The sequence below is a fragment of the Chelonoidis abingdonii genome, chromosome 7, assembly GCF_003597395.2.
Source record: "Chelonoidis abingdonii isolate Lonesome George chromosome 7, CheloAbing_2.0, whole genome shotgun sequence".
Taxonomy (NCBI): Eukaryota; Metazoa; Chordata; order Testudines; family Testudinidae; genus Chelonoidis; species Chelonoidis abingdonii.
In genome coordinates this window covers 102,209,791-102,277,913 of record NC_133775.1, presented here as the reverse complement: position 1 = coordinate 102,277,913, position 68,123 = coordinate 102,209,791, and the positions used below count along the sequence as shown (strand labels likewise).

The 68,123-nt window shown below is 44.2% G+C and overlaps 1 protein-coding gene and 1 long non-coding RNA gene across 4 annotated transcripts; one reads left to right on the top strand and one right to left on the bottom strand.

Moving 5' to 3' along the window:
• The first annotated feature begins 9,977 nt into the window (after positions 1–9,977).
• Positions 9,978–43,451, top strand: LOC116823423 (uncharacterized). 3 transcript variants are annotated; one of them, XR_012656344.1, is made up of 5 exons: positions 9,978–10,082; positions 11,942–12,108; positions 13,216–13,317; positions 14,895–15,012; positions 42,612–43,451. It is a non-coding gene; the product is annotated as an uncharacterized LOC116823423 (long non-coding RNA). The 3 variants fall into 3 exon arrangements; XR_004373413.2 differs by lacking the exon at positions 9,978–10,082 and adding an exon at positions 10,532–10,722; XR_012656343.1 differs by lacking the exon at positions 9,978–10,082 and having other exon boundaries at positions 11,835–12,108.
• WNT8A (Wnt family member 8A) lies at positions 26,195–30,674 on the bottom strand. The gene is made up of 5 exons (XM_032777934.2): positions 30,609–30,674; positions 30,255–30,393; positions 29,227–29,352; positions 28,721–28,863; positions 26,195–27,576 (listed from the first exon to the last, which is right to left on the bottom strand). Exons 1-5 carry the CDS (start codon positions 30,621–30,623, stop codon positions 27,016–27,018), a joined length of 984 nt encoding a protein of 327 aa, XP_032633825.2. The 5' UTR covers positions 30,624–30,674; the 3' UTR covers positions 26,195–27,015.
• Positions 43,452–68,123: the final 24,672 nt, after the last annotated feature.

Sequence of the window (68,123 nt, the reverse complement as noted above, 5' to 3'; positions counted from 1 at the left end):
TGGTCTTCCCAATCAGAGGTGAGGCATTGTTACAGACAAATGGGCAAATGATATTCTAATGATAACACTGAAGGACCAGGAATTCTCTTCAGTTTTACTTCACAAGCATGTTTCACAGCTGAAGCGAGGTGATGCTATTGTATGAAATAGTTTGCATGACCTGTTAGAAAGATATGTTTACATGGTCTTGTCCTGTGTTCTATTTCCCTCCTCAAATTAGCTTAAAATGTGTGGCAGAACCATAGCTAGTGATGGAGAAAACTAGTTTGCTCATCCTTAGTTTAGTGTGTGACGCTACTCTGAAACCTCACAGTAAAAATGGGGAAGACTTTTATTGTCTCTCTGACTCCATATCAGATTTGCTTGATTTAAAGGTTTTTTTTTTTTATTGTTCAGCTTCTTTTCAAAAATCAACCTCACATTTGAAACCTGAGCTGGGAGTGTTATGGTATTGAGTTTGTTTGTTTTTTTTTTTTAATTCCTCACATATAATCAGAAAAAAATTCTGTAGCGGAAACATGGGCTCAGATTGTGAACCCCTTACTCTCAAGGGTGAGCAGTTGCTCACATGATGCAAACTTTTGAAGCCAGTGGAATTTGTGTGTGCCAAAGGCCTAATTTAGATTTAAATTCTTTGGGCTTTGGAAAAGGATTTTCCAAATTACCCATCTTTCTTTGTAATCTCATTTATAGTCAATTCCTAAACTCTCATTTCCTTTATAAGGGACAGTTATGTTCTGTGGCATTTCCAGAAGCTGTACTGATTGTAAGGATGGGAAATTCTGCACTTCCCAAAGCATCTTCTTATTGCTATGCTGGCTGGCATTTCTTATCTCCTTTAGGAGTCGTAAAAGCCTTTTCTTACTGGGTGGCATTTCTGTTACAGCATGAATGACAGCAATGTTTTGAATTTATTTAGTTTCTGTGTTAGGCCTCTTCTCTTCTTTCTATGTGAGAAGATTCGCAGGAGTTTTTAACATATGCATGTGGATAAATCTCCTGCATGCACCATAAAGTAGTTTGCCGAAGACCAATGGAAAGCAGTCATTACAAACTGGTGTTCAAACTGCTGAGATTAACACACTCCCGCAATTGCAGTCACTTATTTTTATAATGTGTAATTTAGCAAATGAGCTGTGAAAAGTCTAAGCATAGCAAAGGCTGCTTTAAAAGCACTGGGCCCAGCTATGCTTTCAGTTGTACTAGTATAAATCCAGACGCGTGACTCCGTAGTCTGCATTCACAAGGAAAAATGAAAATCTGTGCAGCTGTGAGATCTGCTCAGCTGATTTATTATGTACCTGAAGTGCACAGTCTGTCTATAGGGAAGGTATAGAGAACCCTCAATTCCTGCTGAAATCAATGGGAGTTGTGCCTGGTTCGCCAAGATCAGGGCTGGAGTAACGTGCAGCAACACCTTCTTATGGCAAGCACTACTTTGAAGGAAGTACTGAGCCCAATCAGTGGTTGTTTTGCCCCTGCAAGGAAAGTTTGATCAGGCCCACTGAGTTTAAGACCAGTTTCCTCTTTCCTTGCCCACCACAGCTCTGGTAAGCACTGAAATCATTCTTTGTCAACTTATCACTTCCAAGAGAACCATCCAATTAGGGCGTTTCAGGATACATTTTTCTCCAGGGGCCTCCCATGCAAATATATGAAATTGAGTTTTGACCATGACTGTCTTTGTTTTGCAAACTTCTCTTGTAAACAAGACACCATGCTGACTTGCCTGAATAGCACTATCAACTCAATTCAATAGGAGCAACAAAGGCTTAGGAAATGAAATCCCCATTCAATTTCCTATTCATGTAAATGATAGCTTATCATACTGATTATTAGGTTCATGCATTTAAGATCAGTCTGATGGTTTTAAAGTCTTTCATTGCTTTTTTTATGAACTGCAATAAAACATATTGCCTCACCTGAGCAGAGTGCATCTGCATTGAATAAATGTTAACTCAGTGCTACAAAAGCTGCAAACCCATCATTACATATAGCAAAGAATGCCACTGAACTATAAAGCCAACATGAAGCCCCTTCTTTGCCATTTCAATTGCTAGTTCACTTCGGCAAAATATCTCTCTTAAATGACAACAGATCCTCTGAACTATTGGTCGTGTTATTTACAAACGTGTTTTTAAAATACATGTCTCCAGTGAAAAGCACCAACTTATAATCAAAAGGACAATAAGCACTAACTATTTGACCTGGCCCAATTTAACTTCGACTGAATTAATTGGGAATCTTTCTGTTTTCTTTGAGCTGGATCTGATCCCTAACTGCTAGAGCAGAATAGTGCATGTCAAGGCTACTAGATTTTAATTCTGCCGCTGAATTTGTGTGGCCAGTGCTCAGTTTCCCTATCTGTAACATAGATGAGTAATTATCCGCCTCCCGTCCAAGCAACAATGGAATTGCAAGGCTAAATGGTCCAGTTTTCAAAGAGAGGGGGCTAATGCACATGCACCTGTTGCATGCACTAGACTTTGGAGTGGAAATTTGGGTAATTGTGGAGGGAAGTGGGAAGTGCATATGCAGTAACCTGATCTGCACATGCAAGCACCTACTTGTGTACAGAAGTGCTGAGTTTCACACCTGTATTTTGCATAGTTTCCTAATTGCTCAGGGCCTTGATAATTTGGTCAGCGGTGTTTGTAAATGTTTTGCTATAATGGCCCTCATCCAAATATATGTAGAGAATACATGAATATGAAGTGGGATCAAGATTTTCTTAGTGTAAAGTTAGGATCACTGCTTTACTCACCAGTGCAAAGGTATTAGTGAGTCATTTTGGATATCCCAAATCAGTGCCCATAAAACCAGATTATATTGGCCAGTTTACTTTAGTCCAACAAAGGCTTATTTTTAACAGTAAAGTTTAAGGAACTGCAAGCTTACAGAATCAGTAAATTGCACATCTGGCTTGATTTTTATTATCTGTTCTGAAGGTAAATGAATAGAAATGTTGTTTTGCAATCACTATCTTATTCCCAGTGCATTACTTAAACAACTGAAAGAGGAAGAAATCTAATCTTTGAGGTGGACATAGAGTGACAAACTGCTACAGTAAGTAAAAAAAAAAGTCATAAGAAAAGCATTTTTGTGTGTGTGAGCATGATATACACAACCAGGGGTTCCATTTCTGCAAGCAAATACTGCTGAATGTATTTCTCACTTGCAGATGTCTCTTTTGTCCATGTTAAAATATGCGGCTTACAGAACAATTCATCAGTGGTATAAACTAGCTCCAGTGAGTTCAGTAGGGCTATGCTGATTTATACCAGCTGAGGATTCATAGATTCCAAGGCCAGAAGGGGCCACTGTGACCATCTAGTCTGATGTCCTGTGTAACATAGGCCATAGAACTTCCTCAGAATAATTCCTAGAGCAGAACTTTTAGAAGACCATCCAAATCTTGATTTTAAAAATTGTCAGTGATTGGGAATCCACCATGACCCTTGATAAGTTTGTTCCAATGGTTAATTATTCTCACTGTTAAAAATGTACACTTTATTTCCACTCTGTTTGTCTAGCTTCAACTTACAACCATTGCGTTGTATTATGTCAACTACTTGTTGTATATACTAGCTGCATTCCCAGCTACCTCTTGGTTTTCCTTTCTCTGTTCCTTTTAGTTGCAGTCAATAAGTGATCAGAAGAAGGCATCTAAATGTGAAAGCATAATATAAATGAATAACACTTGGAAATTATCTGATTCTTTCTCCTCTTGAAAAGCTCAGAACACACTTCATCCCAATAGAGGGATCCTGCCACAGTTACATAAGCAAAACCCACTGGTGTTATGTCAAATCCTGCTGCTGCTGGGGACGTTTTCACTGTGGATCTTCCCTTGGGGTGATGACGTAAAAAGGACAGGCAGAGGGAAGGCAAAATGGAGAGATGAAGGAATATGTTTTTCCATTCAGGTCAAAATGGGCTGTATGTAATATAGCCATAATCTGCTTTCATCTCAATTTGACTTTTAGCCGGCCTCCTCCTCTGTTCCCACCAATCACTTAAACACTTATGTAGGCTTCCACCCTGAAAACACTTATGTACGTGAGTAGCCGCATTCAACTCGCCCAACTCAGTGTGAATACTTGCGACAGTTGCATGTTTAAGTGTTGGCAGCTCTCACCTGGACAGCTTAGTAGATGTCAAAAAGGCTAGGGGGGAAACTGAACTTCCTAGCTGATTGTGCTCCAGTTGCTGTTGTCTGGGTACACACAGTAAACAAACAGCTCCTCCTCCACAGTGAGACATGAATGGAAAGGCTATTAGCTAGGGATGGGCGAGCCAGTGTGGGATAAGAGTATTGTGCAATCCATATTTAGAATAGAATATCAGATATGTGCTCTTTTATAGTTATAGATTTATGCATACGGAAGATAGTGAGCTAGATCCTCAGCTTATGTAAATTAGTGTAACTCCATTGAGGTCAATGGAGTTGTACTGATTTGTACCTGCTGGGTATCTGGCCAGCTGTCTAGATAGAGTCAAATTCCCTGACAGTGTAAATTGGCGCAGCTCCTGGAGCAGCACTAATTTACGCCAGCAGAGAACTGGGTCCATATTTATCCATCATAATATAGACCTTATTAGTGAGAAACTGCCTGTCATATTTCTGTACTATAGTAGCTGTTTTGTTATAGACTCTGCTCCTTAGTTACAACTAACAAAGTTTGAACATAAAAAGATCAAAATCACTATCATTTGCATCTGCGACTCATTTGTCCATGCAAAATAATACCAATGGGTTTTGCACAAGTAAAATCTGTCATTTGTGCCAAAAATGCTACATGCAAGAGATTGTGTGCTGGGATCTGAGCACTTAGCCCAGAGAGGATAGTCTGTTTAAGGTAAGAGAATTTACATTTTTGAAGACAGAATAAAAACTAGCTTATAAAAGTTGCTTATCTTTTAGGCCTTGGTGATTTTGTAAGGCAAACCTCTTAAGTCAAGAGTTCATTGTTTTCAATTTAATTTCTAACATAAAATGGACAGTCTTTCATAAAATACACAGATCAAGGATTTTCTTTTTTCCCCTCAGAAGCAGGTTTCTGTAACCAAAACATGCTAACATTTCTTCTGTTTTGCAAGGGAAAAACCAAAAAGTTCAATACAACTAATGTTGCAACTCTGCGGGTGTCTTAAGTTCAGGTCACAGCAGGGGGTGCAGACTCATAGGGAGAATGCAATAACTTTCTGCATCTCTTCTTTGAAAGAGGGAAGAATTAACCCATTCAGCTAAATTAGTTAGCAAGGGACCAAGAGCTGAGGAAGACTAAAGACTCCTGAAGAATCTCTTGGTAAAAAGAATCTGAGTTGGTTTATTAAACTCAAAGACCTTTGGTATTTGGGATATTCCAAAGCCTATAGACTGAGTAATCTGTTACTTGCTTCAGAGTGCGATCATGTTGCCTTTCCTTGGATTCCCACCTCTGGAAAGCAATCACCTCTGCAGTCGCCCTACGGTTTTGGAAACCTTACACTGTAACAAAATTGCTGAAAGCACTGAGGCAGAGCTTCCAGGGAGGACATCCAGTCCTACTCTTTGAAGAGCAAAGCTGATATTTTGGATGACCCGGATAACCAGGGTACAGCACAGTTAGTCATGTGTGTTCTGAAGTTACAAGACTTACACGCTTAACCCACTAAGCATAGCTATGAAAAAATTGCCTTAAAGTTTATTATGGGCTTTATCTGTTCTTATTTCTTGCCTCAGCCATCCCGTGGAAAGTTGATTTCAGGTCTGATTATTGGGAACTCAGTTCCATCCCCAGTTTAGCTGCAGACTTCCTATTTGACCTTGGACAGATCATTTAACTCCACTGTGTCTCAGGTTTCCTATCCATAAAATGGGGATGGTGATACTTAATCTAGTTCCACTGTTCATGGCATTGGACCCAATAATGTGGTAGTAGTTTTGAAAAGTTCTGTGATATGCTGGAGGCCTATTGAGAACAATTAAACTGAAGTAGATTGAAATATCATTTTGTAGAAAGACCAATATAAAGAACAGGATCAGCAGAAATCTCTTGCCAACAGCTTGTGAGGTGGTTCTTTTCAGTATCTTTTCCAATGCACTAATCTATCTAGAAGCCAAGTTTTGATTTAAGTGGTAGGAACAGGTCAGTGGCTTTACATATGATGGCAAGATAGTTAAATTGTTAGACTTGGTTTACAAGTTAAATAGAGTCATCACTCATCCATATGTTGTGTTTCAGCCTTAGGCCTCTTAGTTCCAGTGGTCTGCCCTGCAGGAAGCTAAAGACCAGGCTCTTCCTTTGTCTGTTATCCATTCAGACCCAATCACTAAGCCTATCTTCACTGCAGGGGACATAAATTCACTCTTTCCCTGAACACATCCTTCTCTTACATGTCCATGTTGACGTATCTTGATCTGCTTCAAAGACAACCAAGAACTGGATTTGATGGACATGTTCCTCAAACCCTAGCATGCCAGCACATTTGTACAATATCCTGACGTCCTCCCTCAATTTTTCTTAAATGACAGTTTTGTCTCATTAAGGACTCACTAAAACCTGAGTAAGGACTTAACATTATGGCCCACTGTGAGCACCAAAAGGTCATGAAACACAAAACATTATTAGAACATGACTATATAGTGCACATACCAGTGCATAAGATTGTATAGGTGTGTCACTCTTACATAATTAGAACACAGTGGGTGCTATGAAATGTACCATTCATCTGCAGGGACTGCCTGAGTCAGTATACTTCAAAAATTCAGTGACTATGAAGCAAAATGTCATGGTTGTAGTCCATAAGGTAACTGGAATCTCAGATAAATTCATATTCAACTGTGAAAACAGATTACTCTGTCCTGTACTTTTGCCACCAGCTAATCTGACAGAGTCTAGGACACAAGTTGTCCACTCTTTCAGAGAAGTAGGCAAATAGTCAAATAATATCAAAACTAGTGTTTGGGGATATTTTTGCTTAATGGGAGCTCAAAGCCAAACCAATAGAATCTGGGCTTCTTGTCCATCCCAGATCACCCCTCGCACATTAAAGGAAAAGCAGGGTGCACTGAGCAGGAATAGAAGGGAAGGTGAGTTTTTCACCAATAATGTTATTCTGTGCTATCTATTTCTCTTCAGTCTGTTACCACTGATGCATCTACTCATGCTATTAGGTTGCCCTTGTAATTCTTAGCTTAGCACGTTTAATACCACTTCAGGAGCTGGCCAGCAAGCTGGGGGCTCTGTAAGAACACACCAAAGGGAGATAGTTGTGGCAGCCTAACAATGGCAAATTTATAGATGAGTAGAAACATCTCAGAGGGATCAGGAGACTTAAAATATTTAGGGAAATGTTGCTGTGCTCTGAAATTGATGATCAGGGGGGGGGGGGATGGGATGAAAGGTCAGTGAATTGCTAGATCATCTGGTAACTGATTTCTTCCGAAAATTCGGCAGTGTATCTCAGTGGTGCATTTCAGCCCTCCAGCCTTTTCTGAACCAGAACTGCAGTGTGGGGCTAAATTAATAACAAATTTAAAGTTAATCAAACTGTTTTGAAACTCAGAAAGGTTCAGACTTTGGGAAATAAGTTATTTCTTCTATATTCTCCTTGTAAAAGAGACCTGTCTAGTTCTGATCCTGCAAGGTGCTGGATTTCCTTGGCTGCCAGTGATGTAGTTGTAGGAGGTGCTTGGCTAGAGTTCCTACAGATGGTGCTCAGCAAGAGGTAGCATCAGAATGAGAGGAAGAATGGTCGATTGCCGAGGATAGTAGCTTGTGAATTGGGAGACCTGGGTTGAATCCCTTCCATGGATTTCCTGTGTGCCTTTAGGCAAGTGACTCAGGTCTTGTCTACACTACAACATTAGGTCAGCATAAGCTGCCTTGCATTGACCTGCTTGTGCATATATGTACACTTAAATTTGTCTCCCACCAATAACAACAAGGAGTCCTTGTGGCACCTTAGAGACGAAAATTTATTTAGCCCATGAAAGCTTATGCCCAAATAAATTTGTTAGTCTCTAAGGTGCCACAAGGACTCCTCATTGTTTTTGCTGATACAGACTGACGTGGCTACCACTCTGAAACCTGTCTCCCACCGCTGTAAGCTCTCCATCACGCTGACATAGTAACACCACCTCCCTGAGTGGCCCTGAGCTATGGTTGATGTGTTGAGATCAGTGCAGCACAAATGTAGGCACTGCATTACTTACGTTGGTCCTAACACTCCTCCTGCAGCTGTCCCACCATGCCCAACACTGATCACTCTGGTCACAATTATTAACTCCATTGCCCAGGAGTGATTTGCCCTCCCCTCCCTGCTTAGAGCCCCATGAATTTTTGAAATACTTTTTCCTGATTGGCCAGCTTGTTGAGCACACCTACCATCTCACCATGATCATGTACAACGGCCCAGCTGACCATGCTGGCTACATGCTCCAGACACACTCTGGCTTGGAGTACACAGGAGATATTGGATATCACGGGCCTGTGGGGAGAAAAGGCTGTGCAAGCACAGCTATGAACCAGTTGTAGACACCAGACATCTATGAGCAGATTGCCATGGGGAATGCAGGAAAAAGAGTACAACAGGGATCAGCAGCAATGCTGCTTGAAAGCAAAGGGGCTGGAGCAGGCATATCAGAAGGCCATGGAGGCCAACAGTCAATCCGATGCCAAGCCGCAGACCTTCTGCTTTTACAAAGAGCTGCATACCATACTTGGTGGAGACCCCACAACATCCTGCAGACCACCATAAATACCTCAGAGGAGCCCAAGTCACAGGTCCCTGGTGTGAACAGCGTGGAGGTGGAAGAAGAGGAGGATGGGGTCATGTGATTGGGAGGGACCAGCCGTGCCACGAGCCAGGACCTGTTTGAGGCTCCACCGCAGTCCAGGCAGTCGAGCATGGAGGAGCCTGATGCAGGGAAAAGGCACCTCAGGTAAGTGTGTGAATTTATTTTCCACTACCGTGATGACACCCCCAACTTAGCAGGACACAGCTACTGACTTTTCATTAATTTACTTGTTCTAGAAGAGGTAGTGGTACAACAAAGAGAGGTGGAGTTGTTTGCATCTGCTTTCCATTCCCCTGTAGAGTTAGGTGGGGGGAAAGAGCACACAGAGCAGTTTGTTTATGTTCACAGGTATGTCCCTTGAATTCTCCTGATAGATCTTGACGAACCTTTCATGGAGGTACTCTGCAATCTTCTACCAAAGGTTTTAGAGATGGCAGCCTTATTTATTTAACTGCAGCAGGACGCTTTCCCGTGCCAGCTGGTGATAACTTCAGCAGGCACCATTGCAGTAAACAGACTAGCAGCATACAGGCCAGGGTGGCTTTGGGATGCCAACAGCAGTTGTGCTCTCTGTGCCTTTGTTACTCTCAGGAGTGAGATATCCGCTAAAATCACCACCACCTCTGGAAAATGGTGTCAGTATTGAGTACTATTGCCTTGTATTCATAGTTTCATGCAACCAAGCAATTCCTTCCTCATTTTCCTGACCCTGGCAGGCCACATGCACCATGGCTAGAGCTGTGAGTGGCTCTGTGCACAAGCACTCTGAAGCAGAAGTGTCAATAAGCAAGTCTTGTTTAAAACTTTAGGGGAACAAGTTTCTGTTGTGACTATATTGACAATGGTACTACTTTGCATTTTAGCTGTAGCTGCTGGTGCTGTTGTGGCCTCTAGGGGTTCCCCCTCCATACCCATATAACGCATGAGCCAGATAAGGAGGAGAAAGGAGAGGACTCAGGCTGACATGTTCAGCAAGATCCTGCAAGCCAGTGCTTCATTAGACCATGAACAGAGGGCCTGGAGGATGAATATTGCAGACTGTATGGAGAAGGAAAGAGTTGACAGGAAAAAGGCGCAGGAGACAGAGAGGGAGATACACCAAGACATAATGGGGCTTCTCTGGTAGCAAACACAGATGCTGCACACTCCTGTGGACCTACAGGTTCAACAATCCCAAGCTCACCTCCCTTTGCAGTCCAGTTTTCTGTTCCCTGACTGACCAGAGCAGGGGCTGCTCCAGACTAATGAGAGCACCTGACTCCAATTAACCTGCAAAGAGTCAGGCGAGTCCATTAAGGTAATGTGAACACCTGACTCTAATTAAGGCCCTTTTGATACTATAAAAGGGCTCACTCCAGTCAGACTGGGGAGAGCCAGGGAGCGGAAGTGTGGCTGAAGGGCTGGTTAATGAAGACACCCTCAAGCCATCGGTAAGGGAGCCCTAAGGTAAGGGTGAAGAAGGGAGAAGCAGGAGAGCTGTGGGGAAGTGGCCCAGGGAAATGTAGCAACTCTGGCAGTGTAAGGTTGGCTGCCAACAGCTGCTAACATTAGGGTCCCTGGGCTGGAACCCGGAGTAGAAGGTGGGCCCAGGTTCCCCCCAACCCCCCATTACAGAAACACCTCCTGGGAGGGGAAGTCAGGCCCCTGTCAGGACAGGAGGCTAAACTGTTCTGAAAAAAGCCCTAGGGACAGCAGAGACTGTGGGAGTTCTCTCACCAACCTCCCTGCTGGCTTATGATGAAAAGGGCTCAGTAGATTGTAACCCTGGCCCTAGAGAGAGAAGGGCTACGTGGAGGGTCTCAGTGAGCCCCTGAGGCTAGCATAAACTGCATGGAAGCACGGGACCCACAGGGACAAGGTCGGAGCTCTACCACACAGTGTACACTTTGAAACAACTCCATTGTGTTTGTCAATGATCCTCAATAGTAATCAGAAAGGTACAGCAAACAGTACAAAATTAGTAGGCGCATTGTCAGTGTTACATTCATAATGTGCACCAAGCAGTTCATAAGACCCCCAAACTGCAGGGCCAGGTAGAACCCAGTACACTACAACATATTACGGTGACCCACTCTTAGAGCTCTTTCAAAGCCCTCCTTGAGCCGTATAGCTTCACAGCTTTTTAGCTTGTTTTGGTAGCCCTTGTATCTATCTAGACAGCCACTCCACTGCGACCTTGGAGGCAACTTTTCCTCCTTTGCCTCATAGATATTATGCAGGACCCAGCAGGCAGCTATAACCACTAGAATATTTTTCTCACTCAACTCCAGTCTTGTGAGTAAACCACTCCAGGGACCTTTCAATCTACTAAAAGCACTTTCAACCGTTCAGTCGGCACCTACTGAGCTGGTAGTTGAACTTTTCTTGATGCTGTCATGGTGATTGGTGTATGGCTTCATGAATAAGGAGTAGGATGGGTCCCCAGGATCCCTATTGGCATTTCAACATTGCCAATAGTAATCGTCTGATTGGGAAAGAAACTCCCTGCTTGTACCTTTTTGAACAGTGCTGTGTTCTTAAAGATGCAAGCAGCATGCACCTTCCCTGACCAGACAACACTGATGTTGGTGAAGTGTCACCAGTGAGCTACCAACGCTTGCATAACCATATGAAAATAGCCTTTTCTGTTTGACATACTCTGTGACAAGGTGGTCTTGTGCCAAAATAGGATAAGCATGCCGTCTGTAGCTCCACTGCAGTTTGGGAACCCCATTGCTGCAAAGCCATCCAGTATGTCTTGCACAATGCCAAGAGTCACAATCCTACTTGATTAGTGGCCAGGCACGCTTGCATGACAGCAATTCCCACATTGGATTTTCCAACTCCAAAGTGATTTCCCACCGACCAATAGCAATCTGGCATTGCAGATTTCCACAGTGCGATTGCCACTTGCTTCACCACTATCTGTGGAGCTCTCATTCTGGTGTCCTCATGCTGGAGAGCTGGGGTGAGCTTGGAACATGAATCCAGCAATGTGGCCTTGATAGATCCAAAATTTCTTTAGCCTCACAACTGCTCATGATCCCAAACTTGCATTATGATGGGATCCCACCAGTCAGTGCTTGTTTTTTGGGCCCAGAAGTGGTGCTCTTCTGTTTGCAGCTGCTCCTTGAATGCCACTAACAACCTTGAATTGGTTCTCCCTCTGTTCCACAGCAGTCTGATCTCCAGGAAATCATCATGTTCCCTGCACCAATTCTTGTGGCTCTACAGATACTGGCAGATCAGGCATCCGGTGCTTGCAACACTCATGACAATAGTGCAGAGCTGTGCAGGCTCCATACTTCTGTCAGAGATGGCAGACAGTGACAAGTCCCATGCAGGTTTGTGAGATTTTTCAAAATACAGTAAGAAAATTATGGGATAAAGGAGATGGCATTATGAGGTGGAGAAAGCTGCATGATGGGAACTTGACCCTGCAGTGCCAGTCACCTCTGCGTGACTTGGTTCTGCCCCACCGTGCATAGACAAAACTTCCCAAAAGACTGCTGGATGGTGGCATGTTGGATCCTGGGATACCTAGCGTAAGGTTCCATGAACTAAAACCCAGACTTGCGGAGCTTGGGGCAGCACATATTCCCACATGGCTACTAGGTGTGCATGCAGAGCTATAGTCAGGGACATGTGAGAGATTAGGTACCACAGGAAGTACCACCCAAAGGATCCAGAATGACAGTTCTCAGAGGCCCTCTAATTGGCCAAACTCACTATATAATCCTGGAGGATGGCCCAGGAAGTTGTCTGGGTAACTGCACAGGCTTTTGTTCTGCTGTGGTTCCTCATCATACCTTGCCTTCTGAAATCTGACCTGAGCCTGACTCTTGCTTATTGATCCTGGCTCTGGCCATTCATCTAATCCCTGACTGCTGTCTTGTGGCTCTGCTTGATATGTGGACACCAGCCCAGCTGTGACTGCTAAGCAAGACTGCCTACAGCCCAGTGCCTTACGCTGTGGTGCACCACATTGTGCATTGAAACACTCACTCCTGGTGAGCATATGCAGTGGCAATGCAAGGAGCCAAGCATGCACATGCACAAGAAATACACTAACTGTACCATAACTGGTGTTGGCAAAAGTTTGTAGTATCTCCAACTGTAAAACAGGAATAAAATTACTTTAAAGGTTGTGGGGCTGTCAAATAATAGGTTAATGGGGGCTATATAAGTTCCTAAGAAAGGCTTTTAAACTGTTGCCAAATGTTAATAATACAGCTCCTCCATGGGGATGCTGTCTTTAAAAATAACTGGAGAAATCGTTACAGGTTTTGGAGAATTCTAGAAGGGCTCCTAGTGAGCACGCTGCTCTGGTTAAAAAGCAGTCATGGAAACCAGAATCCAGGGTGGCATTTATCCTAGTGAATAATATCTGAAAGATAATTTTGCCATGGTTGTCAGCACATCCTATGTTAAAGTAGCTGATGTCTTTTCAGGAACTCGAATCCCATCTCCAGTACAGAAGTGGCCTGTCAAGGAAACTGAGGCAGAATTTGCTGGATGATGTAATGGGACTGTAACCTTCAAGTTAAACTAAAGTAAGTGCTTACGATGAACGGATGGTTGTATTTTCATGCGTACTTTTAGTAGGCCAACAATACATAGCAGCCTATAAATACATAGCTGTACTTCCATTGCTGGGAAATATGATCTCTAGGGAGATAATAAAGTAGTTGGGAGAACATAGATCCCCAAGGGTGAAGCCACCATCTGGTTGCAGTCAAGTTTCAAAGAAAAGAAATCAAGATATTTGTCAGCAGTTAGCTTATCAGGCACAGTGGCTAAACATACAACACTGTAGTAATCACAGTGACATGAAAATGAGTTACTTTCAAGATGATTCGCTACAGTATATTTCCATGCAGTTCTAGAACCCTGCTAAAACAGCGCTGTGGTACGTATTTAACCAAACAAGAGGGGTATTTCAGGACGTTATTAAGAAGTGATGTGCATTAGAGTGCAGCTTTCTAAATGTCTTACTCTGGAAAACAGAATGAGGCAGAATTCTTCAGGCTAGAATAGCATTTTATATCTTAGCACTATGATTAATGATATACCAGATCTCACTTAAATAAATATTGATTAAAGAATAGATCTTCTAAAACAGTTACTTTGTCCCTGCACAAATACAAATTACAAAAAGGTCCTTACTACTACCAATACGGAGTGAATACCTACTACAAAATGTCTCTTAAGAGAAGACTTTTTTTTTTAAGGTTATGGGGTCAACAGGTTTCTTCTGCATATAAAAATTATTATATGTTGTATCATATTTATCTATGTATCTATTATGCTGGCTTTGTGTGCTACACCTTTAAATCTCTAAGAACTCTGGGGCTTCGCTAGTGCAATACCAGAGGGAAAGTGGCTGGTGCCTTCCCTATTTGGGGAGCACTGAGGTAAGCTAAAGAGGGCCTGGCGTAGAACCTTGGGCTTGTCCTATATTGTTTTCCTGATGTGATGGGCCTTGTGGGTTGCTTCAGGGGTGCAGAATCATCTCAGTGTAAGAACTGAGGGCTGGTAGCCATTTTGTGTTCAAGTCAGTACAGACTGTTACAGAAGCTAGATACGCTGTGTGCTCTCACTTGGAGACTTTACTCTTGTTCTTGTTTTGTCGTTCTGGTAATAAGCCATTTAGACTGAAAATATCTGTGTGCTTGGTGGGAATGGAGATATACCATATGGGGAAATCCAGTGAAATAAAAAGTCAGTTTTGGAGGGATGGACTAGATGACCTCTGAAGCTCCCTTTAACTTCCAGTCCTACATTTCTGATTCTATAGTCTCCCACCTCTAGGTGACATTCTTCCTACAGATGTCCATGCACAATTACCCATCTGTGTGAGAGCTGGCCTCATATAAGGGAGAACTTGGCTATCACCATTATCAACGTTGCTGATTTATCAAATGCAGAATTAGCTTCAGAACCTAAGCCAACACAAGTGATTTTTGCAATTATAAACATCCAAAAGATGAGTTCTCTGACCTCCTAAGTAACTAAGGCAGATTTTAGAGATCACTGTCAGGCTAAATACAAATGATAAACCATGGGGAAAAAAATGGAGGGACAGGGTTTGATTTTGTAGCAAAACTCATTCTGATTTCAACTAGTGCAGGATAAGTGTCCCTGTTATGATGACAGCTTGTACATTTATGGGATTTGAAACAGACTCATGATCCATTTTTCAGCATCCTGCCTCCAACAGAGGACAATGCCAGATGTCTCACCAAAAGGTGAGACACTCCTGTAATGAACCTAACTTTGCAGTACTATATCTTGAGGGGAAGGTTCTTCCTGGTACCAGCTGGTGATCAGTTTATGTCCCAAGTGATAAGGATTGATAACCCTTGTAATTCTATTGTAGTATAGAGGCTGTTCCTATTCTTATCAATGCCTGACCTTTAATTATTTAGGAATTTAGTGAGCTATTTGCACCCAATAATATCCTGTAACACTGGGCTTTTCTGTTCATCTGTTTTAAATGTGTTGCCTTTTTGATTTTTGTAAAGCACCCCCTTATTTTCTGGAGCAGAATAAATGGAAGTGCCCCACTGATACGAAAGAGGTTTTTTTAAAGCTGAGTTCATCTTTAAAAGAACAGAAGAATGACCGTACTGTTCAGACCAGTGGTCCATCTAGCCCAGTATCCTGTCTTGTGACAGAGGCTGGTGCCAGATGCTTCAAATGGAGTGAGCAGAACAGGGTATTCTATCGAGTGATCCATCCTCTGTCGTCCAGTCCAAGCTTCTAGCAGTCAGGAATTTCTCTCAGTGGGAACTCCTGCCATTACCAGTTCTCTTGAAAGCAATATTTTCTGTCAAAATTCCATGCTGTATAAATATTGTTTTAGAATGATGTCCATGCTGAATATGATCATAGCATTTTGTGTTATAAGCGGTTGTATTTTTGTGAAGCTTGAGAGAGACACTCCCAACAGGTAACAAAGAGGGAAACTGGACTGAACTGTGGAAAATGCCTCACTCAGGGCAATCCCTCAGAGAGTGAAATAAGCTGAGATAACCTAAGGCAGGCTCCCTATTGATGTGACATTGTCTTGGTTAAAGTACAGGAAGTCTTGAGCATCCATCTTCATCACCCATTTATGTCATCTCTCTGAAGGTACCTGGCCTGTATTTGAGGAGCTCTGGAAACCGGAGGTGCAATTTAGTGCTTCCATCTGCCTAAAAGGAATTGGACTGTGATTTGTGACCGTTGTCTGGTGATTGATGAGATAAAGATGCAATATATGCACACCCTCTTCCTATCCCCTGATCATGCAGGAAAAGAGTTGTCTCAGACACTTACAGTTGCAGATCTGAGGGATGGGCCTGAACTAACATAGCTAATCTGATCAGCCTCGAACTGTGGGCTTTTTGAAATCTAGCTTCAAGTCCTTCAGCCTGAGCCCCTCTGCTGTACATGTAAATTTTAGATATGCATGATCCAGTGAAGCGCGCACTAATGCTTGATGTCTCTGCAGACACACCAACATTTCATATGGGAATAACATCTGTCATGCTGTATTGTGAAAAGGGTGTTTGTTTCCTCATGTGCCTGACTGAGGTTTACATTTTCAATTTTCTAAGAGCCCTAGGGCTAAACTTGAACTCTGTCACAGAGGTATGGTCCGCAGCAGTGGCGGATGTAACTTCTCCATTCAGTGCGAGTACTCTTCTCCTGCCACTGCTGAGGGGGCTTTGACTACTCACAGAAGCACCCCTTGCCCTGGCACTGCATCGGACCCGAATGCACGGAGTTGAAGAGTGAGGCTGCTCCAGACTCACCCAGCAGCAGCTGCTCCTGTCCTATAGAACTGAGACTGGCCCCCTGCTCTGGGCATTGTGATCTGGTGCACAGGGTCATGGCATCATTCAGGTTTGGGCCAGCAGGGCCATATTTGAGTGAGTGGTGTTGCGGCACATGGGGTCTCAGTGCCCAGAGCGGGGAGCTGGGTCCAGCCCTGCCGGGCAGGAGGAGCTGCTGTTGCTGGGTGAGTGTGGGGTGGGCTCGCTCTTCAGCCTCCCTCTGGGGTCTTTTCATCCTGGTCCAGTGTAGAGAGGGTGATGAGAGGGGGAGGGGGATAGAGGGAGCTGCTGTGGGTTGTTAGTGCCCCTAGGTCACAATGCCAAAGCAGGTAGATGGGCTCAGCCCTATGGGACAGGAGCTGCTGCTGCTGCAGGGCTTCTGTGGGCACAGTTGTGCCCATGAGCCACCATGAAATTCTCCCCTGGTATGCAGAGAGCTCAGTCCCCAGACCTGCAGCACTGCATCTTGTTTCAAGGGCTGGGATTGTTCAGCATTTTGCAAGAGGTGCTCAGCACCTCATGGGGCTGAGCCAGCTAGTTTCCCTCCTGCTTCCTGCCATGCTGCCAAACCAGGACATCCTGTAAATGATCCCAGGCCCACGCAATGGTTGAGGAAAATTGGCCGAGGTGAAAAAGAAAGATGGCATGAGATGGGCAGAAGTGGGAATGGGGAGTTGGGCCAGAGTAGGGTGACCTTCAGAAACTGTGTGACAGGACTGAGAGCAGAGTTGTCATGTCTGTGTGAAGTACATGTCAAGGACATAAGATTGTTACAAGGAGGAGAGAGAAAAATTGTTCTCTTTAACCTCTGAGGATAGGACAAGAAGCAATGGACTTAAATTGCAGCAAGGGGCAGTTTAAGTTGGACATTAGGAAAAACTTCAGAACTGTCAGAATGGTTAAGCATGGGAATAAATTGCTTAGGGAGGTTGTGGAATCTCCATCACTGGGGATGTTTAAGAGCAGGTTAGACAAACAGGGATGGTCTAGAAGATAATACTTAGTCCTGAGTGCAGGGGACTGGACTAGATGACCTCTTGAGGTCCCTTCCAGTCCTACGATTCTGTTTTATGCTGTGAGTTGTATTCCTGAAGAATCAGTGCTGGCACCTGTGAGAGATTTGGGCAGATGCCACCAGTGTTGGAATTTGGACTGAACTATGGAATTGGAGGAACAAGACCCACCACCTGAGTCTGTCTGACTTGAATATCTGGGCTTTATTGCTGTCCAGAGTGGAGTAGGGATTGTGGGAAACCTCTTGCCCTTCAACAATGCCCCTGTATGGTATTGTGAATAATGAGTAGCATGGCTTGGGGTGCTCTGCATTAATAGATAGGAAAAACACGTCAAAAATACCCTCTTCTGAATATACATGGGAAAAGGTTGATCTCACAAATGATAACCAGAGCGGGTGTGGATAGGCACTATAGGCCTGAGCAAAAGCCCATTGAAATTAGTGCCAAGAGTCCCACTGAACTGAAGAGGACCAAGTCCTAGGGGAGCTGCTCTGCATTTCAGAACTTGCCACTTTGCTGTCTTAGGCATGCTCCAGTTCTGTGTTGAGACAAGCCTGCTCAACAGAGCCACACTTTCAGTGATTTTGAGATGGTCTAATTGTCTCCAAAGAAAAGAGGCTGAAGCCAAGAAACTCATTTTGCATATAGCCTGTGTTTGAGTCCAATCTGAGGTGAAAGGTCAAAGCATTAACCCTTTATATCTCTCCCCACTGTTTTTTACGTCTTTATTCCATCATCATCATCTTTTATTGCATACCAGGGGCTACTGAAACCATTTGAGAAGGAAATTAAGGGCCATATACTGCCTAGGCTTTGCACGCACATGGCTCTTGAAGATCTATTCTCTCCTGGATGTGCCAATATATAGCTTCCATTAATGTTAACAGGAATCACAAAGAAACACTGAAGGGAGAACAGAGGAAAGAACTCTTAAAGAAATTAGAAGAAATCTAAAAAGCCACTGCTCAGTTCATTCTTCCCTCCCACCATGTAACCCTCTTCTTTGAACCTCTTCACTGGCTTCCTCTCCTTCCACAACAGGTTCCTGCTCCTTGTCCTGACCTTCTAGGTTCTGCACCATTCTGCTCCTGACTACATATCTGCTCTCATTTCCTCCTAGCTACTATTCTCCCACTCTTGGCTGCATTCATCATCCATATGCTGCCCACTACTCAGGGGTGAAAGTAACTTTAAGGACTTACTGGTACGCCAGAGTCCTGAGCTGAGGGCGGGGCCTCAACCGAAAGGGGCATGGCCTCAACCAGATGAGGTGGGGCATTTAAATTCCTGGGCCCTTTAAATCAAGTGCTCTGGCAGCACTTCGGGCCCTTTAAATCACCCCTGGAGCTACCAGCTGCAGAAGCGGCTGGCAGCCTTGGGGTGATTTAAAGAGTCTCCAGAGGAGCCCTGGGGCCCTTTTAAATTGGCTGCCACCACTACCCCGGGGCTCGGGGTTCTGATGGAGATTTAAAGGGCCTGGGGCTCTGCTGTGGTAGCAGCGACTGGAGCCCCTGGCCCTTTAAATTACCACCAGAGCCCCACTGCCACTACTCCAGGGCTCTGGCAGTGGGGCACGGGTGGCAATTTAAAGGGTCCAGGGCTCTGCTGTGCTACTGGGGGCCTGGGGTAGCCGGTCTGGTACAGCGCACCGGCTCTTGTCAGTATGCCGGACCGGACCGGACCGGCTTACTTTCACCTCTGCCACTACTCTCGGGAGCTGTCTTCTATTTCTCAGGCATCAAGTGTCCTCCCTCTCAATATCCTCTTGGGGAGGTGGGAATAGTTATGGGTCCAAGCCGTAAAGCTGGCTCTATATCTGAATTTCTCTAAAGATCAGGCCAGTTTCTTCAGGAAGCACTCTTCATCTTTGAAGCCTTTCAGTGCTGGTCTTTCTGAGGGTCCCCACTCGATGCAGAACTGTCTTCTGGCCTGTCATGGGTCTAAACAGATTTATGTGTTTCAGAATGACATTTTAGGCAGCTGGGGTCAAGAGACTGTCTCCTTATTCGTTCATGAAGTAATGAGTTTATTTTAGCGGTCTGGGAGGAAATATCAAATTTATATGCAAGTTATATTTATTTGGTTGTCTCCAGTTCCCCTTACCCTTCATCATATTGCTCATCATCTTAGGTCATGTGCTCTTTAGGGCAGGGACTGTGCCTACCTCTCGTTACAGCTTCTAGTATAATCCTGAACAGGACAGCTGGAAGCTATTAGAATATTAAATATTTAATAATTATGAAGTTGTGCTCTCCAGTCATTCAGAGCCCAAATTAGATACCTTCAATGCCAGATATTCTCTCCTCTCTGAAAAATATCTGGGCAATACCTGTAACGCCTATCTTGAGTTTTGCAAAAGCAAGCAGTTTTGTAAATGCTGAAATCATTAATTATCTGGACTCTAATGAGACTGAATTGAAAAGAACTTTATATGGTTTCACTGCATTGTGCTGGCTATCACACATTTAGATAGGCCTTGATAGTGAATGGATATCAAAACTCACACAAAAGTAGTTCCACAGTTAATCTAGACATTTGCTTACCAAAGATCTGTGTTAATGAGATCTTATTTTCGGAGCAAATCTTTGTTGCTAAAAAAGAGGGTTTTTTTCAGTGATGTCTTTTAACGTTGATAGTCTTATAGACTAGTTTCAATATATTTTGGCTTCCTTCGAGCAGTTCAGTCTAGAATGTTCCTGAATACAGCACTGCTGTGTATGTAGGGGAAAAAAGAGAGAAGAGAGAGAGGAAAAAAAACCCAGGAGAGTGGAGGGGGTTAAGGATCATTGCTACTCGTGCACCTCCTGCTCTCCAGAACCCAGGAATAAGTGCACTGCACTTCCCTGAGTTAAATTTGTTGGGAAGTGCAGATGCTCGGCAGCTTTGAAAATCAGACCGCTTTGATTTAAGGGCTAATTTTTAAGCACACACTTGTAAAAATGTTAGCTAAAAATTACAGGTGGGATTTTCAAAGGCATCTAATAGGAGATGGGCACCTAACTCTCTTGAATGTCAACAGGATTTTGGTACCTAACTCCTTTAAAAATCCCAGCCAACAAATCCTGCAAAGTGTATCTTGCAGACACCATCATTGTCCTCCACCTCATTCATGTATGTGGAGCTGACAGAGGCCATCCAAGTGCTGATTAAGACCATTTAACTTTGTCATGCTAAAGAAGGTTTTTGCAAGTCGAAAAGGGCCAGTGACTTTTGTTTGAAGGCTTCAGGGAATTGCTGGGACTCATTGGTTTCACTAAACAAGAGGCTCCATGACCAGCGAGTCTCGCTGCATATGAAAAGGTCACTCCCCATGTTCAAGAGAGGAGATTCTTACACTTGTCAGCTTGAGTGATGGAGATTCTCTACTCTCAGAGCCATAATATTCATGTCATACAATTGCCAGAAGCACTGGAGATGGATGGCCAAAGAATATATTTTCCTGACACTTTAATATGATGAGAGGGGAGGATACAGCACAATCATCCAATATAGAGTAAAGAACCAGAGTGGGGCCTTGGCAGAGCAGACAAAAGGCCAACACAGTGCCCACATAGCAAGGCCTGTCCTCTGCAGGACACAAGCAACTGAAGTGAGGCTGGCCTTAATAAAGGCAGCGATTGTCTGTATTGGGAGAGAAACTGAACATAAGACTGGCCATACTGGGTCAAACCAAAGATTCATCCAGCCCAGTTTCCTGTGTTCCAGCAGTGGCCAATGCCAGATGCTTCAGAGGGAATGAACGGGGCAATTATCAAGTGATCCATCCTCTGTTGTCCAGTCCTAGCTTCTGGCTTCATATGTGTTTAGAGCGAATGCTATTCCTGTGCAAATAAGCAGTCATCCTCCAAGTTTCTTTGCAAAGATCATAACTTCACACTAGCTATTTCAGGACCCACCCCTCATGCACCTGTTATATGCAACAGGCCCAATCCCATTCTCTTTGCAGTCAGTAGCAAAAGCTCCTCTTAATTCCACCTGCCTGATATTGATCTCACTTACAATGGTTTTATGCAGATGTGACTCTTTGTTTCAGTGGACTTATTTTTCATTCCCAGTGGGCCCAACTCTAATCACACACCAGTGTAAACAGAACTGACCCCAATATGAACATGAAGGTTGTGATTCTGCAGCTGGCTTGGGTAGCTGTCCCATTGGGTTCAGTGGGAATTCCCAAGCAGAGTGGCTTTATAGTGACTCATTCCAGCCTGTGAGGAGATGGTTTGGTAGGGAAGTAGCAAAGGTGTTGGAGTCTGGTGCCACGAGTCCCCCTGGAAGTGTGTGTTCTCTCTCACACACACACACCCTCACACCCACCCACCCTCATTGACATTGACGAGAGTTCTGTATGTGGACAGGGAGCACAACTTTGGAGAAGAGATTCAAGAACCACTGCACAGAGCTGAGAGGAGAGTTTTGACCTTAAACTAGCAGTTACCAGAGACCCAGAAAACTTCTTGATTCAGCCTGTTCACTGTATAAAACAAACCAACATATGAACTGACTTTTATCTTCTCTGCCTTCAGCCAATGGCTTATGCCACCCTACTTTTGTCTTCACCTGTTGTCTGTCCATGTAGACTGCAACTCCTGGGATAGAGATCTTTTGTTCATTATACCTGTGTACAGCACATAGCACAAAGGGGCCTTCAGCCCTGACGGGGGACTAGCACAAAACAAAAAACTATTTTTCAAACTATTCTATAGCTCAGTATGACTTAAATATACTGGGCCAAATATATCCCTGATGCAACCCCATTCCAGTCAGTGAAGTTGCACCAGGGATGAATTTTACTCAGTTTATTTTTAAAACTCTGTTTAATCACTAAATATGGAGTACAAAAAATTTTGATTTTGTACAATAAAAGCCACTAACAGCACACTGAAGAGGGGCATAAACCCACAACACCGTGTATCTGTGCATGCTGAAGATATATAATCACTGCTTTAGGCCACTCAAAAGTCTAGTCATGAAACCACTTATAAAATACATTACTTTTCCCATATCAAATGTATTCCACATGAAATTCCTTGTAAAAACTGTCAGATTCTGAAGGCTCCATGTCCAGGGCTGCTCTTAGTTACTCTGGCTAGAACAACTCCGTAAGACTCATCCCCTGGGTGAAGGTCAGTGAAACGTCCTGCTCCAATTCTGCCTCCTCAAGTCCCTATCACCCCCCTTTCCGTCTCAGAAGAACATCCTTTTCCTGTGTCTTCTAGATGGCCTCAACAAGCTCCCCAGTGCTGAGTGGTGGAAGCAGGCAGTGTAAAGCTGCCTATAAGGACTCCTTACACCATGGCAATACTCAGCTGCCTCTTTAGGGCAGCTTTGAAGTCACTTTGTCACCTTTGCTCTAGTAACATAAAATGACCTTATGAGACATTGAGAATCAGGTCTCTAGGTCTGAGCTGACTTTAAATGTGGTGACTCTGTAACCATTGGTCTCAGCAAATGTTTTCTCCCTCGATGTAGTTTGAGATGGAAGGTTTGCGAACAGAAAATTGCAGGCCTTATTGTAATCTTTAAAAAAAAAAAAAAAAAAAAGATTTTGGACATCCTATCTTATATGAAATTTTGCCTGACAAAATGTAGCAAACTGGGCAGCAATTCAGGTACAATTGCCTTTCAAAGAATTAAATCGGTCTGCAGGACTGGGTCTCGGGAGCAACCTCAAGGACTATTAGAATGTGACAACTTGTATACATGACATTTGCAAATGTGAATATTGTTGAAAGTGAGTAATAGTGCCCTGGGGTGTAATGGCTCTCTGTCAGTGTGCTGATGGATTGAGATGATCTTAAATTTCTATTGTTTCTTACTGAATCTGGCAGGGATTGATTGAGAATTGTATCTAAGCAACAAGATGGACGGAGACAGAATACTGAAAGATAGTAATATGAGCTTTACTTAATGGGTTTATCATTTGTGTCTTAAGGTCTTTCCTAATGACTAAGAAACGGACATCAATATTACCTCTTCAAATAATACTTTAACTCTGGCGAAATTAATTATCTTTATGCCTTTGGTTGGAACATCTTGAAAGTGCAGGATTATTCAGTGCCTGATTATTTGTTCTTTATAGAGTAATATTGGTTTGCATGGTTCTACATAAATGGGAAAACATGATGGAGCCATATTATGTTCTCAGGTACAACCCCATTGAAATCAGTGGAACTGGGCCAGTGCAAATTACTGGAATTTCAATTGATCCCTGCCTCAAGCAGCTAACAGTCCACAGTCCTGATCCTGCAGACACAGATGAATTTTACTTTTGGCCTGTGAGTAGGGTTGTCAACATTGTATTTCAACAAGAAAGGACTTATCTTATCACCCCCGCCCCATCCATCCTCCCAATATTATCATAATCACCAATAATAATTATACATAGCACTCACCTACATTCGCAGGGGTATTTCTTGTTGCTTTCTGCAGCACTCAGCAACTCCCAATCTTGTTGTACTGAGATGAAGAAGTAAGGGATGTCCCTTGTAATAAGGGACTGGGGGAAAAACTGTACCTGTGAGTAGCCCTGTTGAAGTCAATGGGACTATTTAGACGTATGAAGGTAAGCACTTTCATAACAGTTTGCAGGCTCAGGGCCCAAATTAGACCAATAACATGATTATAAATTCTGGAGGAACAAGGAGTGAGAAACTTGGATTTAAATGAAGAGTTGCTCTAAGGAGAATAAAATACAAAAGGGCTCAGATCTTACAGACTGGGGTTTCCAAGGTGCCTAAGGGAGCAAGTTGCCAAAGTCTATAGGATTTCACAACCCCAGAAGAGCCTAGCCCCCTTAGATGCTTTTGAAAACCCTAGCCTAGTGAATAGCTGTCTTGTGATCTGCATAAAACAGTGCTCTCACATACACATCCTCAATCTCCCCACTCCCCCTAGCAAAAACAAAGCCCCTTTATGTGATTTCTGGTAGAAAACCTTCCCCAAGCTGCTGTTAAAACTTTTGGTCTTAGGGCAAGTCTACACTACCACGATACATCAGTGCACCTGCCCCGATGCAGCTGTGCCGCTGTAGTGCGTCTGGTGAAGACGCGCTACGTCTACAGGAGAGTGCTCTCCCTTTGGTATACCACCTCAGCGAGAGGGAGAAGCTATATGTCAGCTGGAGATTCTCCCACCGACAGTGCAGTCTGGACAGCATTTAAGTCGATGTAACTTGCGTCGCTCGAGTGTGGCTTTTTTTCACACCCCTGAGCGACATACGGTACATTGACTTAAGCAGTAGTGTAGACAAGCCTTCAGTCTCACAATTGGGTGCACATGGCACACTTCCTTCTCTCGGCTCTTCCTGGGGTCATCTCTTTTTTTGGGGACCCCAATGTTTATTGTGTCAATCTGCTTCCACACAAGCACTCGAAGGGCCAGCTCCTTGTGTAGGGCATATCAGACAGCTCTGGCCATTTGTTAAAAAACCTTATCACAGTGCAATGATTTAAAAAAAAACAGACCTGATCTTTAAAGGTCAATATCTCTGTATTTTAATGTCCCTCCTGCAGGAGCAAGGGGTTATTGCTGGGGACTGGTTGATCACTTGATTAATGTATTTATTAACTTAGCTATTTTCATTGTATATCAAGGGAGTCAGCCAATTTGAAAACAGACAAATAAATACTTTTAAAATATTTTGCTTCCTGATTAAACCTCATATGTCACCCTCAGACTTGGGCAAAACTAGTAGCAAATTAAGCCCTAGAAAAAGTGGCTGAGGCATCTCTAGCATAAACCTGTTGACTCAGTGGAAGGATGAATCTGGCCCATTAACTTTAGCAAAGGCAAAATTATAACTGCAATGTCACAAATGAGGAGCGCAGAATCCACACTTAAGAAATAAGCAGCAGTAGCAAGTGTCTCCTCCTGTTCTCCCAGGCATGCATGGCATCAGGTTGTTTATAAGAAGCATCAGCAGGGAACCTTAGCAGACACATTCACCACAGTCCCCAAGTTTTCTCTCATGCCTTCTAGTTCAAAGGGCTCATCTTGTTCCTTAGAATAAAGAATTTTGCAACAAGTGCTGATACTTACCACATCAAAGCTCAAGGGAGTTTGCATTGTTTGTAGAACGTTAGGCCATAGACAAATTAAAGAGACGTGGAGTTTCAAAATTTACTTTAGCAAGCCAGTGCCTGCATGCTTAGTACTCAGGGAGAGTTAGATACTACAGTGATAGGTACTATAAAATCCTCTGTAGAGATTTAGAGACTAAGCTAAAGCAAACTGAAGTAAGTGGAAAAGCCTCCCATTGACTTCACTGGGCTTTGGATTAGCAATTAAAACTTGTTGGAAAAGAGGCAGGCTCTTTTACAAATATGTTAATGCTGTACTTTTATGAGTCCAGGAGGAAAAAACCATTGATTTAATTCAAATGTTTATTGCAAAATATAGTCCAAAATCATAACCTTTTGGATACTATCAGAATATATATACAGCAGACTGAGTGTTGAATCAATAATACAACTTGCTTAATAATCAATATTATGCAGAGAGGATGCCAAATTCTTCTCTACTGATTTTTTTGTTCAGTTGGTGCACTATAAATTGTGTTATTTCATCCGATACAGATATATATATATAAACCCCAGACAGTTTTATATAGAGAGAGGGAGAGAGAGAGAGTCCATCTGATTTATATTGGATGAAATAACACAATATATATTGCATGAAATCTGTACATACTGCCTGTAAATCTAGGAAAGCACTTAAGGTGAAAAAAGTTGTAGTTGTCCCAATATAAACCATGATGTTGTGAAGACCCTTCTCACATCAGAAAGTGCGTAAGTATTACATTAAAAATATCTACAAGCAAGACGTGCATCAACCACACAGGTTCATATTCCGCTCTTAGGCTTGTGCGGCATCATTGAAGTCAACAGGGAAGCGCATAGGTACCTGAGACCAGATTTCAGCCTGGAACAGCGAGATCGGATCTCTGTTATACTGATGCCTGGAGTTACTCCACTGCCTCAGTGGATTTACTGCAGATTGACAGTGGTGTAAATGACAACTGAATCAGGCCCACAGACTGTCATCTGATATACCAAAAAATGAAACTACTTCTTTACCCGGATACACAAATACAGTAACTGCGAGGAAGAAGCGTGTTACAAGGAAATATAAAAACCAGGAAAGTAGGCAGGAAGGCCCGAGGTCCACTAGGGCCCATGGCCTGCTCTGTGTAATCACACAACATCGGTCATGTGGCATACACCCACCTGACCCTACCTGGACAATCCCCATTTAACGCTTTAAGAGGAAGATTAGCGCCTCCCACCCCACCATGTCCCTCAGGATCCTGGGGAAATTTCTTCCCAACCTCAAATTTGGTGATCAGTTGGCAACCGCGGGTAATTGGAAAAGCAGATCTTTGTCATGAATCCACTTGTTAACAGCAGTGAGTTGCCAATTATCTCTTGTGCCCCCTGTTCCGCCGCCTGGTGGTATTGGGAGACGAGCCATCTCTTCTGGAGCAGTAATGCTTGGTAACCACCTGTTTGCACTGCTGGCATTTCACCATGCAGCACCAGTGGAACTTGCAATTGCAGCTGGTGACAATCTCAGTCCTCTTCTCCTCCACTTTCAGGCCGCACTCAGTGCAGAGCCTCCTGCAGCTCCTCCTCTCCCACTGAGACAAGTTCTTGCCACTCTGCAGGCATTCCCGCCCCTCGGTGCCATGGAGGCCCAGACTGGCATTCCTGACGCAGTAATCAGGAGAGTCTTCCAGGAAGACAAGTTCTGTGGCTAGCACGGTGCTGAAAGTCTCTGCTGTGGCCCCACGGCTGTCGGCACTATTCCCAGCTCTCATCCTTCTCTTGTCCATCTCCAGCTTCTGGGCCTGGTCATATTTGATCTTCAGATAATTCCCAATTTCTCGAAACTCAGCAAGCTGGAGCCAGCAGGTCTGGATGCTGCAGCTGCCCGATACCCCGTGGCACTTACACGTCCTTTTCATTGTTGCTTTCACAGCCTGGGATGAAAAGGCAGAGCAGTTAGGGACAGCAGAAAACTGCAGCACAATCATGGTCTGTTACAATAAAACTTCAGTGGCATAAGGGGTTGCTCATCTTTCAGTCATCAGTTCTAATCCAGCTCATGCTAGTTGGGGCTGAAAGTCATTACTGTGTAGTGGCCCATATGAAATGAACTGGTGCTCTCAGTCCAGTTCCTGATGGACATATGTTCCATCCCTAACTGGGAGCTGGCAGAGATGTAAACATTCAATGGGCATGAGCTACTTTACCCCAACAGCTGGAGTCTCTCCAGGCCTCCTGTGAAGCACATTGGCAAGGTAATGCTATTACCTGGGCTGTCCCAGGTCTCTGAATAACTTCTGCGTGAACGGTGCGGGTTTGACAGCTCCACACGTGAAGATATGAAATAATCTTAGACACAGAATGATAATCTAAGTATTTATTCTAATAATCTATGTAGCATCTTTAATCCAATCACTTCACCAATATCATCTACCAGTCCCTCTCTACAATAATTATAGGGTGCCAACACTGTAGTATCTATGTCCGATTATTAGGCTTTGATATATCCTACAAAATAGGTATGCTGAATGTTGCCATCCTCATTTTAAAGCTAGGGAAACTGAGGCACAGAAAGATTAAGTGACTTGTCCAGGGACCCCCTGCAAGAGCCAAGGTTAGAATCTAAATTGCCTGGCTCCTGCTACCCTGCTCTAACCAACAGACAACATTTCCTCCCTAATGAAGGCCTTGAGCTGCACATGACAAGAGATGAAAATAGGGTTTGCTCTATTTTACTGTCTGAACAAGTGCTTACTAGCTACAGGACTCCAAAGACTAGGTTTTGCAATTCTTGAGAAACAGTGCATGTCACTATATTTGCTGTTTGCTTTGCTTCGAACTGAAGTGCAAGTGAAGCCTATTGCAATAATTTTCTGATGTTCAGATTTTAGGACCTGATTCCAAAATCCTTGCTCCTTATGCACATGCAGTAGTACTTGTTCATGCAAGCAGTCTTGCTGAAGTCAATGGGACAACTCAGGGTTGCAGAATAATGGGGCCTTAAAGCTTTGTAGATTATGAGCTGATTATGAAGATATTTTGGATACAGACAACTTTTTTTTTTTTTTTTTTACTTACAAGTCTCCCTGCTTCATTGTTATGCAGATTCATTAAAGCTCTGGCATCTTGTCCTGTCTCCAAAGCATCCACAAATAGTTTGGAAATTCTCTCGCCAAATTCCACATTATCACTGCAGCCTCCCCAGACCCATCCTCGGCCACCTAGGAAAGGACGCATCGTTCACAAATAATAACTATGTGCAGAAGCTCAGGGCGTAGGTGGATTTCAGTACAATATGTAACCCAGAGCTCTAGGAAATATGTTGGAGGAGCCATTCCTGCATTGGCAGGGAGTTAGCTAGATGAGAAGAACCATAGAATCATTTCAATGTGTAATTCTTACGAATGTTAAAAAGCAGGAACAGTCCTTTGAGCCGATTTCTCACTCTGTTACAAGGAAGTCAATGGGGCTGCACAGTTGGAACACAGTTAAATGTAGCCCTACACTTTTTCCAAGTCTGAAAATTGTGATGCCATCAACCCAAAAGCAGATCAGTGTACTAGACCAGTAAAATCACAGCTCACCTACACGGCCATTCCTTGAATCATCACAGCCACAGTTGTCAAAGTCTCCCATGCTGCAGTTTCTGGTGAGCGTGTACATTACTCCAGCAGAGCTGATGGCATGAACAAAAGAGGTTTCTCTGGTAGCTGGAAAGAGATGAAAAGAGACTCTGTCACCTTCAAGAACAGAAACCACCCTCAGTCTCAATTCTCGTGGAGCTGCCAACCAACCGAGCAATTGCTGGGCTGAAGTCTTTGCATAAGGCAATTAGGACAAAAGATAGCGGTGCGGGAATTAAACCCTCCATAGAACATGGCAAAGTGCTTGTGAATTCTGTCTTCTGCCAGCTTTGTTGTTACTGGCATGACAAAGTGTCACCTTGTGTGTATTTACATATGGAAAAGAGTTTCATGGTGACAATGAGATTTTATATAACAGGCTCGATCCTAACACCAAGATCCGCTATTGCTGACTTCTTTTGATACCCAGTCAGAGTTACTCTGTAGCAGTTTTCTGTCCCTGTCTGTTTTCTGATTTGGTGGCAGTCTCCTGCATGGTCTTCTCTACACAGTAAAGCTGCATCAGTTTAACTTAAATCAGTTTTTAAACTCATGCAAACTCTTCTCTGGACACACTTTTTAATTTCACTTTAAGAAGTTTCTTTTCAGTTTAAACCTGCTCCCATCATATAGGCTAAACTGCAAGAAGCCACTCTTAAGCTGAAGAGAGAGAGTGTGTGTGTGTGTGTGTGTGTGTGTGTGTGTTCATTGGTTGAACTAATTTGGATTTAAAGTCACACCTGAGGTTAAACTGGTGCAACTTTGTCATGTAAACAAGCAAGCTCTTAGTGTGAGGCTGTATCTGCAGCCTGTCTCTTGAACCTCCCTCCCTCCCTCCCCGCTCCAAAATTTACCATTCTAATATATGTATCTGTATAGTCTAGATCCTGCCTAACTATAAACTGGCTGTATCCCATACACAGAGATGGCAGGAGGGAAAGGAAGGAGTGCTAGATAAATCCATGCTCAGCCTCTAAATACACACTTACCACTCCGCAGTCTGTTATGAGTCGAGAGCTGCAGGGCACTTTCTGGGCAGTTCCAGCGCTCCCAGGTGAACTGGTGTTTACATTCTTCAATCCCGCTGTGGGCCCCCACAGCCACACTGGTGGAATAGGTCAGATACGCCTTGCACAGAAACAGAATGGGTCTTAAACTCCCAAACCTTTCAAAAGGCCACTTGAAAGCAAATGCAAATGGGTTTCAACTGTTTCCCCTCATTACACAGAGGGAGCTGGTGCCCATATGCACATCAGTAAATGTGGTGCCTTAGAAAGGCAACATTTGGTTTGCTAACAGGAAAAATCTATCATTAAATTCATCAAAATCCATGTGTAAATTACCTTTGGTCCCGTCATCAGAAAGTTGTTCACAGACCTGTAACAAATAAAACAGGATAAGTGAGATAATTTAACACAGACTCAGACGCATCACCAAAACGTCCTCGTTCAGCTGGGCTGAGACCCTACCATGCTGACGTGTGGAAAATGGCACAATAGATCCCAATGCTGTTGAAGATGATGAAGGTGTTGCTCTTCATGGCTGTTAGGGTGAAGTTTTATTCCACTAGTTGATCTAAAGCTCTCCACACCAGAGAGGTTTGAATGAGCAGGGCAGCTCTGCTTCTCTCCACACCCAAAGAGGGGATACTCAGGACAAGGAAAGTTAAAAGAATCCAAATCTCGGATATTTATAAGGTGAAGTTCTGAATGACCAATACCCCCTATTCATTTGCTACCCAATGACCCTATGTGGTAAAGAAGCCTCTGATCCAATGGGTGACAAGATAGCAAAGGAAACGCCTAAAGCTGCACTTCAAAAGACAAGGAGCAGTTGTCACCCAGAGCCTGTGATGATTCTCAAGGAGAGTAAACTTCCCTAACAATGGGCAACCTTTAATTCTATTAAACACACCAGCATTCATCTCTCGCTGTCTCTCTCTCTAGCTAAGGTCCACTTGCCTTCTTCATGATACTTTGCCTCTGCACAGAGGCTCACTTCCCTGGCTCCTCTCAAATAACAACCACATTTCTATAGTTCCCCCACTAGCTCAGTGCTCCTTGCTATGAGAATTTCCTGAAGCATTCAGTGCCAGTTTTCTAAAGCTCTGTTGGGGCTGGATCTCCCAGATTTGAAGGGATTTATTTAAAGACAGACACCCTGCCCCCGCCCCCCCCCTTCATCGATTAAAGAATTTGTGTTCCATAAGGGCAACCAAGTGCTGCAAAAATGGCATTTCATCCCTCCAGGATGTTTGGAAATCTCACTAATTTACATTGCTGTGGCCTGAGAGCCTTGTGCAAAGAGTCGGTGAGAAGTTTGCTCTGTGCCTATATCCCCATATGCGACACACTTTTTTTTTTTTTAATAGTGAGGACAGCTTTCAGGAAGAAGCAAATTCTGCACAGTAAAGTTCACCACAGCAAATGCATGATCACGTGCTGGCTTCAGCTATGTGAGCCTCACAGGTATCCTTCAGCACAGGACTGGAGGAGCCAGAATGTCTTCTCACATACGTGGGTGTAAGGGGGGAGTAATTCACTGACGTTAGAAGAGTTACACCAGTATACAGCCAATATTTGAGAGAGGAGAATCAGTCCCAAGGATCCAATCCTGGATATAGGTATGGGCAATATTGTTAAGGGCATCAAAAACCAATAGTGTCAAGGCTGGAGTGATGTCTATTGGTGATAGCCGGCCTTTCTTAATAGGTACTCTGGGATTCTATTCCTGAGTCTGCCACTGACTTACTATGTATCTATGGGCAAGTCATTCAGTCTCTCTCTCTCTTCTTTAGTGTTCCCCATGTATAAAATGGAGATTATGATGATTAGCTACCTCTAGGGTATGTTGTTGGTTTAATAACTAAATGTGTGCCAAGTACTTGGTGATCTTCAAATGAAAGGCACCATAGAATTGCAATGGATTAGTTAGGCTACCTTATATCTATGAAACACTTAGGTATATTTTTGCTAATTGCATCTCACTGTGTCTGTAAGTGTCACACACCCACAAATACACATATGGGTCAGCTCCCTGCTCCTTTGGAAAGCAGAAGGAAAAGATCATTTCTACCTCTCGGTGCCAGGATTATTAGCAAGCAACAGAAGATTTGTCACCTAGGTCACGTATAAGGGTGAGCTGGAGCCAGTGTAGCAAAGCTGCAAACAACAATTTTGCAATTTAAGGATTATAACTGTAGGTTGGTGTGAATGTAATGAATGCAAAATAAAAATATCTCTTCATGAGCACAGAGCGTTCACAGCCCTAGTGTACTCCTGTGGGGATGACAAAACTGGGCCTGAGTCAGCATCTTAACTATTAACATCCTGAAATGACATCTTCCTTGTACAGAGCTGCAGAAGGGCAGTGCATTAAGACTAAAGTGTCGCCAGTGTATTTAGAGAAGCTCAGTCGTTTAAGCCCAGGTATAATAGCTTGGATTATATGATGCATTTTTATATACAGCTGCCTTTTCTTGTTTTCAGTGCCACTATCTATGCAAGCATGTTAGTGTTCATTGTCTGAGAGAGACTGTGCAACTAAAAGATTTTGGAGCATCAGTTACCTCAATTCATACTTGATCCTCCTAACCATGTGATAGAAAAATAGCTTTTAGGGGTGTGGCACTCTTCTGGGAAAGACTGTGTTATTTGAAAGGGTCTCTGTCAGGTTAAAAATCCTGCATTCAAACCACACATTTCCTTGCCTGGCTGGGATATTAATAACACCGTCTACTCTTAAAAACACATGGATCTCAATCTCCTATAACTTCTATCATCTACTCTGGTTGTTGACTAGGGTGACCAGATGTCCCAATTTTATAGAGACCGTCCCGATATTTGGGGCTTTTTTTAATATGGGCTCCTATTACCCCCACCCCATCCTGATTTTTCACACTTGCTGTCTGATTACCCTAATGCTGACAAACAAGAGAACATGTTCTTACAAGCCTGCCAGCTCCAATTAATTATTCTCCATTTACAGCAGCATAGCTCAAAGCAGAACCAGTGTGTGATCACAAGCCGTCCAGGGCAAGAATAAGACTATGAAGCCATAAATGGGTAGAACTGAAATATTCACATTTTTGTAGAACTCTCCCTCTCTCTCCCCATCCCACCTCCATTGTAAAAGTGAACAGAGCTCGAGTCACTTGACTGGCATGAGAGGTTTCCCCAGATATTTATAGTAACAATAATACTTTGCACTTCTCAAGCTTTTCATCCGTAGATCTCAAAGCAAAGGAGGGTAACTGGGATTATTTCCAAGGCAGAGAGTGGTGGAATGACTTGCAGAAGGTCACACAATGAATGTAACAAAGCTCCACTGGACACAGGTATTTTGAAACTAAGCATAGTGCTCTAATCACTACATCCCTAAGTCTCATGCATGGGTGAAGTTCACTAATACCTGTGTGAACACTGACTATTCAATCTGCCTGGTTTTGGCATCATCCAGAAATCTGCTTTGAGTTTTAGCTTCAGATGAATCTAAAATATCAAAGCAAAAGTCATATAAAATATTGTTGTAGCTGTCTCGGTACCAGGATATTAGAGAGACAAGGTGATCCAATAAAAGGTATTACTTCACCCACCTTGCCTCTCAAAGCAAAACTCAGTTATTTTCACATTGTTATATATTAAAACTCATTTTCACTTGAAGAGGTTGGATGAACCTTTTGACATGCCCAGTGTGCACAGAGCCTAAGGCAACAAGCAACCAACTGGGTGCAGCAAAATGTTCAATGTCTAGTGTGGTCTGGGTGATTGTGGGTTGATAAACTGGCAAACGTCCGTCCATTATGTTGGGCAGCAGGATGCCGAGAACCAGTCTTGAGTCTCAGTTTCAAGTTTGCAATGAAACCAAGTGAGGTTCATATTGGTTTCAGGTATCACTGGAAACAATTGATCCAGAGAACACTGCGGTTTGGTAGATATTGTTGAGTTTCAGCTGAATTCTGTTGACTTTACTGATAAAATGTTAATATGGTGTTTCTGGTTTTTTTTTTTTACTGTTTTGGTTTGTTAATCCACTCATGGTCTGGGCTTCTCACAGCCCTTGGCACAGGAGATAATCAGTGTAATGAAGTATATGGACACGTTCCCTACCAGGTGTGACATTCATTAAACATGCAGCCTGTACTTACGCCTGTGTACCCTATTGACTTTAGTGTGTGCTTTGTCACCCAGATCTGCCTTCCTTCATGGGTGTATTTTGTGAGATTGCATTTCGTTGCAATTTTTTTGTCTTTCACCAGGAAACTAAAGGCCACGTTTCAGAAATCCGATAGGTGGGATCCTGTGCAACCATGAAAGGGTTGTCGTTTTTGTTGAGATAGACACGCTCCTATTGAGGAGGCACTGGTGTTTGGGTTGGGATCTGGGTTCAGATCTGGGTCACAGTTGGTCCAGCTGGACTGGAAAGTAAACTCTGCATCTTGTAATGGATCAGCATTTTGAGCATTTGGGCTTTCACATGTGTGATAGCAGAACTTTGGGCCCTACGGTTAAATAAAGAAAAAGGAGAATTGGAGCCACTATCCGGCATGGTGTAACTATCAGGTTAACCCAATTTTGTTTCCTCTTTGAACAATAATTTTACAAACTGTATATTAAGTGTGGAAAAGTGCCTGGAGGGAGTGGATGTGGGGTGCAGCAGGATGGGGGAGAGGAGGAGAAGGTTTCAGAGGTCTTGAAGAGATGGGCCTGAACCAAAATCAAGACCTAAACACTCCTGCAATCAGAGGTATTCAAAATCTGAATCCCCATATGGAGTTTGCAAATAGCTCCTCTCTTTATAATGGGCTGTAGAAAACAGCCTGTGTTCTGGATTCTAGTGTGTATGAAATCTGGATCCATCTACATATGCTATGACTTGAACCCATCTCTAAATGAGGATAATTCTTATCAGGGAGATGTCCATAACTTCAGGCTCAGCTGAAAGGGCTGTATTGACTGGAACAATAGTGTTTTTCGCTGAAATATTAATGAAGATGTTTCTGTTCATATTAGGATTTTTAACTCATGTTTCCAAAAGCCTAATTGTTGATCCTGAATTAAGCTGACCATGTAGTTTTAGCTGGAGGCTGATGGCACAGTAGTTTCTGGTGGGACAGGTGAACTGGAGGTGTTTTAGTCAGATAGTGGACTGTGTGGAAAATTCACCCAGCGCTAAAGACTTTTTATTTATATTTATATTGCAGTACCACTTAGAGGTCCCAACCAAGACAAGAGTCTCTTTGTGATAATTGCTTAACTACGCACAGTCCCTGCCCTGAAGAGCTTACAAACTGAATAGACAAAACAAACTACAGGCAGGGAGAAAGTTGCACAGCTGGGAGTAGAACCCAAGTCTCTAGTCTCAGATCATTGTAGCCATTAGATTCTGAGGAGCATCTCTGAAACATGTGGCAGAAGCAATACCAGTCCCGCAACCACCACCATGGCCTCAGTGCAATCTGGCTGTCTCTCCAGGCCCACTAGAAAATCCAGTATCTTTGCTTCAGCACTGGTGCAGCCAACAAGCACTAGTGTGGTCAGGGCTCTAGCATTTCCAGCGATGTATCCAAAAAACCAAACCAACCCATGCACCTGGGTGGTGGAAAGCTGGATAAAAACAACATTGGTTATATTGTTCTTAGTAAGTGATACATTCAGACCCCCAGCGTCAAATCCTGCATTGCTGGCTCCGTTACAATAAAAATCCACCTGGGTAATTAGAAAGATTCCCCCCCTTCCTGAAAGACTTCATTTTATTGTTTTCACCTGCTTTGTTCTCCATGGGAAGCCAACATGAGTCCCCACGTGTAATGCCATATACTTGTTTGTATACAGAAACCCTCCCAAGCAGGGTGTCTCGATGGCTCTTTCCTTGCCACATTTTGTGTTGTTTTAAAATAGTCCCTTGCTGAGAGCCCTGGCCCGGGTGAAATCCTTCTGCACATGCAGGTCCACACAGGAGCATTTTTCTACTCTTCCCAACTAAAGGTCCCAAATCTCCCGTTGGGGGAAATATGGTGTAATATTTGCCTTGGCTCCCCATAGGTGGCCACGTTCCTCGGGCAGGTGAGTAGCTTACGGTGCTTCACGTCAGTGGGAATTTTGCCTGGATAAGGAATTTGGGCAAATTAACTAAAGGTGAACTGCGATGTTCACATCAGAACTGAAATGTGCAAGTTTAGGCTGCAATGTTGAAACCTACCCAGACCGAGGCTCCTAACTCCATATTTAGGCACCTACCTGGAAATGGCCTGAATTTCAGAGGTTCTGAGGTCAGTGGGAGCTACAGCTGCTCAGCACCCCTGAAAATCAGGCCACAATAGGCAGCTGGATTTCACTATTTGGCATGAATTCTTTTGGTTCCAATTAGTGAGCCAGATGATTCCCTTTCAGAACCACAAACCCATTGGAGGCATGGGGGATCCTTCCAAATGTCCACGCAGTTCACGATGCTGACAGCTGGAGGCATTGTCTTCTGAGTGGGAAGAGAGTTAGGAAGCTGTGAGCCTGAGGAATCCCAGCCCCAACACCATGGCCCTTAGAGTGTTAGTCCCTTCTCATGAGGCCCTAAGGCTCCTTCTGCTCCATGGCAGCATAGCTGGGAGAGCAGAAGCTGTGACTGGAAGTTAATGCTGCAGGGAACAGTGTTAATTTCCAAGGCAAAACCATGTGAATATCTATGATTATCCTAGGGGAGTATGCTGCTCGCTGGCTCCACTCCTTCTGCAGCTGGCCCCTCCTCACTGACATTGTGATTAGAATGCATTTGAATCCTTTGGTACCACGCAGTGGAAACCAGCCTTTCATAGATTCATAGATTCTAGGACTGGCAGGGACCTTGAGATGTCATCCAGTCCAGTCGCCGCACTCATGGCAGGACAATATACTTTGGCCCAATGGCCCAGCTCCTCAGGTATTTAAGCAGGGAGCTAGGCACCCAGATACCTTTGAGGATCTGTTCTTATGGTGCTTTTTATGTAGGGCTGCCAACTCTGACTGAAGCTATTCCAGGAGATTATTTTCCCCAACGTGATGTAATGTCATTTTCTTAAAATATCCTATTAAAATCGCCTGGATTGCTTTCAATGGTCACCAGGAGATCAATGCCGATTCGGGGAGATTCCAAGCCAATCCTCGAGGATTGGCAACCCTATTCTTAGGTGTTAATCAGGAGTAATACTTCATTGCTTTTGCAGGCCATCTGCAGGTCCCCAGTAGGCACAGAGGTTCCCAGCCCCCATGGCAACCCCGCCATAATTGCTACTCCTTGTATTACATCCAAGTGCTGCAATCAGGATCAACTTCCATTGCTCTGAGTCTTGTACAAACACACGTCTCTGCCCTGTGGCAGGTAGAGCTTTTAATCCAGAGATCACCAAGCACTTTGCTGAGCTTGAATGACTGGTCCAAGGTCACACAGCCTAGATGCTGAGGTAATGGACTGTCTACAACTACCCAAGACTTACGGCAACTCATCGGCAGAGCCAGGAGTAAAGCCCGGTTTCCCAGACTTCCAGTCCCATTCTCTGGCTGCTGGACCACTGTCAGAGTCAAAGGTCAGGGAAACAGTTCACAATGAACTGTGTGTTTTTTCTCAAAGATTTTTTTTAAAGTGCCACCTCTTTAGCCCTCCAGTACAGTTAAATGCTGAGATTAGCCCTGCCATGCCATGGGCCGGGCCCTGTTTGCTCTGGCTATCTCCCAGGCTGGTATATGTTTCTAAAACTCATTCTATGGAAATGCTAGCTGGAGGAATTTGCAGCCTGTGATAAGATATAGCTAGTGTGAGAATTCAGTTACGTTAAACATTGATCATACCAGACCCTCTAATGGGCATTATCGACAGAGAGGCAGCCACACAGGAGCCTAGCCAGTACCTGTTAATGGCAGAACCAAGGCTATGTGAACGTGGGACCAGACAAAGGACATCTCTCCCCCCACCCCCGTAAATGACATGTCTTAAAACTGAAGTTGTGTTCTCCTCTCGTAATGTTCCTACCCCACCCCCTCTTCCACGCTTCTGCTTCCCTCTCTCCCTTCTTGTCCCTTGCCCCTTCCCCAAAGGAACAGACCATGTTCTCCTCAGCCAGGGAGCAATAAGCAGATTAGCTTGCAGACTCAAATGCCTTGATAAAGTTCTAGTCTGTCGTTCTGCAGCACAAAGGCACCAGCATCCTGTCTGAGCTGGAAGGGGGTGATTATACTTTCCCTCCCAAAATTCCCCTGGTAGTGTCAATGGAATGAGCAATTCCTCACTCCCCAGCTAAAATGCTTGTGAAGTTGTAGCTGCTCGGTGTTTAAAGATGTCTTGCTCCCCACCCCAGAGGTGGTTGGGTTTTAGTGACTGTATTGCAGAGTTCATGGTAGCCTGGAGGCAAAATGGCCAGTGGAGAGAGAAGCAGAGATGGGTCAGGAGACAGAGGGGGAGGTTTTCAAAGGCACAGAGGACAGTTAGGGACTCAACTCCCAGTGAAAGTCAATGAGAGTGGGGCATCTACCTGCTCTTTGTGCCTTTGAAAGAAACATCTAGTCCCTGGTAGGTTTCATTCCCAGCTCTACTGCTGACTCACTGGGTGAGACCTTAAGCAAGTGATTTATGGGGAGAGATTTAAAGGCACAAGGGGCGAAATTCAGTAAGACCTGAGTGCTTAACTCCCTTAGGCCTCTTTGAAAACCCCAGCTTTAGGCCTGGTCTACACTAGGGGGGAGTGTCAATGTAAGATATGCAACTTCAGCTACGGGAATAGCGTAGCTGAAGTTGACGTATCTTATTTCGATTTACCTCCCATCCTCACAGCACGGGATCGACGGCCACAGTTCCCCCTGTCGACGCTGCTACCGCCGCTCACTCTGGTGGGGTTCCGGAGTCGATGAGACCACGTTCAGGGATCAATAAATTGCATCGAGATGAGAAGCGATATATCGATCCCCGATAAATCGATTGCTACCTGCCAATCCAGCAGGTAGTCTGGACGTAGCCTTGGGCTTTCTGTGCTTCACTTTCCTCATCGCTGAAATGGGGACTGAATACAGATCTACCTTTGGGCAAACCTGGGGCTTTCTGCAAGGTTTTTGCTGCATTCAGAGCTTTAAAGAAATAAAAAAGGTTTTGGGATAAAATTTTCAACATTGCCCAAATGACTTAGGCACCTCAATCCCAAGGACTTTGAATGGAACTTAAACACCTCAGTCACTTTGGAGCCATGGAAAGTTTTACCCTTTATCTTTTCCCCCTGCAAAGATACAGCCATCCGAGAGTTAACCAATAGGCATCTACCCTGGTAACCAAGCAGTCCAGCGAGCCAAACAATAGCAATCACAAGAAAATGACCAAATCCAGCCCCCACTTTATTTGCTTGCATGGGTGTGTGTGTGTGTGTGTGAGGGTCCCTTCAAAGCCTACAGAGCTCGTTACATAGTCACATTTTGAAGTAAGAGCAAGTCCTTTTTTTCCTGCCTCCCTCCCTGTCCCCCATTTTTTTAAAGGAAAATGAAATGCAAAAATTGCCATGAATGCAACTTTACAAACATCTGTATAGGAAGGGGATGGGTCCCTGTTGGTGAGCCTTTCTAATCTAACAGACAGGAATCTGTACAAGAAGGGATAGGGGACTGGATACAGAACAAGAATATTTAAAAATGTATAACTTATTAAATGTCTCATCCCACTTAATTATTTCCTTCCAAGCTCTATTTTGATTAGTCCTTAATCATTTCCCTTTTGTGGCCTGCCCCCATCTTTTCATGCTCTGACTCTTTCTTTTCTCTACCTCCCACAGACGTTGGGTCTAGTCCCAACTCTACCACAAACCTGTTGTGTGGTGTTGGGAAAATCACTTGCCTCTGTGCCTCAGATTCCCCATTTGAAAAATGGGGGTCGTGATATTTTATAAGGCACTTTGAGAGCTGCAAGTGAAAACTGCTATATAAAAGCTTATTATTTATGATGTCATCCCACTGCTAAGCAGCAGGAAATTTTGTGGCCTTGCAAGTCAGCTTTCTGATGGAGGAGAAATCAGTGACATGGAGTATAATTATCTTCGTAGTGCCACTTGTATCTAGTGTTAAAAAACTCTAGTCTTTGAACAGAGGTGGTCACAGATGACATATAGCTAATCCCTTCTATCAGAATTCTCTGCCCAAAAACCAGTGCCAGGTTCCCAGAAAGCAACTCTGCACTAAGAATTGCATTTAGTTAGACTGAGGCCGAGAGCAAACTCTCCTGCTGTTGGCAACAGCTTCCCCTAAAAGAATGTGCATCACAAAACTAACCACAATACCACAATTCTCCAAGGACTGGGCATTGCACACACACTAAGAAAAAGAACTTGTGTAACAATGGCACCTGGTGACATCTGCCCTAACAATAATCACAAAGCTTCATCCTCCTTGCCTCCCCATGCCCTTTGTTCAGTTACAAATGTTTGATGCTGTTTCCATTCCTAACTGGAACAATGAAATGTGATTGCTTTAATATATATTTAAGCAGTTTGTGGATCAACCCTGTGCAGTATCTCTAATAAACTGAGGACTGTGATATCTGTGAGAGAACATAAGACCAGCTATCCTGGGTCAGACCAAAGGTCCATCTAGCCCAGTATCCTGCCTTCCGACAGTAGCCAATGCCAGGTGCCCCAGAGGGAATAAACAGAATAGTGATCCATCCCCAGTCACCCATTCTCAGCTTCTGCCAAACAGGCTAGGGACACCATTTCCGGATACCCTGGCTAATAGCCATTGATGGACCTATCCTCCATTAATTTTTCTAGTTCTTTTTTGAACGCTGTGATAGTCCTGGCCTTCACAACATCCTCTGGCAAGAAGTTCCACACATTAACTGTGTTGTGTGAAGAAATACTTCCTTTTGTTTGTTTTAAACCTGCTGCCTATTAATTTCATTTGGTCACCCCTAGGTCTTGTGTTATGCGAAGGAGTAAATAACACTTCCTTATTTACTTTCTGCACCCCCGTCATGATTTTATAGACCTCTATCATATCCCCCCTTAGTTGTCTCTTTTCCAAGATGAAAAGTCCCAGTCTTACTAATCTTTCCTCAGACAGAAGCTGTTCCATACCCCTAAATCATTTTTGTTGCCCTTTTCTGAACCTTTTCCAATTCCAATATATCTTTTTTGAGATGAGGTGACCATATCTGCATGCAGTATTCAAAATGTTGACATACCATGGATTTATAGAGAGGCAATATGATATTTTTTGTCTTATTATCTATCCTTTTCTTGATGATTCCCAACATTCTATTCACTTTTTTGACTGCCGCTGCACAGTGAGTGGATGTTTTCAGAGAACTATCCACAATGACTCCAAGATCTTTCTTCAGTGGTAACAATTAGTTTAGACCCCAACATTTTTTTTTTGTATAGTTGGCATTGTTTTCCAGCGAGCATTACTTTGCATTCATCAACACTGAATTTCATCTGCCATTTTGTTGCCTAGGCACCTAGTTTTGTGACATCCTTTTGTAGCTCTTCGCAATCAGTTGATATGGCTAGTGTTGACCAATTCTCTGTATTTGATATTTTAGCTTTAAAAATGGTAAGAAAACTGTGGTTAGACGATGCATGTTAGCATCCTCTTTGAACGGGAAATTCCTGGGGCTTCCTGCATGCTGGATTTCTTCCAAGGGGGGACTTCGAAAGTAAATTTCCTCCATTAACAACTCCCGACCCTGAGATCACAAGTGTTAACCTTAGCTTCTAGAGACCAAAATGCAACAGTTTTGGAGGGGGGTCTTTTGTGTGAGGTTACAACAGCTGCTTGTTCCCCTTGATAGTTCTGTGAAATCACAACTTTTTATATGGTGGGTGAGTCTCTCTAATATCTCTATATGTCTGTATCTAATATGTCTCTCTAATATCCTGGGACCAACATGACTACACCAACACTGCATGCAACTTTTGATGAGAGCATTAATTTCAGAAAGGATAGAAATGTTGTGAATCCCCAGAGATTTTATGAAAGGAAAGCCTTTCCAGTTAGATTGTTTTGTTTTTTAATTATAAGACTGGTTGTTGATCAGAGCAAAAGGCAACATTTTGCTCCCAAAGATGAATTGTATTGACTTCATATATTTGCCTACTCTGTTCCAGGAAAGAACTTGAAAATGTGCTGTCTTGGTAATATTTTTTTAGTAGCAAAGCACCATCTAGTGGAAGAATACAATATTCCAAGTACAGAGTTACTTTACAGCAGTTGAAAAGAGAGGGAGAAATAAAACAAGCTGTTTTATGGTCTAATCTGCCAAAATAGCCTTCTGCTCTGATTGCATAGTCTTTTCTGAAGTGTGCTATCTTGTTGGTTTCTCTGACTTTCCTCTCTCTATGTTTTCAGGCTATCTAGATAGAGAAGCACATGCAGTTGCTGTATGGTTGACATGGCTGCATACTTCAAAGGGAGAAGCACCTGCATTTTAGAAGTATTTCTTTTAAAGATAAATTGTGCTTGTCTGCATATAAACTCTGTGAGGTCAGCAGATGACAGATTCATGTGCTTGTTTAATATGAATTGTAATCAGTAAGGACCAGAGCTTGTTCACACTGGAGTTAAGAAGAGTTTGGACATTAACTTCATTGAGAGCAGGATTCAGTGATGATAATACCTTGCTCTTATGTAGCACTCTCCATCAGGAGATCTCAAAGTCCTTTACAAAAGAAGTAGTATTATGCTAATTTCATATATGGGGAAAATGACTTGCCTAAGGTCACTCAACAGGCCAAGTTGGGGGCAGAAGCCAGGACTCCTAAGCCAGTATGCTAGCTACTAGGCCACACCGCCTCTCGCAGATAAGTGAATACAAACTACTCAGAAATTGCTTACATTTCTGTCTTTTCTTTTTAAAGGGCCTTAACAAACAGTAATAATGGCCCAGGTATATCTGCCATGACAATGCATGGCTGTTCCATAGCATAAAACATTTCAAGGGTCCTAAAGTGCTTTGTCCATTTATTAAAGCAAGACTCAGGACCACTAAAGCCAATGGAAGTTTTGCCATTGACTTCAGTGGAAGGAGGTTCAGGCCCTAAACCTCTCATCCCCTTGAGGTTGGTGCTATTATATGTATCTGACAGATGGGTAAACTGAGGCACAAAGAATAAGGGCCTGATTTTCAGAGGCACTGAACACCCACAATTCCAGCTGAAGTCAATGGGTGCTCTAGGTGGTTAGCACCTTTGATAATCAGGCCCCAAGTGATTTGTCCAATGTCACACAGTGGGTCACTGGGAGAACCAGGAGTACTTGCTCTCTGTTTAGCGTTACAAATACTAGACCCCATTTCCCCTTCAATCAGCAGATGGATCTTTAGAGAGGAAGACTGGGCTAGTAGTCTAGGACCTTTGCGTGCCCAGTTCAATTTCCTGCTCTGCCATGTGCTTCCGGTATGACCTTGGGTTAGTCCCTTAGCCTTTCTGTAGCTCAGTACTTCATCCGCTCCATGAGGATAATAGCACTGCCCTGTGGTGGGGCGAACTACACAAGAAGCTAATAAGATGCCCAGGCATTATGATGGTAGGGGCCATATAACTGTGTTAGTGAGATTTCAGTCTTCTGTAGACACTACCGATTTACCACATACGAGGTCAGTGTCTTTAAGGTAAAAGCTATACAGAGGCCATGGAAAGAGCATGGTTGGCAGTGGGAATTCCAGGTGCACAGCAAAGATAGTGGGGGACATCCTGGCTCCATGGAAACCAATGGCAAAATTCCCATTGATGTCAGTGGAGGCAGGGTTTTACCTGCTGTATGTTGCTGTGAGTATCACTGGATTTGCAGTCCTGTAGTAGCTATTTTAATATTGTCCCTATTGTACTGAGCAAGAAATCATTTCTTTGGATTTAGTATAGAGCTCTCTTTTGTAAAAGCTTGTCTCGTCAATGCACATCAAGGTCAATTTGAGCTCACTTGCATGCCGTAATCAGTCACCGGATTTACATTCATGTTATGGAGATCAGAATCTGGCCTAGTATTTTAATATGGATGTAGGATCCATCTCATAGATAGCACATTATACAATGCACTGATATTAGAGGTTAAACACATGTCTTTCCTCCAGTGCCTTGCTTTGCTGAGTGCTTTAAAACATGAAGTTTACCAAACCAGGCACTGGAGGAAGTTGCAGCTGTATTCCCACTTCCATACAGGTGTAAAATAACATGACTAAAGCTCAGTCAGCACAGTGTGGAGCTAATAATCACACTGTATTTCAAATTGGAGCCAATTCAGTCTCCAGTTACCCATTGTGAACGTTAGAGCAACCACATGCTGGCAAATAAAGCTGAGTCTGGTGTTCTGACAGTTCAAAGTAGTTAGATATTTTTAAAGCATGCTACCAAAAAAAAAAAAAGCTGTAAAAGTCAGATTGTGATCCAAGCACAGGGCATGCTGTTAAAAAAGAGCCCTTGGAACAATAAACTGGTGTGGAATGCGCTTTGGAACAAAGCAATAGTGATTTTCAGTTCGGTGCCTTAAAATAAAGAGCCATATGCAGGCCAAAAAAAGCTCCCTTCTGAGGCTTTGTTTAAAGCCAAGACATATGTGGTCCACACCCTTCTGCAAAAATGTCTGATGAATATCTTGGAGGCTCACACCATGGGAGTGAGGTTTGGGCATGCATATGTTTACAAGGCAGCTCTCAGTACGCTCACAATGCCCTGCTCACCTGCAGCCTGTGTACACTTTCCTCCAGGGAAATGCTCTGCTTTCCCATTTAAAGCCAGTTGTAGAATGAGTCCATCCTTTCGCTACATCACCAGGCACGAGGCTGGAGAAAATCACCAAGGCCAGGCATTGGGTGAAAATCGAACATCAGTTACCCTGGTGTAAATCTGGAGTAACTGTGGAAGTCAGTGCAATGACACCAGATTTGTACCAGCGTGAGAGAATGAGATCTGGCTTCCTCTTCAGCATTTTCCATTCCTCACCGCCCTTGTCCAGGACAACCTGAGCACTAGTCTGGGAACGTGAGTGCAGACAGGTAGCATGGTCAGCGGTTGAGGAGAGGAAAGGAAGGTACCAGGTGGTAAGGGTTACCTGCACCCTTAGTTCTAAAAGGGGACGGCCCTCTGAAGAGTCCTGTCCCTTGCAAAATCTGGCCAGGGGCTGGAGCCAAAATGAAGCAGTAACCTAGCTATGGAGGAGTCCCTGGCCTTGGCAGAGTGATGCCCTGAACCTGCCATAGAGACCTCCTGAATGGAGAGAACAATATGCTCTTGTCATTTGTTGCCTCTGTCTCACATATGCAGAGTCTCTCAACAGAGTAAAATAACTGTTTTCCCAGCTTCAGACACTGGAAATGCTGAGTGCTCTCTTTGCTGAAGGACCATGGCAAAGGTTTCTCTCTGGGCTGGAAGAGAAGGAAGGAGGAGAGGGGAGAATGGAAGGGGAAGCCCCCTGCTAATTCCTCCCCCTGGAGAGAAGAGCCAGAGTTTCCAAGGGGCAGTTGGGCTTCCTCCATCCCTCCTGCCTCAGCTGGGAATGCCTACAGATGTGCTGCACACTGTTTTCATGTCTGAGTGGGACTCTGTACTGGTGCTGCAGGTGCACAAATAGGCTTTATAGATACATAGTTGTCTTGCCTGATTAGATCAGTACATTCTTATGACCTAAACAAAAACAAAATGCATGCAAAGGGCAGATGTGACTAGTTCAGCTGAAGGGCAAAGCCCAGGCCTTATCTTCTTGAGCTGTGGGATGGGGAGGTGCTGGACCTGGCACGCAACATGGCCTTGAGCCATCCAGCCGGCACTGAGCCAATGTGCTCTCTTGCTCCCATTATTCCTGTGTGCTCCCTTTAGAGCTTACTGTCAAGGGTGGGTGCAGCCAGGGGCCCGACCACACCAGCAGAACAAGCCCCTTTGAGTGGGGTAGGGCTGTGCCCAGGACTCCATTTGCCACACCACCACCATAAGCCTTCAGAAGCTGCGCTGGATGAGTTGAGTCCGGTAAGGAAATGTGTCCCCAAGGCCTACTCTGCACTATTGCAGCCATGCAAGGCAGGGTAGGGGTTTGCCTGAAGGATTTCACTGCCATCCACGGGCCAGAATATCCACGCACAGCACAGTGTTGCCACGTCTCACAAATCTCATGATATTTTATGGCTTTCTTAAAGCCCCAGCTCCTGGAATCCTGTGAACATGAGCGGCTCAGCTCTAATTTTATTTCAAAGCGCCCTGATACACGCAGGTAAAAGGGAACAAGGGAACAGTGTTTTGCAGTGCAGATATATGTTGAATAAATAAAAAAACAGGTCACTCTTTGCACTACACTTACAGCCTGAGCCAAAGCTCATTGAGACAGTCTCCTCCCTACACACATCACTGACTTCAATGTGCTTTGAATCAGGCCTTTACTGCTGTGGTTCTACTTCACATTACATCTAGAGGTGGTTTCACTGCTGGGACACATCTGAGTGCTAAATAGGGAAGCTGGGTCAGTGGCGTGAGTCGCAGAGGCTTGCCGTCTAGCTGGCTGCGAGCAAGTGGAGTTGCCAGAGTCCTGTCTGCTTTGTATACCACAGCGTCCCTCAAGAACATGGTTTATTTTTTCTAAGCAGTGGTGTGTGCTGTGTAGGAGGTTCCCTCTGGCTCGGCAGGAGTCAGTGCTTTTTGAAGGAGCATTGTTTACTCCAATTTTATCCCCAAACAAACCGAGCGCTGGCCAGAGCCATCAGCTCCACACTTGCTTTTCTTTAGAGTGTTTGCTGCCTTGTGCATTTCCTTCTGAGTCCTACCCCCAGCTCCCACCTAGCTCTTCTGTCTGAACTCCTCTGATGCCTTTGATGTTCCCATGCAGCTGCTGAACTGCAGCTTAGATCCTTGATCCCACTAACCTTCTCCATTAGATGTCTCTTTCCCTCAGGCCCTGCTTGCTCCTTAGGCCATGCCTCAGCTCTGCCCAGCTCTCCCTCCCATGCCTTCCTTTCCTTTTTAGGGGGGAAAGATCTCCCATGTCCTGGGAGCAGTGTGAACTGCATAGTGAATACAGTGTTGTCAACTCTTGCTATTTTTCTTAAGTGCATGCCTCATAGGGTGACCAGATGTCCCAATCTGATAGGGCTAGTCTGATATTCAGGGCTTTGTTTATATAGGTGCCTATTACCCCACCAACCTCCATCTTGATTGTTCACACTTGCTATCTGGCCAACCTAATGCTTCACCACATTTGGTATGTGAGAAAGTTTGGTTCTGTATCTGAAGGTGTGGCTTGTGCCTAGCTCTAATTACTGGACTACAATGCAGCTGTTAAATGAGCAGTATGAAACTGCATAACTTCTCTATTTATAATTATCCCCCTAGGAATGCAGAGGGCTCCTGTGCTGAGCCACTCTGTGATCAAGCGCTAGGATCCTGCATAAAGATGCAGAGTAATTACAGCTGACTCATGCTGGCAGGTGGATCCTGTTAGCTCCAGCCAGGATATGAGAGTGGATGGCACTTTCTGAGACAGTGTGGGAGCAGGCTTTGTGCTGGCAGTCAAGTAGCAAAGCTGTGTTTAGATTATAATGTTTGTGTTTTCTGCCACGAGTAGCATGGGAACTCCACCTGCTATGGATGGCTGGAAGGTAACTTGTTGCTATGTAGACTGTAGAAAGAGGTTGAGCTAAATAATGAAGGAATGTTAGTTATGTAGGAAATGTTTATATTCCTTTCCTCTAGCTCATAGAGCTCAATGCTAGAACTATTTCTGGCTAAATAGATGGCTTGTTGACTGGAGTAAAAAATATGTGGTACCCCCTAAATGGCTGAAAGGACAAAAAACAAACCCTGATTAGTTTGTCCTCCTCCCTCTAACCGTTGATCTGGTGCCCCAGGAAGCTGGCATCCAGGGTGGGTACCCTGATAGCTACAGGGCCAGCCTAAGGGGCAGGCAAAGTGTCTAACTGGAATTAAAAGTGCTGGGGAGGGCCACTGAAGTGGTGCTGAAGCCTGGTGATATGAGGTGCACACAGCTTTCAGAGGGTGACAATGTCAGAAATGGCTAAAACAAATGAGGGTTCCTAGCATGTGAGCACAGTAAGATGGTGTGCATTCATAAATTCAAATGAGCCAAATCTCCAGATCTGGTTACGGGACTGAAGGGATTTCATCCAGCTGCAGAAAGGACCCCTTGCAGAATTAGTGTCTTCAAAACTGGCAGAGATTCTTCGGTGAGGGAAAGAAGTTGTGGTTTAGGATTAGAGCTGCATTTCAGGGATTAAAGGAAAGACTTGTAGGAAGCAATACAGGACGATCTTCCAGCTCAGGAGTGAGTAGGGCTGTGCGGTGAAGCTCTTGCATGGAGCCGCCCTGAATTCTGTCTGATCCTAGTTAGTACACCTCTACCCCAATATAACATGACCCAATAAAAGACGAATTTGGATATAATGCAGTAAAGCAGCGCTCTGAGGGGCGGGGCAGCGCCATTGTTGGCTAAGAGAAAGACAATGGTGCTGCTTGGCAGCACAATTCAGCTAACAACTCCCAGTGTGCAAGCCAACAAGCCTCCCCCACCCCCGCGAGCGATCAGAGGCGCAGGCAGGTACAGGACGCACCGGCCAGCCCGAGACAGCTGGGAGTGGAGTCCTCTAGGTAACAGCCCATCAGCCCCCTGTGGCAAGGCACCGGCACACACAAGCGGACCCATCTCTACTTGCACAGAGCTCGTTATTTTACCACCACATCAGACGCGCTTCCAGAGAGGCCACCCGCAGGGCCAGCCTCACCCGACTCCCGCATCTACCGGTGATCCAGGGCAGTGACGGCAGGGCGCAGCAGAAGGGCACAGTGTGAGGGACGTGGGAGCCGTTGATGCAGCGTCCCGCCCAAGCCTCACTCCACCCCACAGGGCCCAGCTTCGCATCGAGGAGTCAGGCTGCACAGTCCCCGCTGCCCACATAGTAAAGGCCGCGGCCAGCCGGCGCAGGCTTCAGGAGGGAGGCAGGATTGAGGAGCCACCTCACCCAGCTTGGAGGGGAGAGAGGACAGGGACCGAGCTCTTGCGTGGGGGGGATCGCCAGGGGTGGGAAAACAGGACTTCCCTGTTCCCTGCCTAGAGTGAGATTGCAGCAAACAGCCCGAGGGTAGCTGCTGTGTAACTCAGACCCGCTGTGGTCACAGCTGCTGCCATGCTGGCAGGGGTTGTAAGAGCTCTGAAAACTAGCTGGGGACCAGAGATCTGGGGATCGGTGTCTGTCAATCGAAGGCCAAAGCAAGTTCGATATAATGCGGTTTCACCTCTAACATGGTAAGATTTTTTGGCTCCCGAGGACCACGTTATATCGGGGTAGAGTGTACTACTAATTCTTTGCTTTGTGAGCACAAAATTCACAGAGATGGAAAAATTCCCATCACTTTCCTATTTTGATTCTCTCCCCCCTATACTCAAGTACATCTATTAAAGCAAAGTAGCCAGACCTGTGGCCTGGAACGTGGGTTTCTCCAGAGGAATGGGAAAGGCTGTTTTCCTGCAATGTTTAGAGAATTGCTACTGTCAGTGGCACCAAAGGAATTTTTTTGTGATTACAACTTAATTTGAAGAGTACAAGTACTTCTAAAGCTCTGGATACAATCCAGGCTGCCAAGAGAATGAAGGGCTTGTCAACTGAAATAAAACTCAGTCCAAGGGCTTGGAATTGACTGGCATGGCTTTTAGAAGTAGAGAACTATACTGGTATAGTTCACCACATGGATATTCTGTTCTGGAATACAAATCACTCTTATGCAATAGAATTACTCTGCTCTTCAATGGAACATTGATAGACATAGCTATGTCAGTCACTTTCCCCAGGGTATAAAAGTCCTGAGTTAACTTCCCACCTGCCTCCCACTAAAAGGACTGTGATATGCTCCCTAAGCCATTATAGTTCTCTGGAATTGCTTATCTGGCTGAGTGGGATTTGTTTTAGTTTCCAGGAGCTGTTGCTTCTCTTACGAGTTGAAAAACGTGATGTCACACTGAGGAATCCTCATATGGAGCATCAAGTGGATGTTTAAAGTAAGATATTTGTGACTTGTTAACCAGGAATGAAGTAGATAGTGACTTTTTTTGCTTTCTCATTTTCTAACATAGCATGGCTTTCCTTTGCTTCACTTCTTGATCTCCTGAGTTTCCCATCTCTGTTTTGAATAGTTGCTTATCTAAACTCCAGCTAAGATGGAAAACAACCCCAAAGTCAGGTGTCTATGGGGAATGTGGTCTTCAGAGGACGATGTATGAGATTTTTGGTTATAATAGCAATGTATAGCTCATGATAAAATGTCAGTACTACTGACAGTAATGGTTTATGTTAAGTTGGAGTAACTCCATGAAAGTCAGTGGAGTTACATTGGTATAACTGAGATCCCTGGACCTCTGTGTTATAAGACAGAGAGTACCATACCCTCCTTGGACAGTGCATTGTTTGGTTTTCTGCTGTCACTGGAGATAATCTGTTACATGGCTACAATGGAAATTTATTGGCAAAGAATATAATTCATAGAGCTGATTTATTTTAGAGGCTTTGAAACTAAATAGTACCCTTGTAGTTAAATATAGTAGGCCAAATCCCACTCCCAACACACATACACTTGCTCAGTAACTTTATCCAGGCTTTCCAAATATTGGGCTGATTGTACGCTGTGTTGAATGGGTATATATTTCAAGTAACTCCAGAGAAGTCACAGCAACAATGTAAATGAGACCAGAATTTGGCGCAGTATCCACCTCAGTAACCCATCCATGGGCCAATGGGTATGCCTGTTCTCAGTGATGCAGTGAGTGGTATAGCAACAATGCAGAATTAGAGAACAATTCCTCCCGCAATATGTTAGGTCAGCCTGACCTCCCATTGAGGCAGCAAAATTTAACTCATGGAGTTACTGCCCAGTGGTTCCCATGAGGGGGAGGAAAGCTGGGAGTGCTTGAGTGGGAAAAGAACAAGGCCTCTCAGCTCTTCCTCCAGGAGATTTATGTGCAAAGGCAACACCACATCTGCAGAGCTGTCTGCATGGGAAGCTCCTAGGCACTGCTCCCTCCTCAACCAGGGGAGGAATGCAATCCCAGAAGGAGCTATTAAGCCATGTTGACTCCCTCCCTGAATTCCATGCAGGAGTACAAGGAATGGTACCATGGAGTGCTTCTCTTCAGCTCTGCCTCAAACCCTGCAGTGCCTCAGAGATTTTGATGGGGATTAAACTGCCACATGGTTGGCATTCCTTCCCTTCTGCATGGGCAGTGGGAGGGCTGTGCAAGCAGGCACCATGTTGGCGGAAATGCTGGGGAGGCTGGGGTTGGGGCTTGATTTTGTGCCAGACTTCAGTATACCCTGACCATAGCCTGTAGCTGGAATTTCACTCAGCTGCTACGTACAGTTAGCTCTTTAGGGCACAGAGTGTGGTAGGCCTCAGAGCATGGTACGCTCCAACCTGGCTGAGGCCTGCAGATGCTAGTTTAAAGCAAAGGATTAATAATACTTCAAAGGATTTCAGAATAGTAAACCTATTGTGTTGGTAAGTTTCAAAAACCAATATTTTCTCTTAGACGTGGAAACATACACTTTTGGCACCTAAGAAGGCTCATACAGGACTTTGAGTCACAGTCCTTCTAGAACTCTGCAAAAGCAGGAGTTCGTCAGTTTCAGAATACAGTACTTAATTAAAAGTCCTGCTTCCCCCAGAGACCAAAAAATAAACAACATTTGTTTAAAAAAAACAAAACAATTAAACCGGTGCCTGACAGTGAACTGAAAAAAAAAAAAACCGAATGGCAGCAACCCCTCTCTGAATGAGAAGCCAGTCATCTTTTCAGGATGTGCTTACTTTGCTTTTCTGTTCAAAGGTCCCAGATTCGAGAACAAAACCAAGTGTCAATAAGGTACTGTTTTGATCAGACTGCAAAATGCAGATTTGTACAGAAACTCTTCGAGGGGATATATGTACCTGTTCTTCTGATATGAAGAAGTTGAGTCCTTTCCATTCCCATAGAGCTCATGTTGTTTTTTTTATACAGGCTTGTTGCTTTGAACAGTGGATCACTGTGTAGGTTTGGACGGGAATGAATCCTCTCATTAGGCAGGGGCAGCCACTGCCACTCCCCCACCATGGAGTTTTGTAGTCATAGACCAACTGGACATTCCTCCCTACCCCTAAATCTCCTCCTCAGGTCCCCCATACTGCCACAAAGCAGTGCCTCTCAGAATGGAGGGTGCGGTATACAAACTTTCCTTCCTCTTGCAACTGAACCACAACTGCAGTGGAGAGATGAGGCCAGGATTCCTTCCAGACAGTGCTTGGCTGGTGGGATTAAGCCTGATGCGGTGGGCAGCACTACTGCACCAGCATGTCAGGAGGTCCCTGTCCCAAGCCAGGACTTGGCTATATATCCAGACAGAAGGTTTTTGGTGGTAGGGGAAGTGCTGCCATTCAGATGATCTGTTAAAAGAAAGTCTGGGTCCACCATCGCGTCTCTGGATGCTGTTAGGTGGACACTTCCTGCAAAAAAGAAGAGCTTGGTTACTTTTCTGCCCAGCCATCCCCCTCTAAAGAGAACCCCTCACCAACGTCCGCCAGGAGTGCACCATGGCTGTCATTGTAACAGTTCAAAGATATATACAAACCACATTAACAAGCAACCACATACATGTAGGGAGAGGCTCACAGAATTCTGCTCTGGGAGGTGGGCAAAAAAGCCACACAGGGCACTGCCACTGAGCTAAAGAAGACTTCTGGCTAGCTGAGGATGGGAGTAGTTTTCACCTACAGTCTAGGCTTCTCCCATCTACAGCAAGAGAGAGAATTACACTTGAGCAAGTTTGACACATGGTAGCCAGGAGATGGCAATGGTACACACTTGCTGCTAACCCATGATTAGACTGTATGCCCTTATCCTTTGTGGAACGACGGTGTATATAGTCTATTCAGTGAGGGGTTTTAACACTAGAATCTGACTACAGATCTGTTTCTTAAGAGACTGATAAAGTAAGTTAAATCCAGAGGGGCTGATCCTGCTTTTCTATAGGTAACCAGGAATGTTTCCCTTCTCTTCAATAAGAGCAAGAGCAGTCTCACAGTGAGCAGACCATATCAGAGGGGTAGCTGTGTTAATCTGAATACCCACTTCATCGGATGCATGCATTTCACCCACGAAAGCTCATGCTCCAATACGTCTGTTAGTCTATAAGGTGCCACAGGACTCTTTGCTGCTTTTAGTGAGTAGACGAACACATAAATGCAGACAAAACATATAATCAGTTAATGACTTGTTTAGTCAGAGGACCAACTTAATCCCTGGTGTAACTCCTCTAAGAGTTATACCAGAGAAGGATTTGAGCCATTAATCCCCTGATTAGTATTCATTTTGTATATTAAGTGGAATACACCATCTGCTGGTTGCCTTGTGTCCAGTAAACCTCAGATGCACTCACTTCCTTTACATTTCACTTTCTGCAAAATGTGGTTTGTCAGACATGACAAAGGAAGAAAAAACAAGCTGGTGCCATATCAGCCACTGCAAATTTTCTGCTGTAAATAATTGAAAGCTAACTTTTAAAATCAATCTAATGTGAGTCATTCTGGGATAAGTCTTCCAAGAGTTCCATTTTTCAAAACAAGCTGCAGGAGAAAGTATTGGCTGTTTCTGAATCAGTGTATAAAGAAAGTATTCAAAAAAATGGAAATTTAAGAATATCTTTCTATTTAATGAAAGACAGTGTATTAATTTACAATCTTCCTTCTCACTTAGCACACACCAATATTTTCTAGAATATCTGCTATCAGTAAACCAACAGTGAAGCCACAAATCCAATAGGAGCAAATAATTTGAAATATGGCTTCTTACTGACTGGAATTAAAAAAACAAAAGTTTCCACTTGTCTGAAGCACGCTTTAAATATACACATGCACTTCTGGCTTAGCTGGTGTGAATAGTTGTGCTTAACAATGGGAGGACTGGTTCACAGAATGCTTTGTTAGCTCTTGCACTCAATATTCAAGTTGCATGGTCAATGTTTTTTATTAGATTTTCCTTTTAAAAAAAATCCAGCAAATGTACCTGTATTAAACACTTTCGCTGTCAACACTCTCCTGAGCTAACTGTTGTTTTTTAGAGTAGAAATTTAGGATAAAAGTTATCCTGTATGTAATTTCATTGACTTCAATAGAGCTTCCCTCATGGATAGATTTGGCTCAGAGACTGCAACTAAATTGATTCCTTATCCCTTCCTTAAAACTGTCTGATTTTACTACAATCTGCATTGAAGCAATGGAAGTAAATATTCACAGACACAACAAAGGAAAAGCTACTAAAGCCATATGCTGTTACCGTTTTGCTGCTCTCTCCTCAGCTACTTCGTGACTGAGCCAGTATGTGATTAAGAAAGTCATGCTAATCCCTCCTCTCCATCCCATCTCTATTAATACTGATTAGTTTGCTGCTAGGCTAGCTCAGCTCTTGCGCAAACCACTGACCATTGCTGCAAAAAAGAGATGAAGGACTTTAAGGGAAAAATCAACCTGCACAAAAATGAGATTAAATTCTGATTTTTTTAAGCCACTCGACCAAGGATATATAAAGGTAAAGTTTTCTCCCCATCCTTCACTTGTTTTATGGGGCCTGCATCATGAGTTATCCTATAAACTAGCATTTGCAGGTAAAAGGGTATGTACCATAATATAGTATTTAGACCCCAACTCAGCAGAACACCTGAGCATATTCTTAAATCCAATTTAAATCAATGGAATTTAAGCATATGCTTAAATGCTTTGCTGAATTGGAGATATAGGAAAAATTTAAGGCCAAATCCGGAGACCAGAAATGGCCTGAGTAGGGCTGCTAGGAATATGTGTTGGAGAGGAGGGACAAAGAACATCTCTCCCAGTCATGGAGGGGCTACAAAGCTACATGGAAGCTACTTCAACCTAATCTCTGGAAAGATCCCCAACATCCCTTGAAGGAGAACAGGAGACTTGCCTATGAGCGGATCCTAACTTGGTGCAAGAAGCCCCTGCAGAGCCTTTCCTCTGCTTCCCCCCCTCATGCAACTGAATCCCACTGGTTCTGCTGCCAGAGGAACTCCCTAGCTTCAGAGAGAAACTACTGTGGAGAATATCATGTCTCTGCACTACTGATCCCCCCTCCCCTCCCCTCTAAATGTTTGAGTGGTTGGTAACTCTCCTTACTGTACTTTGCTTTGCCTTGAAATGCATTTTATTTTAGAGGGTAGCTGAATGAGAACACACAGTATGTGGAACACAGCTAGTTCCAAGCATTACAGCAGTATTTGCTAATGCCACTGCACTCGATTCATCAGCATCTCTGTGATGATAAATCCTACTGTCAAGGGGGTTTAGCTGCACCCCTGGACATACTGTGCAAGATTTTCAGTGTAATCCTTTTTGCTGTTCAATCTGGCAACTCTTCAGTCCAGTTATTTTAAAGTTCTTGATTGAAAAAAAGAATTCCTAGCTGTTTGGAGACTGATGCAAAGCCCATTTAAGTCAATGTGGAGTCTTTCCATTGAATCATAGAACGTCAGGGTTTGACGGGACCTCAGGAGGTCATCTAGTCCAACCCCCTGCTCAAAGCAGGACCAATCCCCAGACAGATTTTTGCCCCAGATCCCTAAATGGCCCCTTCAAAGATTGAATTTACAACCTGGGTTTAGCAGGCCAATGCTCAAACCACTGAGCTATCCCTCCCCGTCTCCAGTAGCCTTTGGATCAGGCCCTGGGTGAGTCTGGAGACTGACATTACTGCTAATTCCCTTTGTGCGCTGAGGAAAATTAATTAACGTGTATTTATAAAGAATGCCCCCTGGCCTTTTGGCCAAGATGCACCTACATTAAAATCATGACCATAATATACCAAATAAACTCCTCATGAGTGCCCTCCTTTTACCTATTGGGATCAGTATTACAGCTCTCCAACCTACTTCCACCCGCTTTAATGCATCCTCTTCTCCCACCTCCTCAGGAGCCAGCTAAGCCAGGAGGTATGCCCTGGCAATTAGCAGACCGAGAGGGGTGCTCTGTATATGCATTGTCCAACTTTTACATGTAGAACCAAACCTAAGAGCAACAGTTATTTCCACTCCCACCCTCCCTCCGAAAATATAGGTGTTACTGGGTTTGACAATGTATCTTTCTATCAGGTGGGAATGAACAGGCAGATGGCTGCTGAAATCTTCACTATTGTATGGTAACTAAGAGTTGGCATTTGAACAACCTAACTGTCTCTTTAAAGGGACACATCAACTTTGGCTTATTATGCAGGTAGTCAGACTAGATAATCATAATGGTCTGTTCTGACATTAACATCTATGAATCACACAAATATTTTACCTTCTATTGTTACAATTAGCAGTTATGGGGGGAAACACTTTGGTTTTTCAGATTGTTGGTGTTTTGCAGCTGACAGAACTTTGGCCAGAGTTTTCTGACAGGCTCAGCACCCTGGAGAGATGCCAGACTTTCCAAAGAGAGAGGTGACACATTTTTCAAAAGTGCTGAGCAACCAGAAGCTCACATGCAGAACAATGGGTTAGTTTTGAAAATGGGAGCTTTTTGACAATCTGGTCCCCGTTGTGGGGACTGAGATCTTCTGAAAAACAGGCTGAGCCCTTTGGAGAATCTGGTCTGTTGTGTACAGTCAGTTTCACTGTTTCCCCTGCATAGTCAGTCAACCCCCAGTCTCACCCATGCTGTTTGTATAGGGGTCTTGCACACAGCAAAAGGACAGAGTTGTTTTGTTTGTGTGATTGTAAAATCACAAATTGGTATGAGAATTTTGGGGCAGGTCTAGTATTAAAAGTAGTTTCAGGTATGCTTTTTTTTGGAGCTTACTGGACTTCAAATTGATGGCTTCCCTTTGGTTGTAGCAGGATTAGCAAGTAGTAGTATGTAATTATGAGAAGAGACATGCCTAGTATGAATTCAAATCATCAGCCACCTGTGGAGTAACAGCTTTGCTGCTGCATGTTGCCTCTGCTAAATTTCCACAGTTTGTTACATTACTCACTATGGTGAAATAAATGTACTGGACTCTAACATCACTTTCATGTTTCTGGACGCTGCACACAGTACAATGCCACTTATTTTCACATAGAAATCTTTGTGCACAGTCTGTCAGAAAACATTTGAGGGACAGACAGACCACAGTGCACTGCACAGAGTTGGGTACAATCTGGGGTTATATCAGGAAAGGTGAATGGTGATACTTGCAATCCCAGTGGAGTTGGTTGTATTTGCTAATATGATCAGCAGTTAAAGAGTTAATGATATTGCTATGAGAAATTATCAATAGGCTTCAGAGTCAATAGTTTAAATGAAGCAGAGGCAGAGAATTACCAGCTCTCAGAGCTATTGTTATAGGAGTGAAATGTAGCAATCTCTGCGGTGCAGCGTGTAAGCTGACCAATGCACAGAACACCGCAACAACCAGGGACAGGAGAAATTTTGCCAAGCCCAACCAGGGCCGGCTTTAGGCCTATTCCACCAATTCCCCTGAATCGGGCCTCGCGCCTAAGAGGGCCCCACGCCCAGTGAGAATCCCTTCCCTGGCTAGAGGTGCCTTTTTAATTTTTACTCACCTGATGGCGCTCCGGGTCTTCATCGGCACTTCGGCTGTGGGTCCTTCAGTGCCGCTGAAGACCTGGAGCGAGTAAAGGATCCGACACCGAAGTTCCGCCAGACTTGGAGCACCGCCCAGTGAGTACAAGCCCCACATGTTTTTTTACGTGTTTTTTTTTTTTTTAAGTCATCCCTGCCAGGGCCCCATTGAAACTGTTCGAATTGGGCCCTGCACCTCCTAAAGTTGGCCCTGAGCCCAACAGAGCAAATCCCTCCTCTGATTTAAAACAAACACATGCACCAAACCATGGGAACTTTATATGCCACAAAAACTTGATTACAATCTTATTTATAAGGTTTTGAGGAAAAACCACCTCCTATACAGCAAAAACTGCATTTTACTTAGACTTTCATCCTTCTGTGGTAAATTGAGTCAATCCTTCGTAGGTTCCAGTGCATCATAGCTCTTGTGATACTCACAACACTAAGCCATTACCTCCCGCACAAGGCTACTTAGAAGGACTATCAGAATGCAGTAATAGGGAAAAGGAAACGTTTAAAGACAGCTCAAATGAATAGGAAAGTTTAAGGGGAGATTGATAAGGCAGGCAGTCTCTTTGCTCCTGGGCTGCAGTGATTTGGAGCAGGTGAACTTAGTCACTGTGGGGGACACCCTGTACTGACTCCTTAGGCCAGTTGGGTTGTAGCATTCAGAGGCCCTGGAGGATGCTGTGTTCAGCCCTCTTCATCCCATCAGACATGAGGCCTGGAGGTACCAAGTTCCAGTATAACAGAGATGGACAGTTTCTCTTTGGGTAATGGATGCAGTGGAAGTTGATATGAGTATGGAAATTGGGTTGCTAGCCTTTCAGTGTGGAAAGGAAAGGGGACAAGGTACCCTTATGAGTTCAGCACTTTAGAGGAATAGATGCTGTGGTAGATCAAAGTCTGTAACTGAGCCAATAAACTGACAACTAATTTTTATTATCATGTTACTGGCATCTCAAAAGAACACAACCACTCAGCTAGGAAAGTGATTTTATTTTCATAAATGTTATGGTATTTTTGGTGGTCAACGTAGATTAATTTTGAGATTATAGAAGGAAATATACACTTTTATTTTTAAGATCAGAAATGCTGGGCCTGACCCTATGCAGTGCTCGGTACTCCAGTTCTTACTGGCTTCAACGCAATTGAGGGTGATCAGCACCTGTCAGGATTGCTCCGTCCCTGGCAGGATTGAAAAAGAAAACAGAACAGAGCTTCACTGAAAGGATTTTCTTAGATCATGTTGTGCCTTTTGTTCCGTCTTGCTGCCAGTAAAAATATCCATGTTTGGGAACAGAGACAGGTTCCCAGGCTGAGAGAAAATTCTGGGCGTGCTGCTGAGGCAACAATCCCTCTCTCTGGCAGGAGGCTGGTCATGTCACAGTACTGCTACGTCTAGATCACCTGACACTTGCCTTCCAGTATATGCTCTTGTTGTTTCCTTGACTAAACTGTTAAGCCTGGTCTATTATTTCCAGTAGTGCTAATAAAACAGGCCCTAGTGTAGACAGCCCTACTGCTCTAGTTGTTGTTGTTAGCTCCATGACAGTTAGATGCTCTGAGCTTGTTTACTAGTGTAAACAGTCTGCAAATATCTTCTGAACCCAGGGCTGTCTATATCTGGGCTCCCAGTGTTGCTATACAGCAGCACAATGAACTGCGACTAGCATGGATAATATGTACTTAACCTGTGCACTGGGATGTTGTGGGACTTAGTTTATTAGTAAAGGCCAAACTTTCCAAAAGTGGACTTTGATTTTGGGAGCTCAGACTGAGATACCTTAGGCCAGATTTTTGAAAATGCTGAGGATCCACACCTATAAATGAAGACTATAGGAGCTGCAGAACTTCTGAAAATTAGGCCCAAGGCATCCCAAGCTGGGCACCCAAAAACTGAGCACCCGGAATCAAAAGCCACTACTGAAAATTTTGGGAAAGTGTTCTTATATCTTAGTATAAAAGGAGCAGAATCAACAGTCAGTCCAGGGACTTAGCCTCTCTTTCTTCTAAACAAACCACTGGAGAGTACTTCACAAGGCAGCATGTTGAAAAGTCAGCGCCTGTACTCCAGCACCACGAGAAGCGGCAGCAGTCGACTCACCACGGTGAAGACACCACGGTAAGTCGATCTGAGTATGTCGACTTCAGCTACGTTATTCAGGTAGTTGAAGTTGCGTAACTTAGATAGGCCTGGTCTACACGGGGTGGGGGAATCTAAGAGCAGCAGCCTAGGTCTGTGTATATTTTTCTCCTACAGAGAATGTTGGTGATACCTGAAAGGAGGTAGTAAAAATTGGCACAACAAGGTGCACTCAGAGTCAGTTTAGAGTAGTAGACTGTTCCAGATCCAAAACAGTGAAGGCAGTGCTGTTCCTACCTGTCTGACAGGAGAAGCCTCACTCTCCCTCCCCACCTGTTCTGTCAGATTTCCTTTGGTTTTACTGTTATCAATTGGCCAATCTAGCTGCTGAAGAGTCAGCTGGAGTCCATTCTCTCCTGTGCATCATCAACAAAACTGCCAGCTAAATTCTGATTTCAATATCTTTTTTGCTGCTTATGGGGTTCAAATCAGAAAAGCCGAGCACAGCTTGAATTTCATACACCAGGCTGAGCTCAGTGCTATACAGTGAGAAAAACTTAGTAACTGTTAAAGTGGGAAAATCTGCTGTGGAAGCCAATTGACAGTGAATAAATACAGACCCCACTAAGAGGTCATTTTCCCTGACCATAATCTCATGTTAAAAACAGACTCATAATATCATTATACTACTTTTGGAAGAGAGACAGAGCATTAAAAATGGGAAAATTTCACATGAAAATGTGACTTTTTCTGTCCAATTTTGAATTCAAAACTTTAACCAGGTTTACAAAAATACATGTTTAAAATTAATATTCCTTTTTAAAAGATCCCCAAACAGTGGAAAGTATGGAATATGCAGTTAAACTCACCCTAACAACCTTAATTCTGATTTGTACTGCTAACTTCCTGTCCTTTCATATCTTTATAAGATGTGGTCCTTTTCGAATGAGGACTTTTCTGAATGGATTTTTGAATAAATTTTAACTTCCCTAATACTTTAATAAATCTGCAGAATATGGTTACAGCCAATTTACACTTGGAAAAGCCACTGTACTTTTACATTCTCTGTGTTGAGAGTAATTATTTATTACAAAGGACTGTGGTTTTAGTATTATTTTTCATGCCTCCAGTGTGGTCCTCTGTCACCACACTAATCTTTACAAGCCCTTAATTTAAAGGACCTTTGAGATTTGGGTTTGGGAAATTTTAATTCCTAGATATGCTAGTTTTTGTTTCAAATAACATTCTTATAATCTGGTGACATGCACACTCTTCAGGAATAATTGTTGTCAATAATTGATTCAGAAAATGGTAAAATATGTAGTTTTTCTGTACACTACAGATACAAAAATCAGCAGAAAATTAGGCCTCAATTCTGTGAGTGGAGCTTTGAACCTGCTTGGAGCCTATTGAAGTTATTGGATGTCACAATCACCGGAAGATTAACAACAAGGTGTTCTAGAAAAATGCATTCTTACTTCATGGGGTCATTGCTTAAATTATCCCAAGTTTCAGTCTCAAGGGATAATGATACCTCTACACTTCTGGTCATTCTGAAAGCAGTGATGGGGGGGCATGTTATAGTTATCTGAGTAATATGAACTGTGCAATGCCATGCTTTTTTTGTGCTTTGTCTAGACTGGGGAAATTCCCCCAAATCCCCCTGGTTCTCCTAACTCAGTGAGAATGGATTCGTTAATTTCCTTTGTATAGGCACATCCTTTCCTAGTTTGATTTCAAGGGATTGCAGAGCTTTGGTAGTTTATCTACAGAGTGAGATTCTTTCAAATCATTTCTTAAAAGATTAGATTGAGCAGACTCAATTGTAAACAGGTGCTCAGATCCCTATTAGCAGTGTGCTTGGCCCTGTATTACACACAATGAATGCCACAATCACACTTCTCTCTGATCTTACATGCCATGCACATCAGGGAAATTCCTTCCCTGGGGCATTCCTTACATTTTAAAAATGTTTACAAGTCACTCTGTGTCTGGGAAGTATTTAAAAAGAAATAAAGCTGTCTGACTGGGGACTTTGCTGGGGTGTCAGAAGCACAAACAGAGAAGGGCTTGATACTCACTACTGAAGAACCACAGCACATTTTCTACTGTTGTCTGTCTCCCCCCGCCCCAGCTTCCATTGTGTCTCTCGTCTATTCCTTTTCTCCCCATCTCATTCCAAGTCTCCCTTCCCCACTGTCAAGGTTTTTTCCCCACTCTGAACTTTAGGGTACAGATGTTGGGGACCTGCATGGACCCTTCTAAGCTTAATTACTAGCTTAGATCTGGTAACGCTGTCACCATCCAGAAGTTAGCATCTGGAACACTTTCTGTCCCCCCAAAACCTTCCCCTCCCTGAGCAGCCTTGAAAGGCTTCACCAATTCCCTGGTGAACACAGGTCCAAACCCCTTGGATCTTAAAACAAGGAGAAATTAACCATTCCCCCTCCTTTCCCCCCACCAATCCCTGGTGAGTCCAGACCCAATCCCCTTGGATCTTAAAACAAAGAAAAATCAATCGGGTTCTTAAAAGAAAAAACTTTTAATTAAAGAAAGATAAAAATTATCACTGTAAAATCAGGATGAAAAATGCTTTACAGGGTAATTAGATTCCTATAGACTAGAGGGGGACCCCCCCCAGCCTTAGATACAAAGTTACAGCCAACAGAGGTAAAAAGCCTTCCAGCAAAAAGAAACATTTACAAGTTGAGAAAACAAAAATAAGACTAACACGCCTTGCCTGGCTAATTACTCACAAGTTTGAAACGTGAGAGATTGATTCAGAAAGATTTGGAGAGCCTGGATGTATGTCTGGTCCCTCTTAGTCCCAAGAGCGAATAACACCCAAAACAAAGAGCACAAAACAAAGCCTTCCCTCCACCAAGATTTGAAAGTATCTTGTCTCCCTATTGGTCCTCTGGTCAGGTGTCAGCCAGGTTAGCTTCTTAACCCTTTACAGGTAAAAGAGACATTAACCCTTAACTATCTGTTTATGACACGCCCCCCAAATCTCAGACAGTGTGGAACCACACTGGCGGTGATTTCTTCCTAGAACTTTAGAATAAACAGATTAATAAAACACATGCACCTTTACATATACTACTAATTATGTAAAACTACAAGATTTTTCACATTTCAAGGACAATTTTTAACCAGTTGATTCTGGGAAACTTTCACGGGAGAGTGCATCAGCTACTTTGTTAGAAGCTCCTGAAATGTGTTGAATTTCAAAATCAAAATCTTGGAGAGCTAAACTCCATCGAAGAAGTTTTTGTTGTTTCCCTTGGCAGTATGAAGCCACTTTAGCGCAGCATGGTCAGTTTGTAGCTGGAAACGCCATCCCAAACGTATGGGCGTAGCTTTTCCAGGGCATACACAATGGCGTAGCATTCTTTTTCACTGATTGACCAGTGGCTTTCCTCTCAGACAGTTTCTTGCTGAGAAACACGACAGGATGGAAGTTTTTGATCCGGTCCTTCCTGCATTAAAACTGCTCCTACACCACGCTCAGATGCATCTGTGGTTACTAGGAATGGTTTGTCAAAGTCTGGGGCCCTTAGCACAGGGTCAGACATGAGTGTTGCCTTAAGCTGGGTAAAGGCCTTCTGACACTCATCAGTCCACTTAACTGCATTTGGCTGGTCTTTTTGGTCAGGTCTGTTAGTGGGGCAGCGATTTGGCTGTAGTGTGGTACAAATCGCCTGTAATATCCGGCCAAGCCTAAGAAGGATTGGACCTGTTTCTTTGACTTTGGGACAGGCCACTTTTGGATAGCATCCACCTTGGCCTGTAGGGAGTTTATCGTTCCTTGACCCACCTGGTGTCCAAGGTAAGTCACTCTGTTTTGGCCTATTTGACACTTTTTAGCCTTAACAGTTAGTCCTGCCTGCCTGATGCGCTCGAAGACTTTTTCCAGGTGTTCCAGGTGTTCTGCCCATGAATCAGAAAAAATGGCCACATCATCGAGGTAGGCAACTGCAGATTCTCCCAATCCTGCTAGGAGACCATCTACAAGTCTTTGGAAGGTGGCGGGTGCATTTCGCAGCCCGAAAGGAAGCACATTAAATTCATACACCCTGCATGGGTGATGAAGGCTGACCTTTCTTTGGCAGGTTCATCTAGCGGTACTTGCCAGTACCCCTTGGTTAAGTCTATTGTAGAGATGAACTGGGCACGTCCCAATTTTCCAATAGCTCATCGGTGCGTGGCATTGGATAGTTGTCGGGACGAGTTACAGCATTTAGCTTACGGTAGTCCACGCAAAAGCGTATATTTCCCCATCTGGTTTGGGAACTAGAACCACTGGAGATGCCCATGCACTGTTAGAGGGCGGATTATACCCATCTGTAGCATGTTTTGGATCTCCCGTTCTATAGCAGCTTGGGCATGAGGAGACACCCGTAGGGTGGGGTTCTAATTGGGTGAGCATTACCTGTGTCAATGGAGTGGTATGCCCGTTCAGTCCATCCTGGGGTGGCTGAGAACATTGGGCAAAGCTAGTGCACAGCTCCTTGATCTGTTGCCTGCAGACGTTCCAGGGTTGTGGAGAGGTTCACCTCTTCCACGCCACCGTCACTTTTTCCTTCGTAGTAGACACCTTCAGGCCACTCAGCATCATCTCCTCCCTGGGCTGTAAACTGACAAACTTTAAATTCTCTGGAATAAAAGGGCTTTAGAGAATTAACATGGTACACTTTAGGCTTTAGGGTTGAGGTGGGGAATGCTATGAGATAGTTAACAGCTCCCAGGTGCTCTTGGACCGTGAATGGCCCTTCCCATGATGCTTCCATCTTATGGGCCTGTTGCGCCTTCAAGACCATAACCTGGTCCCTACTTTGAAGGAACGCTCTCTGGTATGTTTATCATACCAGGCCTTTTGCTCTTCCTGAGCATCTTTTTAGGTTTTCTTTAGCAAGGGCTAAAGAGTGTCGGAGGGTGCTTTGTAGGTTGCTTACAAAGTCTAGAATGTTAGTTCCTGGAGAAGCGTAAACCCTCCCATTGCTGCTTCACCAACTGTAATGGCCCCTTAACCTCGTGGCCATACACAAGTTCGAATGGTGAAAACCCTAAACTGGGATGTGGTACAGCCCTGTAGGCAAAAAGCAACTGCTGCAACACTAGGTCCCAATCATTGGAGTGTTCATTTACGAATTTACATATATCATGGCCCCCAAAGTTCCATTAAACCTCTCCACCAGGCCATTGTTTGATGGTGGTAAGGGGTGGCAACCAAGTGATTCACCCCATGAGCTTCCCACAGATTTTTCATGGTCCCTGGAAGGAATTAGTTCCTGAATCTGTAAGGATGTCGGAGGGCCAACCTACCCTGGCAAAAATGTCTGCTAAGGCCTGGCACACAGTTTTAGCCCTGGTGTTGCTTAGAGCTACTGCTTCCGGCCATCGGGTAGCAAAGTCCATGAAAGTCAGTATGTACTGCTTTCCTCTGGGGGTCTTTTTTGGGAAAGGACCCAGAATATCCACAGCTACTCGCTGAAATGGGACCTCAATTATGGGGAGTGGCTGGAGAGGGGCTTTGACCTAGTCTTGGGGCTTCCCCACTCGTTGATACACCTCACAAGACCAGACATAGTTAGCAACGTCCTTGCCCATTCCCTCCCAATGGAAGGACTTCGCCAACCGGTCCTTGGTTCTATTCACCCCAGAATGGCCACTAGGATGGTCATGAGCTAAGCTCAAGAGCTTTACCCGGTACTTAGTTGGAACTACTAACTGTTTTTGTGGATGCCAGTCTTCCCAGTGTCCACCAGAAAGAGTCTCCTTGTATAAAAGTCCTTGTTCTACAATAAACCAGGATCGGTTAGAGGAGCTGAGAGGTGATGGGGTGCTCCGTGCTGCCGCCCAAGCTTTCTGAAGGCTGTCATCTGCTTCCTGCTCAGCCTGGAACTGTTCCCTTGAGGCTGGAGACACCAGTTCCTCCTTAGACTGTGGACTTGGTCTCTCTGGAAGCGATGTAGGTGATGGGGTTGTTTTCGTTGATTGTGAACCGCTGTCCGCTGGTGCACTAGGTGACATTTCAGGCTCTGGCTGAGCCTCTTGGGTAGGGTTGTCTGCTGCTTCTGCCAGTTCAGACCCACTGGTGCCCTCTGGCGTTGAAGTGGTAGATAGATTTGCAAGTGCTGGCGTCAGTGCTGGCAATGGTTCTGGTGCTGGTTGCTTTTCTAGTTCCGGTTCTGGGACTGGATGCACTATGGCTGTGGCAGTCGTTGGTAGGGGATCTGGTTCCACCACCTCTGTCTGGGTCTCTGGTAACACAGATGGGGCCCTTGTGGATGGCTCAGGAACAGGGATGGGTGTGGAAGCTTGCCTGGCTTGGCTGCTTGTGACCATCCCCACCCTCTTGGCCAACCAGGTGAAGCTGGCCAAGTCTTCCCCCGGTAGCATGGGGATGGGATAATTGTCATAGACTGCAAAAGTCCACATTCCTGACCAGCCTTTGTACTGGACAGGCAATTCAGCTGTAGGCAAATTTAAAGATTTTTGACATGAATGGGTGAATTGTCACTTGGGCCTCTGGGTTGATGAATTTGGGGTTCACTAGGGATTGGTGGATAGCTGACACTTGTGCCCCGGTGTCTCTTCACGCGATAACCTTCTTTCTGCCCACTCTCAAGGTTTCCCTTTGCTCCGAGGGTATTTGAGAGGCATCTGGGCCTGGGGATCTTTGGTGTGATGGTGGTGTAATGAACTGTACTCGGTTGAGGTTCTTGGGGCAGTTGGCCTTTATATGTCCCAGTTCATTACAGTTAAAACATCGCCCAGCTGACTGGTCATTGGGCCGAGGTGGGTTGCTAGAGACTGGTGAGGTGGGACAATAGGGTGTCTGGGGCTTTCCTTGGGTTGTAGGTGGGGTCTTGGGATGCCCTCGGTGATAGAGTTTATTTTCGGTTTGCCCCTTCTGATATTTGCTCCCCTTGCTAGTAGTTCTTTTCTGTTCTGCCACTTCCACCCATCTGGCTCCAATCTCCCCGGCCTCGGTTATAGTTTTGCACTTCCCATCTAGGATGAACCTTTCTATTTCCTCAGGAACACTCTCTAAGAACTGCTCCATTTGTATTAGGAAGGACAGCTCTTCCAGAGATTTAGGATTTGTTCCTGATATCCAGGCATTATAATTCTTTCCAGTGTGGTAGGCGTGTTGGGTAAATGACATATCTGGTTTCCACTTTAGGGCTCTGAACCGCTGATGGGCACGCTCAGCTGTGTTAGCCCCATTCTGATTCTGGCCTTGGTTTGAAAAAGATCATAAAATTGTTCATGTGTTCCTTAGGCATTTCAGCCGCCACCTCTGCTAAGAGTCCACTGAGCTGTGGCCTCAGCTCTATCATGTACTGGTCTGCAGAGATGTTGTATGTAAGGCAGGCCCTTTCAAAATTTTCTAAGAAGGTCTCAGTATCATCACCTGCCTCATAGGTGGGAAATTTTCTGAGATGGAAAACAGTACCTGGAGAAGGGTTGTTAGAGTTGGCTGATCCATCCTGCTTAGCCTTTGCTAATTCCAGGACCTGCTGGTGGGCCTCCCTCTGGATCTCCATCTCTTTTTCTTTCATCTCCATAGCTCTCCCGTGGTCAGCCTCTTTGGCTTTCTCCTTTGCATCCAGCCTAGCCAGTTCCTGTTTAACTGCTTCCCTGGCACTCATTTTTCTGCTTTCTTGTGCTGGCCACACCGCTCTGCAGCTCACTGACTTCGGATGCACTCAGCAGGGCTGCTTGGTTAAGGGATACTTTCAGACTAGCTATACCTGAGAGGTAGAAAGAAAGAAAACAATTCAGCTTGTAAATACCTTTTGCTGTCTGCTTGCTCACAGCTTGAAGCTTCCTCTTAAAGACCCTTGTTAAAAAAACTTAACACCTCTGCCCTCAGACCGCTTTCTAAGCAGCTAGAAAGGAGAGAAAAAAAAAATCCTACTGGCTTTTGGTTCCTAAAAATCCCAAACTGCTGTTCACCAAGTCAAGGTTTTTCCCCCGCACTCTGAACTTTAGGGTACAGATGTGAAGGACTCGCACGGACCCTTCTAAGCTTAATTACTAGATTAGATCTGGTAACGCTGCCACCATCCAGAAGTTAGTGTCTGGAACACTTTCTGTCTCCCTAAAACCTTCCCCTCCCTGGGCAGCCTTGAGAGGCTTCACCAATTCCCTGGTGAACACAGATCCAAACCCTTGGATCTTCAAACAAGG

Bases quoted from the DNA above. Each gene is read 5' to 3' on its own strand.
- WNT8A (XM_032777934.2), bottom strand. The intron at 28,864-29,226 runs GTGAGCTGTGAT...GTCCTTTCCTAG, and splicing joins TTCAAGGAATGGCCGTGTAG to GTGGCCGAGGATGGGTCTGG. The intron at 27,577-28,720 runs GTAAGTAAAAAA...TTTTCATCCCAG, and splicing joins ACAATGAAGCAGGGAGACTT to GCTGTGAAAGCAACAATGAA.